At 37.0% G+C, this 63,088-nt stretch overlaps 8 protein-coding genes, 1 long non-coding RNA gene and 3 pseudogenes across 13 annotated transcripts; 4 read left to right on the top strand and 8 right to left on the bottom strand.

Moving 5' to 3' along the window:
• Window positions 1-9,123: 9,123 nt before the first annotated feature.
• On the bottom strand, window positions 9,124-9,952 carry LOC137716622 (olee1-like protein). The gene is made up of 2 exons (XM_068456066.2): window positions 9,723-9,952; window positions 9,124-9,562 (listed from the first exon to the last, which is right to left on the bottom strand). Exons 1-2 carry the CDS (start codon window positions 9,889-9,891, stop codon window positions 9,231-9,233), a joined length of 501 nt encoding a protein of 166 aa, XP_068312167.2. The 5' UTR covers window positions 9,892-9,952; the 3' UTR covers window positions 9,124-9,230.
• A 666-nt stretch (window positions 9,953-10,618) lies between these two features.
• On the top strand, window positions 10,619-14,046 carry LOC137716415 (uncharacterized). The gene is made up of 7 exons (XM_068455866.2): window positions 10,619-11,243; window positions 11,833-11,983; window positions 12,124-12,408; window positions 12,488-12,659; window positions 12,809-12,887; window positions 12,982-13,182; window positions 13,533-14,046. Exons 1-6 carry the CDS (start codon window positions 10,663-10,665, stop codon window positions 13,172-13,174), a joined length of 1,461 nt encoding a protein of 486 aa, XP_068311967.2. The 5' UTR covers window positions 10,619-10,662; the 3' UTR covers window positions 13,175-13,182; window positions 13,533-14,046.
• On the bottom strand, window positions 13,343-15,091 carry LOC137716416 (AAA-ATPase At3g50940-like). The gene is made up of 2 exons (XM_068455867.2): window positions 14,016-15,091; window positions 13,343-13,862 (listed from the first exon to the last, which is right to left on the bottom strand). The coding sequence occupies exons 1-2, from the start codon at window positions 14,979-14,981 to the stop codon at window positions 13,488-13,490; spliced, it is 1,341 nt and encodes a 446-aa protein (XP_068311968.2). The 5' UTR covers window positions 14,982-15,091; the 3' UTR covers window positions 13,343-13,487.
• A 753-nt stretch (window positions 15,092-15,844) lies between these two features.
• EBS3 (Alg9-like mannosyltransferase family) lies at window positions 15,845-20,329 on the bottom strand. The gene is made up of 10 exons (XM_068454862.2): window positions 19,753-20,329; window positions 19,036-19,123; window positions 18,761-18,920; window positions 18,366-18,583; window positions 17,917-18,212; window positions 17,308-17,422; window positions 17,080-17,218; window positions 16,604-16,800; window positions 16,399-16,488; window positions 15,845-16,322 (listed from the first exon to the last, which is right to left on the bottom strand). Exons 1-10 carry the CDS (start codon window positions 20,028-20,030, stop codon window positions 16,191-16,193), a joined length of 1,713 nt encoding a protein of 570 aa, XP_068310963.2. The 5' UTR covers window positions 20,031-20,329; the 3' UTR covers window positions 15,845-16,190.
• A 527-nt stretch (window positions 20,330-20,856) lies between these two features.
• Window positions 20,857-26,434, bottom strand: LOC137715849 (phosphoenolpyruvate carboxylase, housekeeping isozyme). The gene is given in 13 exon segments (XM_068455199.2): window positions 20,857-21,432; window positions 21,572-21,958; window positions 22,049-23,047; window positions 23,183-23,337; window positions 23,737-23,824; window positions 23,967-24,070; window positions 24,191-24,413; window positions 24,726-24,810; window positions 24,942-25,269; window positions 25,272-25,333; window positions 25,790-25,842; window positions 25,844-25,988; window positions 26,300-26,434. Coding segments are annotated over 12 exon segments (2,895 nt in total). The 5' UTR covers window positions 25,958-25,988; window positions 26,300-26,434; the 3' UTR covers window positions 20,857-21,135.
• Window positions 26,435-30,030: 3,596 nt separating this feature from the next.
• Window positions 30,031-30,852, bottom strand: LOC148697770 (uncharacterized). The gene is made up of 3 exons (XR_015960376.1): window positions 30,750-30,852; window positions 30,545-30,648; window positions 30,031-30,103 (listed from the first exon to the last, which is right to left on the bottom strand). It is a non-coding gene; the product is annotated as an uncharacterized LOC148697770 (long non-coding RNA).
• A 6,847-nt stretch (window positions 30,853-37,699) lies between these two features.
• LOC137714582 (epidermis-specific secreted glycoprotein EP1 pseudogene) lies at window positions 37,700-38,235 on the top strand (annotated as a pseudogene).
• A 5,106-nt stretch (window positions 38,236-43,341) lies between these two features.
• On the top strand, window positions 43,342-44,089 carry LOC137714583 (EP1-like glycoprotein 3 pseudogene; annotated as a pseudogene).
• A 1,784-nt stretch (window positions 44,090-45,873) lies between these two features.
• LOC137714694 (EP1-like glycoprotein 4) lies at window positions 45,874-49,400 on the bottom strand (annotated as a pseudogene).
• A 2,066-nt stretch (window positions 49,401-51,466) lies between these two features.
• LOC137715719 (epidermis-specific secreted glycoprotein EP1) lies at window positions 51,467-52,998 on the bottom strand. The gene has a single exon (XM_068455060.2). The coding sequence runs from the start codon at window positions 52,967-52,969 to the stop codon at window positions 51,647-51,649; it is 1,323 nt and encodes a 440-aa protein (XP_068311161.2). The 5' UTR covers window positions 52,970-52,998; the 3' UTR covers window positions 51,467-51,646.
• A 649-nt stretch (window positions 52,999-53,647) lies between these two features.
• On the top strand, window positions 53,648-55,267 carry LOC137716257 (EP1-like glycoprotein 2). Its single transcript, XM_068455683.2, has one exon. It carries the CDS (start codon window positions 53,743-53,745, stop codon window positions 55,111-55,113), a length of 1,371 nt encoding a protein of 456 aa, XP_068311784.2. The 5' UTR covers window positions 53,648-53,742; the 3' UTR covers window positions 55,114-55,267.
• Window positions 55,268-55,329: 62 nt separating this feature from the next.
• On the bottom strand, window positions 55,330-58,469 carry LOC137716258 (uncharacterized). 5 transcript variants are annotated; one of them, XR_015960489.1, is made up of 8 exons: window positions 58,267-58,468; window positions 57,322-57,490; window positions 57,187-57,235; window positions 56,978-57,104; window positions 56,617-56,687; window positions 56,439-56,511; window positions 55,848-55,967; window positions 55,330-55,713 (listed from the first exon to the last, which is right to left on the bottom strand). XR_015960489.1 is itself a non-coding variant. In XM_088690686.1 (7 exons), exons 2-7 carry the CDS (start codon window positions 57,482-57,484, stop codon window positions 55,638-55,640), a joined length of 609 nt encoding a protein of 202 aa, XP_088546812.1. In that variant the 5' UTR covers window positions 57,485-57,490; window positions 58,267-58,469; the 3' UTR covers window positions 55,330-55,637. The 5 variants fall into 5 exon arrangements, 4 of the variants coding, with proteins under 4 accessions (XP_088546812.1, XP_088546814.1, XP_088546813.1 ...); XM_088690686.1 differs by lacking the exon at window positions 55,848-55,967 and having other exon boundaries at window positions 55,330-55,753; window positions 56,429-56,511; window positions 58,267-58,469; XM_088690688.1 differs by lacking the exon at window positions 55,848-55,967 and having other exon boundaries at window positions 56,429-56,511.
• Between the last annotated feature and the right edge of the window lie 4,619 nt (window positions 58,470-63,088).

Genomic DNA, 63,088 nt, shown 5'->3' with positions numbered 1-63,088 from the left:
AGAAACCTACTGACATGGACTTGCAAAGGCTTCTGAAGAAGGACGAGATGCAAGTTTTTCCTGGGATGATTGGAAGCATCGATTATATGCACTGGATGTGGAAAAATTGTCCAAATGCATGGCAAGGCGCTTATGAGGACAGAAAATGAGCAAAAAGTATCATTTTGGAGGCGGTGGCATCTTTTGATACATGGATTTGGCACGCTTTCTTTGAGGTTCTGGGAGCTCAAAATGACCTTAACGTCATTGCCCAATCCCCAATGTTCAACAATGTCCTGCAAGGAAAGGCACCAAAAGTCACGTATTGCGTCAATGGACATATGAACAACGGGTCATACTACCTAGCAGACGATATTTACCCAAAGTGGTCAACATTTGTCAAAACAGTGCCACATCGACGAAGTGCAAAGAAAAAACACTTTGCAAGCTGTCAAGAGGGATGTAGGAAGGATGTGGAGCATTGTTTTGGTATCCTCTAAGCTCGCTGGGCGATCGTCAAGGGTGTTGCCAGATTGTTTGATGTAGAGTCGCTTCGATCCATCATGATGACATGCATCATTCTTCACAACATGATTGTGGAAGATGAGTACGATTATGATGCCGTTGATGAATATGAGTCAGACACGATGAACAATTCAAGAACACGTATATATTGTGCTCATGATGCCACCAAAGAACCCGTGCAACATGAGCCATTAAAAAGGGATGGACGTTACAATGAATTGATCATTCAACGATATACTGCACTTCAAAGACCATATATACACAATGCCCGGCAAATTGATTTGATAGAGCACCAGTGGGAATTGAAACAAGCTTAAGATACTTAAGTTCTTTTAGTGTGTTTGTTTGTTTTTTTTTTTTTTGGTGTGTTTATTTAATTTTATTTGGTGTGTTTCTTTTAGTTCATTTATTGAGTTTTTTATTATTTGGTATGTTTATGTAATTTTATTTGGTGTGTTTTTTGAATAAAGATTCTCTTAGTATAAATAAATTACCAAATTAAATAAAGTACTAAAATCAATAAATTGGAAACAACATAAAGTACTTTATTCAATAAATAAGAAATTACAGCCCAAAGTGATTGAAAAATTATGGGCTCCGATTACAAAAAAGTACTCTATTAATCATCACTTAACCAATTTGTGGTGCTAGGATGATCTTCACTTGTTGTGCTAGGACCATCTCTTCTTGCTTTCACTTCTCTTGCACGCCTTCTTCGCACCATTTCCGTTTTCTCCGACTTCCAAAAATATTTAGAATTTGGAGACTTCCCTTCTAAAGGCGTGTTCATAATGTCACGATCTCGTTGAGCCATTCTTTTGTCTCTAACATGTTCCCTTTCTTGCCTAAGTAGCTCTCTTTCTCTCTCATTAGCTTGAAATGCTCTCTCAACAGCTGCAACATTTGCCTCATCTCTAGCCTTATTTGCCTCAAATTTCGCCATTTCCCGCGCCAAAGTCAATTCACCTTGGCGAGCAAGTTCTTCCATATACTTTGCATAATCATTCTTTAAAGCACTCCCTTTTCTCTTTGAAGCCTTCTTACTTTGAGGCCTAATTGGATAACGGATCGATCCTGACACTCGTTCATGGGGCATTTCGGGCACTTCTTCTGCTTCATCTTCATGAACATGCGAGGCATGATCAGGTGTAGAGTGTAAATGGGTGTTGTTCATGAAAACTTCTGGACCGACATGCACAACTTTGAATTTAGGACGATCTTTGATAATATTCCAACATTCCCACCAGTTGAATGATTTATTTTTGGTTTTGGTTTTGGCACCATACCAAGCTTGTGCTTGAAGTTGCTACACAATGCGGGATAAGAAATAATTATAATGAAAGTAGGTAACAAGGGTAACAAATAAATAATACAAACAAATAATTATAATGAAAGTAGGTAACAAATAAATAATACAAACAAATAATTATAATGTAAATTTGGGTAGTACAAACAAATAAATAATATATTGTTATCTGATCTGTGTAAATTTCCCCACTTCGAATATTAGTACTCGCTTGTGCCAATGCGTCTCTCCACGTACTAAACGATTGGCTCAGTAATTTTTAACAACTAGACATCGATTCTTTGGTTCTTTTGCCACCCATTTTCTTAAGATAATTGGTATGAATAAGACTCTACATTTCTCGCAACTACATCTCATCACCCGTAAGCGAACTATGATTAACTTTAACCCAGCTAGTACACAACGCAACATCTTCAAGAAGCGTCCAATTTGTACTTGCATCAGTATTCATTTTGTTGAAAAAAAATGGATTGAAACTTTGAGAGAAAGATAGGAATGTGGTTGAAAGTAGTTAAGAAAATATGAAATTTTGGTGTAAGGTAGATGATAATGAGAAGGTATTTATAGAAAAGTAATAACAAATTTTTTTTAATTTTTTTAAAAAAAATTTCGGATTTTTATTCATTTTTTACAATTTTAAAATTTTTTTATTCAACTAATTAATCTCTGTTGTTGGATTTAAAAAAATTCCAACACTCCAGATTGTGCCACATGGCACAAAGGTAACATTTCTGAATTTTAAAACTATTTTTTTTATTTATAAAGGAGAATAATATCAATCATTGATCTCAGATCCAACGGTTGATATTAAATAAGATTTTTTATTTTTTTTACCGTTGTAAATCTGACGGTCCACATTATATAGCCGTTGAGATCCAACGGACCATGGGAAACCACGTGGCTTCCCAACGGTAACTTTTGAAACTGTGCCGCGGGCCCCATGAGCTGAAACAGCGTCTGGTGACGCGCCCTCACACTGGGTCAGGTGCACGCGCCTGACAAAAAAAAAATAAAAAATTGGGTTGGCGCCTGGATGACGTCAGCCCTGCGACATATCCACATTGGGCTCGCGAGCTGGCAATTCCTCACAGGCCTGGTGCTCGGGCCTCCACTGTCCCTTGGGCTCCCCATGCTAGAATGTGTAGGCCGGGCTCTTGGGCCCTTTTCCTGGCCTGTCCCCCGAGCAAACTCCCACGCTGGAGTTGCTCTCATATCACTTTACTCTCACTCCATAAATATTACAATTTCTACTTTTTATTTTATTGTATTTTTATTTGACCATTGTTTCATAATTTTTTTTGGAACAAACTAAGTAATAATATTACAAGACAAAAAATAAAGAAAATTTTTCATTTTTCAGTTTAATAAACAATTCTTATTTTAATTTCGAAATAGTGATTTTTATCTTTAGTTCGGACAATTTTTCAAGTTTGTGTCATGTCATGTTAACACTAGTTATTTTTACAATTGAACATTGGTTATTTCTAGAATCGAACGCTGATTATATTTAGAACTTAACACTAACTATTTCTCAAACCAAATAATGACTAACTCTTAAACCAAACACTAGTACTATCACTATTTCTTAAACTGAATACTGACTATTTCATAAACTGAATACTGATTATTTCTTAAATTGAACACTAATACTATCACTATTTCGTAAATTAAACATTAACTATTTATTAAACCGAACACTATTACTATCAATAATTCGTAAACTAGTACTATCACTATTTCGTAAATTAAACACTAACTATTTCTTAAACCGAACACTTATACTATCACTATTTCGTAAACAAAACATTAGCTATTTCTTAAACCAAACTCTAGTATTATCACTATTTCTTAAACTGAAAACTGGCTATTTCTTAAATTGAATACTAATACTATCACTATTTCGTAAACTGAACATTGACTATTTCTTAAACTAAACACTAATATTATCACTATTTCGTAAACTAAACACTGACTTTTTTTAAACTGAACACTAGTACTATCACTATTTCATTAACCATGGTAGAGAAAACAATGGACAACAGACGAAGCTCAACTGGAAAATGCACACTAGCATTCATGGTTTTGGGGGCCAAGAAATTAGCGGCCGATGGTTTGAAAAATAAACTTGGAAAAGGCATGTCATCAACATTAACTAGATACAAATGATTAGTTGTGTTTTCTGATTAATTGTTATACTGATTAATGGACGAGTCGTGAACATTCTAACAATGAATAGCAAACCCATATAATTATTCTATACACGAGAATGGTGTCAAAAGTATTATGATGGTCGAATCTCTTTAGAAAGTGTCATCCAAAGCAATTAGTTATTTAAGTTTGAAGAGAGCAAGTCTTTCTCTAAGATGAGAGCCTATTCCATTCTCACAAAAAGTTCAAATAGGAAATTATCAGTTAAGATTATTATGGGAGATAATATATTACATTTTCGTTGAAAATAGCGAGAGTGGGAATATGAGGGGACCAATGAAAGTACTAACTGTCATCATTAAAGCTTCTAAACATGAAATAAAGAAAGAGGAAGGAGGCATGTGACGCTATGAGGCTAGGGTTTGAAGCTACTAAAGAAAATAATAATAAAAAGGTGTGGGCTGATGCAATATATATGGTAAGTTTACAGAATTTACAATGCACGCGCTTTCGTAAGGTTATTTTTTTTTTATTATTATTTTTTTTTTGTCTTTATCATTAAATAAAATTATATGATGCTTTTTGGTAAAATGCAAGTTTTGAAGTCCTTTTCATTAGTTTTTTTTTTTTTTTTTTTTTAAGGAAAACTTATGAAAAGTTAAAAAAAAACTTTAGTTTTAATGAAAATTGACAAACAAAGGTGAAGTGAATAGTATCCAGGTAAGGTAAAAATGTGATTTTTTGTTAAAAGTGAACAGTATCATAAGTGTTCAAGAGTATTTTGTTAAAACTCCTTTTTTTTAATACATGAGATATTTTGTACTAATCTGCGTTAAAGAATAAGGTTTGAACCTTTAGCCGTCGTAGGGCTGAACAAAAAAGTGATAACCTATATAACAATGCACCGCTAGTAAACTTTTGTACTTGATTCACTTGATTCAAAGTTCAAGATGTCAAAAAAGGATCCAAAAACAAAATTATAGGAAGTTTTGATACTCTGGTGATTTTATTATTTAATTATTTTAATTAGGTTTTTTAACGTGAATTATTATTTACAGTTTATAACCTTGGCTCGTTTTTAGCTATTTTCGAGCGGTTCTCATATATAAAATGGTCGTGTTACCAATTGAAAAATGGGTTCACCAACAAACCAATGAAAAGAATGTTTGAGCATATGATTTTGGTGAGCGATTATACAATATGAGCATTATTACATTAAAAACGATCAAAGAGTTAAATTGTTAAGTTCTCTAAGCTAAATATGACTCAAAAGTATTATATGATCATCGAAATGTGCATTTTCCTATTCTGTTACTTTTCTTTTTGTGCAAGCAACCTCTGGCCGGGTTAAATCTTTTGCGATGGAAATGCCCTCTTCCCCCAACCCAAACTCAACAAAGAACAAGCACCTACTCCTACAAAATGAAAAGCGAGCCGCTCTAGTAGTGCTCCTTTATTTTTCAGCTGTCTTCAAATCAAAGCATGACTAATAGGAGCGTGCTACATCCTTATTTATTTTTGTTCCTAAATTTTTCTTGATTTATTCCGTTCAATAACCGATAACAAACAAGAATGTACAGAAGAAAAAGAAGTGTGCAGAAAGTACTCTATATCTAATAGATTATGACAATCTTATACGCTGCAAAACTTGAAGTAGGATTGTCTTAATTTTGTGTATCTTTGAGTATGGTTTCTAACTTTCTACCTCTTTCTGATCACCAATAAGTGAGTGTGCAGTTAATGGCATCCACAAGTTCGATCTTTCTTGCATACCAATAAGCGAGGAAAAGAAACAAATTTGATCTTTCTCCTTTGATGTTTGAGTTTAAGTATCATGCAAGCTTGTACACACAAATATTGAATAATACATTATAAAAACTGAAAATCAAAAACAAAAATATTAAAGCATCCAATATTCTTTCCAGATCGTGAAAGTGTTGCTCGAGAGTTCTATGAATATGTCTACAGTGGAGCATATTGTTGAAGACTCTAAGGTTGCTCTTCTCAGGATCACTGGAGCTTCGGTTACCCATACACGTCATCAAGGCAATGATATTGCTTGATGTATATTTAAACTAACCTAAATAATAGATTAATTTAAACCAAATTAAACTTGCAAGCGCATGAATCAATTGTAGGAATATATGCAAATACGAGGTCGATCCCATGGGGATTGCTTTTAATACCAATTCAACCAACTGATTATCCGAAACTTAACTTAATTAGGAAACAAATGATTGATTAATTGATTACGAGAAATAATTTAAACTCCAACTTATACTCAAACCAGAAAGATGAATAATGAAAACACACAACGACTGAAGGTTTAAACAAATTAATATGATGAAAGCTTATGGTCATGAATCCACCAGTAACAATCCTATTCCCTTTTCTTCAAGCCAATCACTATCCAATTACCATGCCAATATTTAAGGCTGTTCTTTCTAAGATATGAATCAATCCGTGGTTAGGCATCAACTCGTGTGTCTATACATGACAACTATATCCTATTGGTTAGGCATACAATTAAACACATGAAAACCTATTAAGCATTGAGAATCACGTCAACCAAGTAGGAATAATTTGATATTGGTAGTCCTCACTAGTTTTTCTACTCTTCTTAATATTAGTTCCAATAAATCTAATTGATTGGTCATCCTCTTAGATTTATCTAATTATCTAGAAACAAGTTCACAATGATGGCCAGTCACAAGAACATTCGAAAATAGAATAAATTAAATACAAATATTAAGAATTAAACATGGCATGTAATCGAATAATAATCAACAAAATACTTCGGAAATAATCATGTCATGGTTTCATCATAAACCTTGGAAAAGTAGTTTAGTTACACATAGTCATAATAAATATCACGGAAGAAGTCATGGAAGAAGATAAAAACCCAGAAAAGTATGGTAAAACGCACGCTAAGCTTCCCTCCTTCCCTTTGGACGAATTTTGTGTATAAGGTAGTCTTAAGAGAGCCTAGGGTATTATATGTAGTCTAGGAAAACCCTAAAAAGTCAGGTAGAAACTCTCCTAAATCAAAACAAATTCCTAAATAATTAATAAACAAACTTTCAAAGAATCCTTCTTGGCTTGGAAAACACGTCATCTGACTTTCACGTCAACTTTGGGGTCGATTTATCTTCTGCAAAATTCTGTAAAAATATGGAAATGTAGCTTTATCTCTTATCTTTCCAAGCATATGTTGCACACCACTAGAAAAATCGAGAAAGCCTTCAAATTGTCATTCTCCCTCAACTGTGCAGTTCTGATGGGATTGCAACTTCTGCGGGATTAACTTACAAAACTAGAACGTTTGGCTTCATGGAAAATTATGAAATTCGGAAAAAATGGTCTTCAGCCTCTTAGCTTCCTTCTCCGATTGGCCTTACATCAAAATTCTTTCGGAAAGTCAAATTATCACCAAAACATCCTGAGTGCACATATTGGTTGAAACTGAGAAAAGGAAAGTAATAAAGTTCTTTTAAGACCAATTCGTTAACAAAACATAGGGATAAATGATATGAAATGATAACAAATAATGCACTTATCATTGCTCATCGCCTAGCCCGCTTTGCTCTTCGTATGGATGCGGCTTCCTGCTTCTGGTTTGAGGAGCCGCCTGATTTTAGCATGAATTGCGTCTGAATGTAAATTGAGCTGGCTGTTCCTGCCGGCCTATGTTTGTAAATGGTACCAGTTTTTAATTTATGGAAATCTCCTATCGTTGCTATCAATAAAAAAAAAAAAAAAAACAAATAAAACTAGTCCACCAATATCAAAATTAAACTCATTGTTTGTTGGTCATGTATGATTGAATTTTCAATGCCCACTCCGACGTTAATTTTTTTTTAACTCTACTTAACTTTAATTTTAAAAGGAATTATAAAAACATAATACCATCAGCCACCCCACTCCACCAAACAGTGGCGGATCCACAGAGGGACCTGAGAGGTCCCAGGACCCTTCGACTACCCTAAATCGCTACTAGAAATTTTCTGGGGACCCCTCGTGCAGTGTAGGTTGCAGGTACGACATCTTCTTGTCGGAGAAGATGACCGGAGAAGAAAGAAAATAATTGGCCCAAAACAACAGAGTTTTGGCCAATTGTTTTAAATTATTTTTTAAATCCCACCCAAAGTGTTTGCCCATTATTTTAAATCCCTCCCCTAACCCACATCATTCCCCACTGTCCCACCCTTCCCCCGTTTCCCGCTGTTCTGCTTCCCCCAATGCCCAATAACATATTCACCCAAATTTCTTTTCTGCTTCCCCCAATGCCCAGCTTTAACATATTCATCCAATTTTCAATCCCCAACTCCTCAGATTTCAAAACCCTAAAATTCTAAATCCCACACCCAATCCCATATTATAATTTTATTACTCTAATATCATACCTCCCCAAATCTCTAGGTCAACACTATTTGGTTCACAATTCAAGTAAGTTTTTTGGTATTCTAATCTAATCTCAATTAAATTATATTAGATATTGATGAAGATTTTTAGTCTATTATTGATATGATTGTTGATATGTTTTATGTTTATACTCATTTGATCATTAGAATTTAGATGGAAATTTTGTTTATTGGGTAATTGGTATATGTTTGTATTTTTTGTTAAATGTGTAGTTTAGAAATAAGAAATAAGGAATTTTTGTTTATTGGTTGATTGGTATATGTTTTGTGTTTTTGGTTAAATGTGTAGTTTAGAAATAAGAAATATGGAAAGATTTTTCAAGCCAAAGCCAATAGCACCATCTACTTGTTCGGGTAGTTCGAGCTCAAGACAAATTGAGTGTGACATGGAACATTTTCAGACCATCAAACCTCGTCGTGGACGCTTGAATTAGGATTTTATAGCTTGTAATATTGTTATGCAAATGATTTTTGAATAAAATGTATTATATTTAACTTTTCAATGTTATTTTTGTCTATAAATTTTTTAACCTTTATTATTGGGACCCCCCGAGTTTAAAATCCTGGATCCGCCACTGCCACCAAACACGATCACCTCAACTCACTATGGGGTGCAGTGTGGTGGCTATTCGTATTTTCGTATTTTTATTTTGGTTTCTAATGCTTTTTTAAATTAGTAATTAACATTTAAATTAAAGTTAAGAGTTACCACACATAGCATATATATGAAGGAGAAGTTAGATATTGGGAGAATTATAATTTCTTCCTGTATATATTATATAATTAAGCATTTCACATTAGGTAATGAGGAGGGAGAGTTTAGTTATACATATGATATCATGATAATGTACTTATTGATCTTGAGTCTCCTCGGGGAACAATTCCTTAAGAACTGCCTCGCACTCAGAAGTACTCTCCTTCTTCATGAACCCAAGGGGGTTGGCGTAGCGAGCCAAGGCGTTCACACCATTGTTGTGCGTGAGCAAAATCCTAGCCCTCTCGATGTCGAAGTGGTCAGCGCACTCATCGGTAGGGCTGCGCACGGTCCTCACCTCACAGATTTGCTCCTCAAATTCCTTGTGGGTGGCCAGACTGTAGATGCCATTCTTATCGGTCTTGCCTTCGACTACGTATACGATGGTAACATTTTCACGGCTTCTGCACTCCAAGGCTACCGTAGCACCTGCATGCATGCATGCAATTATTTTTAGTTTTAACACGTGCATTGATCTTTGCACGATAAGATGATAGTCTGGTATTACGTTAATGAAATGACTTGCAGCTCAAATGATTATATTATTTACTATGCCCCTTCAGTTCTAATACCTTGTTAGACTACTTACCGTCAATGGGTGTGCTGAGTCTAGTCTCGAATTGGACACGACATGGGTCGCAGTACACCTTGCCCTCCACGAAGAGAGTTCTGGTGGCGGCACCCCTGGTGGCGTACGCGAGAGAGTAGAAGCAGGACAAGGTGACGAAGAGTGCTGCGATACCCAAAGCCTTGGCCATTTTATTTCCCCTTGACGGCGTTACGAATTTCTTCCTTATTATATATGGTGTTCCGCGTTCCCCCTCGTGTTAAGTTTCTTGAAGGCAACCAAAGAGTCCTTTTATAAGTGAAAGAAATTAGGATTGGTTAGTATTGTGTGGTAATTGTTGGACTTTCTATTTTAAAGCATGTGGAGGGAGTCAAATTACTTGTTATTTTCCGCAATTTTTTCCCTTTCAACTACAATATGACAAACTTGGACCAACAAAAGAAAAACTAAAATATGACAAATGATAAGTAGAGAGTACAAATGTTAAAATTGTTTGTTATTTGCTGTGAATTTCTTATCTGAAATTTGACAAGCCATTTTTCAAACTTCAAATATTTGATAAATAGAGAATAAAAATGAATACACTGTTCAAACTTCAAGCAAATAAGAAGATTTGAGTATTTTACATGAAGCTATTAGCTACGACGATCAATTGGATCTCAAAATACAACGTATGTATTGATCAGTGCTTGCAAAATTTTCTTTGAAAAGCTTAGATGCAACACTAAAAGGTAAAACACATTGTATGCACCAATAGTCTAGGGTATTTTCTTCTATATGTAAATAAGAAATTTTAAGTTCGGATGACGAGTTTTATTTCTAATTTTTTTTATAGGGAAAATAATAATCACAAAATCTTGAAACAAAGAAAAAGTTAGAAGGTATAAAAAAGAAATTAAAAAAAAAAAAAAAAACAAAAAGTTTGAAAACAAAAGAGGATGTCAACTAGGTAAAGTAGCCAATGAAGAACTTGGCGGCAAATCTTCACATCTCACAAATGGCTTCCTTCTCCACCTTGAACCTTTCACCAAGTCCAAAACCCACAAAACCATTACCCCATTCTCTTCTAAAACCACTGATTCCGGCACACGAAATCGATACCCGAACTCAAATCCAAACCCCTTACCCGAAGCTCATACTCACCGGCCCTTCCCAGCTCTCCGGCCATGTACCCATCAGCGGCTCCAAGAACTCAGCTTTGCCGATTCTGGCGGCGACCCTTTGCTGCTCAGGCACTTCAAGGATTCAAAACGTGCCCGATTTGTTCGATACTCGCACAATGGCTTCGGTTTTAGTGTCTCTTGGAGCTAAAGTTGAAGTCTTGGACAACGAAATGTTGGTTAACACCGATGGGGTTGGCTCAGTTGAGCCTAATGCGGATGAAATTCAAAAGATCAGAGGTGGGTTTTTCGTCATTGGGCCGTTGGTTGCCCGATTCGGGGAGGCGGTGGTTGCATTACCCGGTGGCTGCAATATTGGGGCTCGACCAGTGGACCTATACATTCGGGGTCTTCAATCTCTTGGCGCTGTTGTTGAATTGAGGTAAATTTTCATACATTTTTCTTTAAGTTTACATCGGAAGCGCATAATTGTTTGATTTATGTGTTCATAGAATGGTTGCTAAATTTTTTTTATCAGACTTGAATGAGAGTAAGCACAGTTTGTCTTTGCAGTGTAGAAGAGGTTCTATAGTCACTTTATGATAAATGTATCTGCCTGAATTGTGATATTATAGGTGGTGAGTCGCTATTAAGCGTAATGCTAGATGCACAATTTCTTTCATGAACTCTAGCGTGCCAAGTAACGAACGAAGCAAAAGGTGCTCTTGCCCACTGAAGCGCAGCATATGTAATTTATTAATCATCAAAAGGCAGAGAATGTAGTGTGATGATAAAACACACTCTATAGGACATCCAAGGATTTTATTATTGATGCATATGTATATGTGTTCTCTAGTGTTAACCATCATGAAGTACATATTTTACCCTACGCATTTTCCGTTTGAATCACAGGTCTCCACCAATTTTGCCTGTGGTGCTCACAGTTGTTTACTAAAGTTTTTTGTTGTTGTTATTTTCGTGGTTATGAACGATGAGATGAGTTGATCCAGTATAATTTTTGCAATATGCAGGGATGGGAAAGTTCAGGCATATGCCGCAAATGGAAGAGGATTAGTTGGAGGAAGTTTCCAACTTGATTACCCGAGTGTGGGGGCAACGGAAACTCTTATGATGGCTGCATGTATGGCTGATGGAAAAACTGTACTGTCCAATGTTGCCAGAGTACGATAAGATGAATCTCACTGAACATTTTAGATTCTGATTTTGATAACAATAGAAGTGTGTTAACAGTTATCATTTGCTGTCTAATTGGATTATGTTAACATAGTGAAGTAACTTACTTTCCCAACAACTCACCGTAGGAACCAGAGGTGGTTGATCTTGCTAGGTTTCTTACCAACTGTGGGGCCTGTGTGGATGGAGCAGGCAGCAACAAGCTTGTTATCAAGGGAAAATCCCAGTTGCATGGTTGTGAATGCGTTGTTGCACCTGATCGTATTGAAGCAGGTACATTTATGCTTGCTGCAGCTATTACTCGCTCATGCATCTCGATATCACCTGTCATACCTTGCCAAATGTCCTCTTTGATACACAAACTATCGGCCGTTGGTTGCAAAATCAAGAAATGTTCTCATGATACCTTGGAAGTATGTAAATCGTCTTTAAATTCTTCTGTTCCCATTTTGGTTGCATCTTGTGGTAATTTATAGTTGATAAATACTTCAGGTTTCAGCAGTGTCCGGACATGGGGGTGCAAATTTGCGAAGCGTTGTGGTTAAGACAGGCCCATATCCTGGGTTTCCCACAGACCTCCAACCACAAATAATGGCTTTTCTGACCACGTGCAATGGTTTAAGTTCTGTAGAGGAATCTGTTTTTGACAAACGCATGAGTCATGGTATGTGGAAGATAATGTGTGTGCTGGTATGCATATTATATATGTATTCTTGTTGTCTTTTAGTTTCCCTATTTGGGAAACCGATAATATTGCCAAATAGTACTAATTGCATTGAGATATTCTTATACATGTTCCCTGCTTTCTACCAGTAAGCGAACTGCTAAAGCTTGGAGCAAAGATTCAGGTCTGTGCGAGCACTGCTCTGGTTTATGGGAAAGACAATGGAAGGCAAGCAGATTTTCCTTTTTCTTATTCTAATTTTTCCTTTTTCCCAATTGGAAAATAGCATGATTGTGCTGACTCATGTCTGTTATCATGTCAGTGTCTTGAATGGTTCCTCGCTTGTTGCAAATGACATTAGGGGTGGGATGTCACTGGTATTAGCTGGGTTGGCCGCAGAAGGCACTACAGAGATCAGCGGTGTTGCTCATATTGACCGTGGTTATGAGAATTTAGATATGAAACTTCGTTTTCTGGGATCTGATGTCAAAAGATTAATGCCTCTTGCATCCTAATTGAAAAGGTAAGAACCTTTTCCTCCATTATGTTTCTTTTGCTCTTTATGGAGCCCATTCTGACAAGTACACAGAATTTGGTGGTGCAATGAGTTAATTTTGGAACTAAAAGTAATTGCATAATTCAAATATTAGTATATAATCGTTTTGAAAGGTTAGAAAAAGATATATTAGAAAATCACACAAATGGAAGCTCGGGTATGTCTTTGGTACACATCAACAGGTGCAAACTGCAAAGTTTATGCGTATTACATGTCAAACGATATGAGATCTCTATGCATCCCTTTTTCTTTGTTGCCTTTCAACCATGACATCAACTTTCCTCTTCTCCTTTATGTTGAATTTTCTTCTCGAGAAGGAAATCAAAGAGGCATTGGAGCGCAATGTGAGCATTCTTGCTCTTCATTAGCTGTCCTGCAACTTCTGCTGGCGTGACTTCAACCTCCCGTATGAGCCCTTCAATCTGTGTGAAGAGATTGTGATGACAAAGACCATGGTAATTGAATGCCAGCTGTTTGAACACCGAAGTGGTGCAATATGACATGTGGATATGCATGTCCATGCGGCCTGGTCGCAGTAGAGCAGGATCTAGCCTATCTTTGTGATTCGTTGTGAAGATAATTATGCGTTCTTCACCACAGCATGACGGAAAACCATCAAGGAAGTTGAGGAGCCCAGAGAGTGTCACCTGTCGATGAAATAGTAAGATAACACATATATCTGTAAGTATTAGTTGCTTAAAGCGATATAATTCTGTCATTCTATTCATCTAGAACTTGAGCGACCAACGGTTTAATCAATGCTAGTCATGCATGCTCTAAATGTAAAAGTGTAAACTGACCTGAGTTTTATTGTTGTTCCTCCATGATTCATCCCTCGGTTCCCCATTTTTCAGCTTGATTGTGCAGTCAACGTCCTCAAAGACGATTATAGATTGGTTAGGCATGGAAAACAACAGCTTACTCAAGTCGGAATTGGAATTAACGTTTGTTAGGTCCAACTCGTAGATGTCATAGTTAAGGTGATTAGCCATGGCTGCAATCAGGCTTGACTTGCCTGTGCCGGGAGGGCCATATAACAAGTATCCACGCTTCCAAGCTTTGCCAACCCTTATATAAAACTCCTTTCCATTTATAAAGTTGTTTAAATCATCCAACACAGCTTTCTTAAGTTCTGTATCCATTGCTAGGAGCTTGAAGGTCATTGGATGGTCAAGCTTGACAGCATCCGGGAACCATCTCCGCTGTTCAACCGTGTGGAACTTTACCGCCTTGTGTTCTCTTTTAATTTCCTTTGATCTCTCAAGAATGTAGGGCAAGTAAGAGTTCAACACCTTCTCTTTGTGTTTCTTATGAAACGTTAGCTCATAGAATCTTGCTTCTTGTCGTAACGATGCATTAAGATCACCCCGATGTCTAGCAAATGGTGATTTAACCTGTACATAAATCAACTTCCATTTCACTTGAACATTTTCGTATACATCAGCTAACTCTTCACCTCTGTCCACTGATACTGCTAGTTTCTTCTCCTTGGCATCCTTGCTCGCTTTGATTCTTCGAACAGATGGGGTCACTATAGCGCCCAAATAGGCATGAGCGGCCTCAAAAATTTCATTCGGAAATAGTCCTTGAAATTCGTCAATGACAATGGTGAGTTGAGAAGAGAAACGTCGCGAAATGTTATGGAGGTCCGAATAGAAGTAGTTCCAAAGTTTGTCGGGGATGAAGTCGTTGGCAATACTTTGAACAAGCATTGCTGAAGCAGCAAGAGTGGCGATAGCAGGCAAAAGAGCCTTCGTTTCAGGCATTTTGTTAGGTTAAATGAAAAGTGGTTTCCCTAATTAGGTGTCATGGGTTGTTTCCTGGACTCTCAATTTATAGCCATTAATTTCATAGATTTTTCTTCCATTAGGGATTTTAAATTCGGTTTTCTCTGATTTTTCTTTGGTTTACCAAGCAAGTCTCAAGGAGAAAAATCAAAAAGTGAGGAAAAAAAGTCATCAATTGTTTAAATTATTATTTTTTTTTAAGAAAAGAATTGTTTTTTTTTTAGTACAACAATACATTTTATACTAAAGGGAGGGGAAGTTTAGTTAAGCTACACAATGAATAATATAATTTGATATCGAATTTGCCATCCACGAAATTCGAACATAAGACCTCTTACTTACAAGTGAGGGAAAATACAAGCAGACCATTGTACTAAGTAGGCAAAGGAATTGTTTACCCTTAAGTAAAACGTTTCTAAGTTCGAAGTTGACCTCTTCAAAAAGACGAAGAAATTTCATACATTCACATATTTGAAGTTTCAAAGTTGAAACTTCCATCAATTATCAATGGTCAAATTTTCTTTTCGTTCTTGATTAGAGTCGTTCAGTGCTTAGAATTGAAATGAATTGAACAACACACTACACTCAATTTCAAGGCACGTTGAAGGAATAAATCATAGTTCGTCTAAAATACTTATCCCTTTCAATCTCTCAAAATTAGAGCGTCCGAAGGGATAAATTTCATTCATGTCTAATCCTTTCGAATCCTCTTAAAATAAAAAATCGTTCACCTCGACTCTCACACACACCTTGAATTATATGAGATACCCAATCCAGTCCAGTTACAGGCAGCAAACGAGGCCAAAATCTCAATTTCAAGAGCAAAGACAAAAGACAGAAGAGGCTCAAAATTTCTCAAATTTTCATCAGGTATTTCTCAATCTAACACAAGATAAAAGTTTCTGAGACGAACTTGGGAACATCAAACTGTTAGAAATACACGCAATGCAAGACACTATTGAACTCAACTACTCATTTATCAGTAAGAACTTTGAGGAAGTCGCACCTACCAAAACAGTTAAAACTACATCAAAAAAGAGAGGAGGTGGAGGTGGGGGTGTTTTTTCGGTGGGGGGTGTTGATCTTCCCTTTACTTTTGTTTTCCTTACAACGAGAGGGCGGGTTAGCACTTCAGAGAAGTCACGCTAGTTCAGAATCTAAAACAAGCAGAGGGCGATGTTCTTCCTTTCATTTTGGTACCCTTCTAAGCAGCTTGTACATGCCAAAAATATTCTTATGCTGCCAGAGATACGGGATGAAAAAGGAGCGGTACATGGCAGGCGAGAGCTCCCTGTCTAAGTAAGGCAACGCTCCAATCACCTGCAATTTAGAAGAATACCAATTCAGCACATGGTGATTCATTTAGGGAAAAGTGTAACAGCAGACTGATTTTTACCTCCCAAGTTGATAGGTCACTTCCCCGAGAAGGGAAAGGCCGACTAAGCTGCAGCTCGACAAGGAATGTACATTGATCAAGATCCCGGAGCTGCAACAAGAATGATTGGTTATTTTACAATGAAAACAATATACATTGAAAAGAATAACAAATACAGGGCCTTTTAGTTTTAAACAAACTAGTTTAGAGAATGGTGATTAATTACATATTGCAAGTCAGATGCTTTGTTCTTATTGTTAAGATATGGTGGCGCTGCTGCAGTTCCACCCAAGGTAGAATTGAATGGGAAGGGAAGAAGTCCTCTGAACCCATCATCAATCCAACGGACCTCTCCCACATAATCAGGAACAAAAAATGATGATGGGAATCGGTGCCATTCACTTCCAACACAGAGAACAGAACCTGAAATTCAGAAGGGAAAACAGAATTTTCAGAATGACATGACTTCCAAAAATTACATAACAGAACATCAACTTCAGAACCCAAAAAGTTCCTCACACAATTTGAGATTTCAACAAGAAAAATAAGTTCGATGTGGGAAATTAATCAGGTGGTGAGCCTAACCGATATGGAAGTGTATGAAATTTTAACACGAGTTTTCTTCTATTGTACATTCCAAACATTAATAATCCGTACTAAATTAACTGTTAACAGAACATAACAGCAAGATGTTGGTCTCACCTGTTCCTACATCGTCATGATGCTCTAAAAGCTTGTAAACCTCTATAGGGGCAGAATAACCATTGATCACTGAAAACGTGCGAGCATGGGAGGCACATAATATGAGGCTAAGAACCACCGGTCTCAGAATCTTTGCTGTCTGCATGTATAAATAACAATAGTGTGACCATGAGAGGTTTGCAAAGATAATTTAACAATATTTTTTTATGAAAAATAGGATAAGCTTACCATAACTGTTGGAGAATTTCCTTGAGAATCATAATCAGATCGGAAAACATCAGGAAAGCTCTCAATGACAGCCGATGCAGCAACACAAATTAGTGGATATATTGGATAAAGGAACCTGCAATGATAAATGGAAATATCTAGTTATCAATCACCTCTAACCTGCACTTGATAACATTGAACAGTCTTTAGATTTTCAGTGGCCTCACCAAAATACCAAAGTGAGGCACTAAATATTCCGATCTCAGACTACAAGGTGAGTGCTGCCTATGATTATGGTAAGATGTATGGAAATACTTATTGTTTTTTTTTTTTTTCAAAAGATGTATGGAAATACTTGAGAGTTATTTTAATTGCAGAGAATTAGGGGAAACAAAAATCTTTTTTTGTTATTATATTATATAGAGGAGAAAGTATAAGTGGAAACATCAAGCACAGAGCTATAAACAGCATTTGAATTGTTTACTGCAAATGCACGATTGTGCAAATTTGGGAAATGGTAGATTTCATCGAAAATAAGCAATTTTAACTAGCATGAACATACTCAAAGTCAACCAATTATAGGAAAGTTGTGCAACAGTTTTTCCCAGATATTGGAATATTTATTCGAACCTTTCTTCTTTGTGTGGCTGCAAAGACATGAATGCCAACCAAATATATACTGGCGAGACAACAATCAGCAAGTTGGGGGCATACTTTTTCCTTGCAATCGGCAGCATTGCCAGGAACAGCAATGCAAGTACAAAACAAAAGTTAAAATTGTTAAATCCATTCCTTATATAATATAGCGGCCCCTCAGTTCCATACAAATGGCTCTCACCGCCTCCTGCAACATTATAGATCAACAGATTTAACACGGATGATGTCCATCTGCTGTAGTAGTAATAATCAACGAGAACCGAGGATACCTGAAAAACCTCCAATGTATAAGCATAAGCATGATAAAGAAAACAAAAAAGCGATAACTTAACATGAGAAATTATAACTCTATTTGTGCCAATTACGTAGGTACAGGCACTATACTTTGTTCATTCACATACAAAATACCAATAATGACTTACAAGAAGAGCAACAGATATGGCGGCGCCCGCAAGAAATGCTTGTTTGAATCTTCTAGCTAGAGAGTAGAATGTGACCGGCAAAAAAGCCAAGATTGAGAATGGCCAGCCAAGGATTACACCTATGGCTGCAACTGCAACTGCCATGGCATATTTATCAAGCAGAAATAAACCGGATGAAAGAGACATGGCATACATTGAGAACGAGCTTGGCAAGAAACCTGGAAAATAATGTCAACAACACTATCATTCATGGAATAAATAGCTTCAGAAAATTAAGAGAGCTACAATTGGAAAACTGAAAACAAAATGAATAATCACAAAACAAAAACAGAGATGTTAGAAATCCTCAAAATGGAATTTTCAAATCAAAGAAGAAAAATGAAAAGGCAACCCACTTGTGCTAGCGAAAAAACAACCGCTGGTTAAGCATAGCATTGCAAGTGTGTAAGAAGCAAGGCGTTTTCCATACTTTCTTGAAAGAGCAACTACCAGGACAGTGTCAGTGATAACAGAAAGGAGACCAAGAAAGATTCTAACAGCGTAGAATACTCTCACCTATAAGCAAAAAGAATTGGTTCAGCACAACAATATATAATTGAAGGCAAGACATAGCCTTGGGCTAACAATGAGAAGATACAGTTCAAAAGGCAAGGGCAATAAGAAATCTTACTTTTTCCTCAGCAAACAACCAGGAAGCAGGCTGACCCACCAATTCATGGAAAAGAATGTACAAATATGACCGAAGTGCAAACTGTGAACTGCAACAAGCATATAACAACAAAAACCATAGGTAGGATTTCTAAAATACAAAATGATAGCACTCATTATCGAATTCACAACAGCAGTGAAGCAGGCAGTAATTTAAGAGCACGCAACAAATGACACTATCACCGAGCTAAAAATACTATGTTAACAATGACGAGCATCGAACTCCACCTACAAAATACTAATCTAAGACACATGTCTCTACACCATAGAATCCATTCTAATGTCAGTTTGTAAAAATCAATTCAATGAAGCAAAAGCCATTAGGCTAGAGATTCGCTTACTAAGTACTGTAACGAACAAAATCATATTGGTTCATAAGAAGGTTGCAAATTGTTCATGAGTTGCAATGGTCTACACAATCTTGTACATTGAATAAGAAGCAATCAACATTTCGACAACAACCAAATTTCCCAATAGATTAATCCAGGGACTAAAGCAGAGATTAATAGTTCACTCCAAATTATAACCAAAAACAGCATATACCAACATCTTTAAGAACAAATAAACTTCAAATAACCAAAAAACAATCAAAACCCAGAAACAAACACCAACAAAATAGACAAAATTTCAATTTTTCAAAGAGGAAAAAGAAAAATTTGAAAAAAATTGAAAGGGGTACCTGTATTCCCAAGTTTGGAAGCCAGATTTGTAGAGAAGGAAATGGAGAGGTTCCCAATAATTGAAGACCTCGTCGCAGTCGTGTATGATGTTTGATGTGGCGCTCATGTACCTCAGCATTCCCAAAGCCACCAACGGAAAGAACCACCCCAACCCTTTGTCGACGCCGCCGTCCGATTTCCCTTGCTTGTCGACCTTCGAGTAAGATGACGACGACGGCGATGATGATGAAGGATCATCGGACGGCTGAGGGCGTCGCAGCCTTGTCGACAGGGACATGGTGAACTCTGCTGCTGTAGCTTTTCTGGGTTACTGGGTGGAATCGGTCTGCCGAGGAAAAATGGTTCTTTGCTTTCTTGGGAAGTAAAGATTAAGAGATAGTTTGGTGATTAAATCCTCCACCAGTCCACCACTTATGTTAAAGTTCATATTTTTATTTCCCAAAGGTGACAAAAACAAACCATTTCCCTAACTTTAGCATAACACATTATTCAAAAGTATTACCTTTTTATTCTTTTAACCCTCTGGAAACAATTGCTTTAGTAGTTAGGGAAAAAATTTCAAACTCGTATTTTACATGGCATGTCTGAGTTTTATTTTTGATCGCGTGTGAATCACATAATGATGATCAGAAAGTAGTTGCAATGCTTATGTGAATCTTCTTAGCCTAAAAAAAAAATAAATTATCATGACTGAACCACTAACTAGTCATATTTTTATAAGATAAAAACCCCCCGCACTGTCGTTATCCTTGATTTTTGAATCCTTTTACACAACCCAACTCGTACAATCAAACACGAAAGATTTCGAGCTGCAGCCAAAGCTGTACAATCCTCAAACTAGGCATCATCAATTGGATGTCCCATCATAGCAATTGCATCCGCTCTGCAAGAAAATTAACGTTCTGAAAACATGCTTTGGAAGGATAGTTGTAAAAAAACTGTGAATGGTGACATTTCTATCTTTCATTTGCCGCTTATATATATATGTCTGGTAAATAATTTTTACTTTTTTATACAAACGATATTTTGCTTCCTTGCGTTTGTGTAAAACAATCCTAGAAAATTTCATTTTGGGATAATTTGATGGCCAAGAAACCAAGCCATGAAACATGAAGCACATAAATGCCATTTTGTATTGAAGCACAACAAAACAGTTCCACTGAGAGTTTGATTTCTTTTGTGGCAACAATGACAATGCTGGCTTTAGTTATTCTGCACAGCAATCTGATCACAGAACTTAACCAAGTTCACTCAAATATCTGGCCTTTAGGTGGACGATAAAAAATCATCGTCCACGTTTGGTCAATTTAACTTCAGTTTTTCAGGACACAGCCCGTCTCTCAAATGCAGGAAAACATAAAGAAAAGAGCAGATACAGGCATTTAACCGGTGTTCTGTAAGCCGGCAGCAATACCCTTCATTGTCAAGATGAGGGTGTCCTCCAGACCAGGCGCGTACTCACTTGTCGGGTTCAGCTTCACAAGTTCATTAGCCGGTTTGTTTGATTCACTGATTTCCTTTGAGATGTGTGGCCGTAGTGTGACATGGAAGTTTGGGTCACGGATCCTTTTCAGTGTATACGCTTGGCAGACGTTGAGGGTTGTGATGTATGAATCACGCAGGCGGAGTCTTTGCTTCAGGTGCAGGTCCCCTTCAAGAAGATCCTTGTGTCCAGCAATCTGCCAAGGGAAAAGGCAAACGTCAGTTTATGCAGTAACAAATCACCACAAATGCTTAAAGAAAACTGATGAATTTCTTCGTATATTTTAGGATGTACTCAAAATGTAACAAGTGCTATCTCAAAGTCGAAGATTTTACCTGCAAGAGAAAGTTCTTGGTTTCTTCATAATTGGACCTTAATCGCTCTCCAAATGACCATAGGTCTTCAGAAACAAGGAGTTTATCATATAACGCAGCTATTCCGGGGTTTCCCTTGGCAAACACCATTTCAACCAAATCAATGGTGACCCTGAAGAAAGGCCATTGGTTGTACATCTCTTGCAGCATGTGAAGATTCTTAATGTCCTTCTTAATGACATGCCTGAAGGCTGCTCCAAAGCCTAACCACACAGGAAGATGGAACCTTGTTTGTGTCCAGGCGAAAATCCATGGGATTGCACGAAGTGATTCAATACCACCACTAGGTTTTCGCTTTGAGGGGCGACTGCCAATGTTCATCCGACCATACTCCAGCTCTGGTGTAGCCTGGATCACACATACGCAATGGTCATTACGTTGTAATTAATCAGAGCATTTAAAGGTTAATGTGATTAGTATAAAGTATCGAATGCTTACAAGACGGAAGTACTCGACAAATCGGGGCTCTTGGAAAACAATGGAGCGGTAGTCCTCTGTAGCTACAACTGCCATTTCGTCCATCAGTGCACGCCATTCCGGTTTTGGTGAAACTGGCGTATGCATTCCGTGCTCTAGTGTAGCAGCTGTGAAACGCTGCAATGTTCTAAAACACAAGAGCTCCTCTCCAAACGACTGCTCAATAACTTCACCTTGGACAGTGACACGGAGTGAACCATGAATTGTATCTGGCGGTTGAGACAATATAGCAAGATGGGTGGGCCCACCTCCCCTTCCTACAGTGCCACCACGACCGTGGAACATGGTTAGCTTCACACCAAAATTCTTAGCCACGTTTATAAGCTCCTCCTGTGCCTTGTATAACTGCCAGGCTGCAGAGAAACGCCCTGCATCTTTACCAGAATCTGAGTACCCAATCATGACTTCTTGCTTTCCGTTGATCCGCTCTCTATACCAATCAATTGAGAAAAGCCGTGCCAAAGCAGCAGGAGCAGCCTCCAGATCTGCAAGCTTCTCAAACAGTGGAACGACTCTTAGTGGTTTCTTCACATGGCATTCGCGTTGCAGGAGCTCAACTGCAAGCACATCAGATGGAGCAGTAGCCATAGAGATGATGTATGCTCCAAAATTATCACATGGAAGTTCTGATATCACATGTAATGTGTCCAAAACATCAGAAATTTCTTCCGTTTTTGGAAGATCAGGGCCAAACAGTGGGCGCTTGCCACATAGTTCAGATAAGAGCCACTCCTGACGGCGTTCTTCAGACCACTCACGATAGGAACCAATTTCCAGATGCTTGGTGATGGCGTCGATCACATCAGTATGCCTGTCAGATTCTTGCCTAATATCGAGCTTCACAAGTGAAAGTCCAAAGGTGGACACTTGCCTTAAGAAATCAAGAAGTGATCCATCAGCAATTGCCCGGTCACCACAAGAGCAGAGTGATCTGTAACAGAGTTCGAGAGGTTCCAAGAACTACAAATAATTTAAATTACAATTAGGACTACAGTCAACTAACCAGAAAAAGAATAAAGGGGCAAGATATAATTTGATACTGTACACAATGGACCACGAATCTGCAATCATACAACTTATAAAGAAAAGTAGTACCTGCTCAACACTGATCAGTGTTGCCTCCTCCGGAATGTCAGAGTGCCCACTGGCTAACAACTGACGAGAACGTTCACGTGTATGATAAAGCTTATCCCTTACATCACCGAGAATCACACGGTAGGGTTCATTTGGAGGAACTTGCTTCCAAAATTCTGAATCGTGAAACAAAGGCAATAAGTATCACAGGCATCACAATGTTCACAGCTCCAAAGGAAGTAAGTAAAACTAGATATAAGGTTCGCTGCCATTATGTTACTGCAGTAAGTTATGGTTATGGAGCCACAAAACATTAGTATAAGCCAAAGTTTTACTCGGGCTTTACGAAGTGTAAAATTAGACTTGGTCCGTACATTGTGCACCTATATACCATTGAAAATGTTATCTTAATTAAAAACATATATTATAGCGTGACGTGTGACGTATTACTCATTCTAGTTTCTTTAAATCCATCACGTATACAGTTTCCCTCTGCATCTCATAAAAAAAATGCAGTACAGGATGTAATTTTAAAAACCATATCAAGGGGCGAACCACAATAGAACTATGATTACCTATGTAGTGCTTTGCATCTCTCCTCGTGGACCTGTGAAGTACATCTGCACAAACACGGAGTTCATCATTGCAGCGCCACATAGACAACTGCCAGAAAAGAAAAGAAATTAGCAAATACAGGCACTAACATGGAAGGCAACAAACGCCTCACTCAAACCAAAAAGAAACAACCACTTCAATGAGTAAACGAAACTCCTTAAACACAATTTCAAGGTGCTTTTTCAGGTACCTCAAACATAAGATCCTCTATCTGAGAATAGTACAAGTTTGCAGCCATCATTCTAGCTAGTAGGCAAACGTCCCTTGTGACCTCGGGAGTTACTCTTGGATTACCTGCTCCCATGAAGGAAGACGTTAATTCAAATTAGTGAATGATGCGCACAAGCACACAAGTTGGCACATGTATCTTACATTCAAGATAGCTTAATTTATGTTAATGAAGAAGAGACGTACCATCACGATCACCACCCATCCAGGAAGAAAACTGAATAAGCGGGGCGTTATGGGGAACACGCTCATTAATCCCAATATTCTTCAAAGCTGTATCCACACGACGGAGAAATTTTGGGACACCCTTCCAAATTGTTTCATGGAAATAGCTCATCCCCGCTCTCATCTCATCTTGTGGAGTGGGAGCTGTTCTTCGGATCTCATCCGTACGAAATGCAGCTTGGATCTACATAAGTTGAAATACCAACATGTATGAGAGTAATTGACAACTGATATCATTTCAAGCTCAAACTCAAATTCTACAGGACCTAGAATATCCTTCCGGATTGTCTCGTGTAAAGATAACATTTGGAAAATCTTGCCACCGTTGAATCTCTGGGAATTTCAAATTTGACGAAAATGCCTTTTACAGGAGTCAAAACATATTCTCAGCAATACATATGTGGACAAAAGTCCTTTTTTAACGCCCTTTTTTCAACGCTCACGTCAATTAAATCAAAGAATTGACAGTACATAAACGAATAAGTAAAATGATTACCTCTCTCTGAAGTGCCTCATCAATCTCCTGCTTATCATCAGGAGTAATGTCTTTCGCATACAACTGGGTTAAACAATTCCGAATCCTGAAGAAATGTGAGTGTGCATGAATGAGAGAAAGAGCCATAAGATTCTAAGCCATAAACCTACATGGGGATCTTTTATTTCTAACGTTCTATGAATCAAGGATGCAGACTGAAGTAGATCAAAAGCAAACCTTCCGTGCTTCTGAAGTAAGGATCTACGAATTGATTGTGTAGGATGAGCAGTGAGGACCAGATCTACAGTCTGATTCTTGAGAGCATCGAAAACCTCTTGGGGGGACTTTTTTAGATCCCCTACAAGCCTCTTGAGAGTCTCTTCAATGTCTGATTCAGTCGTTGCAGAATTTTCATCTGCAAAGTCACCCTTTTTCAGCTTGTTTCGTCTGCGGTAAGCAATCTGGACCTCCTCAGCCAAGTTGGCCAAGCTAAGCATGTGGGCGAAGGATTTTGCAACAACAATAGAATCCCCTGGGTCCAAACTTGTCAATACATTTCCAAGCTCTGATAGCTTTTTCGGGTCATGCTTTCCTTCATACTCAGCAGAAAGCTCATAACATGCTTGAACCTATGCAAAAATGAACATCTCGAATCAGTGAATCACATAAGTTGTTCTTAATCGTGCAACTTGTAACACTATCATAATCAGTTTCCGAAAAACCAACAACGTTAAAGATCATAGGCATTAACCAAATCAAACATCTCAAATTGACAGGCCTAGGAAACGATTGATTAAGATATCATGAACAGCATTAGGATCTCCATATAAATTGGATTTCTATCGAAAACCCGAGATGTACATTCCTTAAAGGATCCACAAATCCACCAAAACCAAAAGGGTTCAAACAAAATTGATAAGGACTTTCAAATTCACACACAAGGTTCCATGCTTTTAGCAGTAGAATAAAAATGCAGCATATTCCAATCACAAATTCAAGTGTTTTTGCATCATGGATACCAATCAAAATCAAGATTGAACATCTCAAACCGATCGAAACCAAATTTTACAGCCATCAAAACTCACCGTTTCCCTGAGATCCTCTCCATGTAAATCTTGGAGAATATCCAGAAACCGATCCAAAAGCAAAGCATCGTATTCCACCAGCTTGTCGTCCTCGCTCACTTTGGCCGGAACCAGAAGCCGAAGCTGCGCGTCGATGGACGCCAACTTCTCCAGATTCCTGTTAGCCATTGCTCCCCACTGAGCCTCACTCTGCGGACAACTAACCCACCACAAAACAAAACACAAAAATTCAGAACTTGACAAAATACAAAATAAAAACCCAAAAAATGGAATTTGAACAAATGAGACTGAAATCTCGGATTGGATCAAAACACAATGCCACAAAATTCTGATCAGGACCCAGAAAAATAGAGCCTGTAAAATGGAGTAATCAACGGGCAAAAGCCACGCGTAGTGCGGAGATTGTACATACAAAAACAAAGCATTTATGGAGAAAAAAGCTGTGATCTTTTTATGACCCAGATAAGAATGATCGAGTATCTTCTTGTGGATAATAGTATTATGGGGTACCTGATTCTGGGGAAGTTTGGACTTTCAGCTGGGGGATGAAGACGAAAAGTGGGATCAGCGAAACAGTCAGTGAGTGAGAGAGAGAGAGAGAGAGGTGTGAGATCCGAAGGAAGGTGGGGAGGGATTATATATAGAGAGTATTTTGGTCTGCCGATTTATGAAGTTTGGCTGTTTTTAACTTTTTGTCTCGGTCACAGTCACTGACACGGTTCACTATTTGGCCATACTTGACTTTGTTTATTCACTTTTCAACTGTTCATCTCCTCTCTCTCTCTCTCTCTCTCACCTACTTTGAAACTTGGGAAGGGTTGCAGCGGAGGAATATCCGATCAAAGATGCTGCAATTATTTGTGTACTTTTTCATTGTGTGGATATGGTTTTTCAATGTCAATATTGCTTTTCCGTAATATTGAAAAATATAAAAAAGGATTTCTCAATTTCTTGAAACGACTTATTTATAAAAAATAACATCAACACACCATTTCTCATCTCACGTACATTTTTCGGTTTCGTTATTATTAGATTGAACAATTAAAGTAACATTAATGATCGAAATCAAAATTAACATAAAGGGTGCAAAAGATTAAAAAAAAAAAAAAATTGAAATTACTACCTTTAAAGACATTGTTTCCCAAATTCAAGTTCTTTCTTTTTCTTTTTCTCGATCTAGTTATTAAAATGTGATTTTTTTTTAACAAACGATATTATTTATACTAAGAGAGTGAAAAAATGGGCTAAGCCTCACAATGGGCTAGCAATAATATGGTCCAGATTCACTTTTGACGAAAATCGAACTTAAAACCTCTCACCAACTACCTCTTTGCTAAAAAAGCATTTGTATTATACAAATTTTATAATCAAAACCGCTCAATTTTTAATACTATATAAAGATCTTTATAATAAAGTGAAAATTTTAAAATATACTATTATACGTGTCATGTATGTCTCATTGCAACACATTACGGTGCAAAAATTTTAAGAGCTTTTATCATAAATGATCTTTGAATTTGACCTAACTAATTATTTGGTAACTCAATTTGAAAATCGATGAATTTCGTGTTTGAAATTTACCAAACACATCAATTGGTCTCTGATGTTAAATTTTGTTACACTTTCTGTTAGTTTACTAACATGACACAATGTGGAGCTCACATTGTGGCGATATGTGAGTGGTGTTGTGGGCTTCACATCGTGTCACATTAGCAAACTAATAGAAAATTTAACGACAAGAACCAAACTGATGTGTTTGGTCACTCTCAAAAACAAAATTGATTGATTTTCAAATTGAATGACCAAAATAATGAATTAGGTCAATTTCATAAAGCATTTGTGATAAAAATTCAAATTTTAAATTCATTTTGATAAAGACTCCCATGCAACCAATATTTTATCTTGATATTGTTGTCTTCAACCACTTAGTACTACGGTCTAGTGATATTCTTCTTCACTTGTAAGTGAGAGGCCTGACTATTATGAGGTTTAGCCCACTCCTGCACATTCTTAGTAAAAATACTATCGTTTGTTCAAAAAATAATAACAAATATCATTACCGTTCAATAAAATTATTATTATGAGTTCAAAAAGTCATTATGTGAACCCCTTACTCATTTTACAGTTATGTTCATCATTCATTTTGTTTGGTCGAATCCATTCATCATTCATTGAAAAATTAAAAGAACTTGTAACTCAACCCGCACACATAAAAATCAAAGTTCCATAACTTTCAAATTGATGAAGAACCATGCAATCCGACCCTACATTCGTAATATTATTCATCTCATGTGGAACGTCCATTTTTAGAGCATAGTGTTATTCATACATTTATTTTTACTTCTACTTTTATTAATTTTTGGCTATTGCTCATTTTCAGTTTATTTAATCTAACAACCAAAAATTAAAAAGGATATGTGAAAAGTAAAATAGTGTGTAGATAACACTACCCTTTTTAAACTGACTTGGTTACCAAATTTGGGTTGGTGCAAATTATTTGTTGTAATGTGACCTAAAGACGAACTTTTTAAATAAAGCATTCGGCGTGCACGTTATCGTGCAACATGAATTTCTTAATTTAATTACTTTTCTTTTAGGATATTTGGAGTAGAGGGCTTGGATTAGTAAATCAAAACTATTGCCTAACTTGTAGTAGTGATCACACATCATTCATCACTCTAAGGAATCAGAGTTTTTTAGTCCATGACTTCCAAAACGAATCATTTGACCAAACATAAGTTTTTAATACAAACGATGTTCTGTATTAAATTAATCTAAATTTTGAAATGAAAATTTAAACTCATGTGCAGAAGAGTATATTTTTTTTAGTAAATTTGGCTAAGCCCATATTTGCGACCTCACATTAGTTTTTGCTTCAAGTAATCTTTTTTACCAACGTGCTGCGATATTCTGTTTTAATATGACATGAATGTCAAATTTGCGTTTTCGTGAATTATATGCGATGTTGATAAAATAACTTGGTTTTTTAATAAATTGTTATGTATTTGTGTTACTAGTAACTACAACCACCATGTGTATGTGACATGGATTAATTTCCTTATTATTCGTTTAGCTTAGTGGAGTAGATGGCTCCTATGAAACTTTTAGCTTTAAGTTGTGAATAAAAAATATTTTGTTCCTCATCCATCAAAACAATAAGTGACACACCCCGATTGAGATCAGGGCATGCTGGCCGTCACGTGGAAGTGACGTAACCATGTGCACAGTGCGGAAGCTAATAAAATAATAGTGGAAATAGTAATACGAATAAATAAAAACTGACTTTACTTAAAGAAATAACAAGTGCGACGCTAAATTCAGAGCATAAGCCTAAAGCAGTCCAAATGAAAATGACGCGACAACAGTACACCCGAAGGTGGCCCTACGCTGGTGATCGTCTGTCAGAAATGCCGAGAAAGTCCTCTGGAAAACCACCAAACCTGCAGTCAACTAGAACCTGGAGGGGCGCAAAACAAAAGCGTGAGTGGGCAAAAACAAGGCTTTTCGAAAACCATTTAATAAATACGTTCTAACCCCTCGTCATAAAACCTGTATACTTCCCAGAAAATAGATATACATATATATACCAATCATGCTCAAGAATATGCCATGCCAAAACCTCAGAATGAAATGCAAGTGCTCAGGTATAAATCATATCAATAACATATAATCTGGCAGCCGGAGTCCCCTAACGTGACCTGTACGGCTGCATCTAGAGCTAAATCTCAAACTCACTAACTGGACATGCACACGAGTTGGAACCACCTAAAGTGGTATGTACGACATGCCTGGGTGTAATATATATATACGCTCAAGTGCTACGATCACGTGAAGGCTGGGCGAATAATCGCGGGTCACCTACGAGTTGGAACCACCTAAAGTGGTCTGTACGATAGGACTGTGCACCTAACTTGGATCCAAGCTGAGCGTGTGGTGCGGGAGGTGAACATCACGTGAAGGACTGTGCCCAACTCTGGGCGGGAGCACTAACACTGGGGGTGCAGGTTATGAGCTCTCTAAGCATCTCAAATCACTACTGAATCTAAACATGAATAACACTTACCTGGCACTTACCTGTGCGTCCGCAGCACCAAATATGCATATATATATAAACAACTAATAATGCAACTAACGATGCATAAACAACGGTAATATAATGCATGGCATATAAACGAATAAACATTTCAATCAATTTATGGGAAAATATATGTATATAGGTATATACGGAAAACCAAAAGCCCACTCACTGGTATGTGGAAGGGTCGTAGCCCCCTTGCCTCGAGTGACCACGCTCGTCCTCGGGATAGGTATCACCTGTATGCGAAACAACTACAAAAACGTTAATTTTAAAGCACATAACCAACCTTTAGAAATAATTTCTCATACAATGTTCAAATGGGGTGTATGAATACACCAATGTGATCTACTTAACCTCAGGAACATCCCCATATTTTTAAAATAATTTTTCACCGTCGCACGCGCCCCCACGCGCTGGCCAAGGCACGGCCACACGCGCAGGCACGTGCCTGGCACGCTGACGCCGTTAGGAATATTCCGTTATCCCTAACAGATTCCATCAATGGCGTCAGGAATATTCCGTCGTCTTCTCCAGCGCCGAAAAACTGGGAATTTTTCAAATCGTCCTATCTTCTTCGTTTTTCAACCAAATTTCACAAAATTGGTACCAAAATGAAGCTTACAACGAGAGGAACACAATCATACCACTTTCAAGGGCTAAAATCCACGAAATCTCACCTGCAAAATCACCCCAACTCCGGCCAACCTCGAAACTCGTGATCCCGACGTCCAAAACCTTCAAACGAACCACCCCGAGCCTCCTAGGGACCTCACCAAGCTTCCTACAAGCTTAAAATTCCCTAAAACGTGAGAAATCACGTGTGCATGAACAGTACCAAAATCGGGCATCGTGAGTTCGACGTGAAAACGAAGGTATTCTTACCTGAAATAGGTATGGTTGGACTCCTACAAGCCTCACGAGCCTGAATATGTGCTTGGTTTCTTCGATCTGTGGAGGTTTGATGGGTGTGTGGGTGTGTCCGTACGTTTCAAAGGAAATGGGAAGGGAATGGGGACTCGGGACAAACACAGGGAAAAGGGACAAAAGGGTGTGGAGTATGGGAGTGAATGTGTGGCTCAAAACATGCCAACAAACCCCAAAACACGACACGAAACGTAAAGGAATCGAACTAGGGGAAAAATTGTCTTTTCACGCGTACGTTTTTAAAATTCTCGGGACGGGCTGTCACAATAAGTGCGTCTTATGTTCACGTAGTTAAATTAGAATTAAATTAATACTCAAAGAAACTCCGTGAAGTACGAGTCATTACCCTCCAAGTGCAACCCTCCAAATTTGTTTTCATCATTATTAATCACTCAAAATCAATTACATTGCGCTTATATACTCCAGTCCCTTCTCATCAATGGACTCTTGACGAATACGAATGAATGCAATTTGTTCGATAAATTCCTACGTATAAGAGATATTAAAGAGTTTCAATGTAGAGGGGGTTTTTGTTTGTCCTCATTAAACTTCGTTGGACTGAACTGGCTTAACTGGGATTGCTAAGCCATGTTTGGTGTGAAGAAGGACTAGCGTTAATTAGACTAAGTCGGATTCGCCCTGACTAAGTCCTTCGCTAGGTAGTCTTAGCGAGTCCCCCCGAAATGTATGGGATTGTTAGTCCTGTCTCCAAATCTGCTTCCTTTTTACACTGCATTGTCTGTATGCTGTTTCGTCTCCGTTTACCCACCCCCAAATTAGCTTCTCCCATTGCCAAAATCTCAAAATCGAACCACCAAAAAACAAAAAAAAAAAAAAAAAAAAAAAAAAAAAAAAAAAAAAAAAAAAGGCAAAACAATAACAACAATGGGAGAAGTTGATCAGCAAGCATTCTTCCTTTTTCCCAGAAAATTCTGAGATGGCTATCTTGTTTTGGAATTGCAGACGGAGAAGTCGATGCATGTATCAGAGGGAGGAGAGAGATTCGAAATTTTTTGGGATAAAAAAGGTGAGGAAGGTGGAGATACCTAATGGTGGGAAGAGGGTGAAGAGGATGAGCTTGTCTTGAAAGATCTACCATGACCTTGTTTTGAAAGACTGCGTTTTGCAAGAAATACAAGGAGGAAATGCGAGAATGGATGGAGTCAGAGGGAAAAGATGGGAGAAGGTTCCAAATAGAGGTAAAGTGGGGAAAAAGAAAGAAAAGGGTTAAATTAATATTATTAGATAAAATAAAAACATATTATTAGATAAGTGTTAAATAATATAATATTATATTTTGTTTGTATTCTGATTTTTAGTTCGACATTGCAATAAACGCTTCACTAAGTTAGTCTAGTTTAGTCTAATCTAAGCCAATCCAACTTAGTCTGTGAAGTTAGTTCAGTCTGAAATAATTCGGTGAAACAAACGTACTGAGCTGAAAAAAAAAAAAAAAAAAAAAATCTCTCTCTCTCTCTCTTTTTAAAGTGGATAAACCAGATTAGCCTCCACGTCTAGTCTATAAAAATACTTTTCTATGAATCGGCTTAATTATTTGAGAAATGCTAAGAAGATTTTCTCAAGGTGAGACTTTTCATATACTCTCCATCACCCCATCGTTTTTGCACAATGTTTTATAAAGTTGTCACGAGAATTGGTTGAAAAACATAAGGTGGTAGAGAGTTCGAGAGTTTCACTTTAAGAAAGTTTCTTTAGCATTTCTCTATTTATTTTACAAATAATGCTAGAGAGATTAAAATTGGAGATAAAGTTTACAAACTAAATTATATGTCACCAATAGAAATAAACACGTTTAGCAACGCTTAACTAATAAACCAATTATCAACTTCTATGTCTTTTAGTTTTCAAATTTTATCTACAAATTTAATTTTCAAATTTTATTTAAAAATTTAATTTCCTTATCATTACTCTTATTTTACTCAACTTTTTTTTTTTGGATCAAATTACTCAGCTGAATTGAATAAACCTAAGTAAGACAGTTTGTATTGGACCAATAATAATTAATATTGTCGACATATACGTATACAAGAGCATGCGCACATTGTCAGGTCAACTGAAAATTATTGTATTCATATGATGTTGCACGAATCTATGAACAGGCTTGCGCATGAGAGCCTCAACTGCATCACAATTTTTTATTTGTCTGATTCTGTTATTTTATTTTATTTTATTTTCAATATTTGTTTCTTTTTTTAATGATGAATTAGGTCCAAGTAAATTATCCGAGTAATCAGGTTAATCGTGCACGCTAGCATGTGATTCGGTCTGGGATCATACTTCCATCTTACCATGTGGTTTGATGTTAGAACATCTTATAATATTATTTTTTTCTCGTTAACACAACACAAAACGGCATGAAAATAATACGTTTCGGATTAACCTTTTAAGAATTCGTTAACAAATTGAGTCGTTCTCAAATCACCGATTAAGATAACGAGTATGACACGTAAATGACAAGACCACGACCCATTTTCTAGGATTAGACAGTAAGCATGAACAGTGGCCGAGTCAGGATTTCGGATTAGGAGGGGCTTCTCACAAATATTTAAAAAATAATAAAATTGGTAGTAGTTACAAAACTACTAACCAAAACATCATAGTATATATATGAAAAGTAACCAAAATTCAAAATAACATAGCATTGATAATATTACATATTCCCAATAATTAAAATAATTGTTCTCGACGAGTTTTCATATTTTGAAACCGTTGCATAGTATATATATGCTAATTGTACAAACTAAAACAAATTAGGCAATTGACACACCCTGACTGAAATCAAGGCATGACCCTGATCAAAAACAGGGTGTGTTGGCCGTCACGTGACGGCCAGCACGCCCTGTTTTCGGTCGAGGTGTGTCAACAATAGTTAAGAGAAATTGCAAGACATCAATTTAATCATAATTTATAAACAAAAAATTGTAAGAGGAATTGCGAGTAAAATACATACTTTGGGTTGTTGACCAATTAATCAATGTCTTTTCTTTGATGGAATGAGGGAATAATGGAATTCTTTAATCTGCAAAAAAAAAAATATATATATTTGTTAAATTAATTTACAATTGCAGATGACAACATATATGAATTAGCAAATTGCAAAAAAATTGAAAGTGACAACTTTGGAGATTTGAAGTTCATACCTTTGAGGATCATAGAAATTGAAGACTGATCGAAAAGCAATATACATAGATCAACTCTAACCCAGACTGGCAGACTGCAGTCGGTTAAAAACTTGGAGAACCTCAATTTCCTTCTTAATGTTAGATCATGTTGTCTCACGTGTGAAGCCATACAATCACATGTGCTTCATGTCACTCAATTTGTGTTATCCATATGTTAGGCTTAAAATTTACCACATGTAAAGATGCGTGTTGCGACAAAACAACCTTATTATTGAGTATAGGATTAAAAACCAGGATGCAACTGACATCCTAAAAAATAACAAGTTAATCTACCGGCAAAGAAGCCGAGATTGTTCATCATATCCATTTACATTAATTTTATAGATTGTGGGCTGGTTAGGATAGGTTGTGACCAATTAAAATAAACTTGAGTCTAGTCAATTGTTTGTTATGTCAAAATGTAAGATGGGCATGACTAAACGTGATAAGTTATGAATCCACAATATAGTGGATTATCTAACATATCCTTCTACATGAGTTACAAATCATGTCTTACATGTCCTGCCAATCCAATCTTATTCTAAGACCCAATATTATCCAACCCACCAAACGGACCCTAATAGTCTTTAAAAACCACAATTTAATGAGCGACTCAAAGTGTCATTTTTTCATGAACGACTTGAAATGTCATTTTTTCGTGAACGACTTGGAGTGTCATTTTATTGCTTCTGAATTTCTTTCGGTATTTTGGTGAAGGATGTGACATTACCATTAGAATTTATAAAGTCAATCATTTTGAAAAAAAGAGATATGCTTGCTTATTAGCTTGATTTTTAAATCATAAGTGTGCACTTATACGACATTCAATCCTAACCATAACATATTTAAGTCAACGTATTGTAGTGCAATAAGGATAATAATAACAATAGTAAATTTGAGAAATAAAGATATTAAAAATTGTGTTATAAATGTCTTTCATCACACATGACATAGCACATTCTTCTTCTTTTTTATTTTTTTTATTTTATTATTATTATTATTATTATTTTTTTTTTTTTTTTTTAAGTTGCATATCCTTTCAAAGAATGAGGATCCTCGCTGAATTTTCTCTGTAAGGATCCTGGGAATCTTCACATTACATTCGTTCATCATACATCGTGTGGTCAGAAATCATTGAAATTTTTTTATTTAAAATTGAATATAAACAATACATAACAAAAATTGGTTGCACAATGTGTGATGAACAAATGTGATTGGAGAATTATGCGAGGATCCTCTCTCCCTTTCAAAAGGGTAGCATACTCTTTATTGAATAGCTTTATTTGCCGTTGATGTTGACTTCATGAGCTAAAAGGGAAGTCATATAGATGAAAAATATTAAAGATGCGAATATGTTTTATGTTTTAACATTTGAAGGAAGTTTACTTTAAATTGTTTAATACGTGAATATATTTGATGAAATAGAACACGCGTCGTATGACTTCTCCAGCCTCACAACATTAACATTCAAGAAATTATTCTACTTATATGAAAATTATAGATCAACACTTATATTGAAGCAACTTATTAAAAATGATTTTTTTATTATACAAACGTATCAACTAATGATTTGTTTCTAAAAACAAAGATTCCTTATTTAGGAAACAGTCAAATATTTTTTTTTCTTTCCAAAAAACTGTTTGCTCAATCAATATTGTAGTCTTTACTTTGTTCAAATAACTAGGATGATCTATTTGATGACTATTTTGTTTCTAGTTTTCAATTTTTGTTTTGTTTTGTTGATAAAAGAAAAGTAAGCAAGAGAAATGAGAAATTGATAAGGGTGAAAAAGGAGACCATGAAGGAAATGTGTATGAACGACACAAAAAGTAAAAAATAAAAAATAAAAAAATAAAAAATAATAATAATAATGAGTTATTCCCACATCCAAGTTTTTGTTTTCTTATAACTTCTTCATTTCTACTTCTTCCTTTCCTCATTTATTATTGTATTTTTCCTTTGCTTCTAGAACCAAAACAAAAAAAATTTAAACTAAAAAAAACATTTCTTATTAAAAAAGCCCTAATATTTTAAAAATAATCGTCGACCTTTGTGGCTTTTTCGTAAATTGCAAGATGCGTGCATGTCTCCAGTCGTCGTTCTGAGAGTTTGACTTATGGTATTGGTCGGTGATTGATAAGTTGCATGAATTACACGGAGGTGGCTTTCGGCTTAATAAGACGTGGTTTTAATCACCTACTTATCAGCCACGCTTATCTGGTTGACAAGTTATCAAAAAAGTGCTTATATTCGCACCAAAAATCAAAAGTGCTTATCACGAAAAAGAAAAAGGATTCGGAGCTGAAAGTGAAGTCCAGTAGCTGGCGAGCCCCACCGTGATGTCGGCAAGCACGTGAGGTTTTACGAGAGTACGTAATGCAGAGAAAAATTTACACGACGGTGAATTATTGGTGTGATATGCAAGTGGTTTTTTATTATAATAGTGAAAATATGTAGAGTCATTTTATGACAATGTGGTGCGAACTTTATTAGTGGTTAATTTAACATAATTTATTGTTTGACAAAAAAAAAAAAAAATATTGGTTTAATATAAAATTAAGAATAATGTTAGGGATACTAAATTTTTAAACCAAACTTGTAAACTAAATAATGTATTATCAATATAAAATAAACACGTTAATCAACACTTGAGTAATAATCTAATCATCGACCACCATATCATTTAGTTTACAAATTTGGTATAAAAAGTTGGTCACCCTACCATTATCGTAAAACTAATACCTAGAAACCCATTAATAACAAAAGAATCATGTCAACAAAGTACAACTAACTTGATATTGGTCATCCTTACTGGTTTATCTACCCTTCCTAATCTTAATTCCAATAAACCTAAATGATGGACAATTCTAAGGGTAATCATTTATTAGAAATCCAAATGTAGAATCAAATACTTACAAAGATTGATATTTGACATGGCATATAATTGAATTGAAATTACCAAAATACTTCGCAAATATTCATAGCCATCATAAACCTTAGAAAATAACTTAGTTACAAATAGAAATAAAAATAAAAGGAAGAAAGAACCCGAAATTCATGGCAAGGCACGTTACGAAGCTCTTCTCCACGAATTGCTATAATGGTCTAGTTATATGGAGAGAGAGAGAGAGAGAGAGAGAGAGAGAGAGAGCTTGAGATGCTTTATTTATACTAGAAAATACCCTAAAAAGTCTGGTAGAAACTCTCTGAAAACAAAACAAATTCTTAAACAAATAATTACACGAATTAGGAAAGAAATCCTTCTTGACTTGAGAAACATATCATATGTCTGCACGCTAGTTTGGGGTTGTTCCATCTTCTAGAAAATTCGGAAAAAATAGAAAACTTTTATCTCTATGTCTTAGCTTTCCAGGCGTATATCGCAAGTTACTAGGAAATATCAAGAAGGATTTCAAATCCTTATTTTCCACAACTGCACAATTATGACAGGAATGCAACTTCCACTGGATTACCTTGCAAAACTAGAATGTTTGGCTCCATAAGAAATTATGAAATATGTACACAATGATCTTCAACCTCCTAACTTTCTCCTTCAGTTGGCCTTGCATAAAAAAAATCTTCCGTATTTCTCACCAAAAAAAAAAAAAAAGAGTTGTAAATGCACAACTTAGCTGGATAGAGAAAAGAAAAGTAACAAGGTTGTTTTAAAAACCAATTCCTTTACAAAACAATATTTAACATGAAAATATAAAAGGTAATGCACCTATGATCAACATTGCTCTCCTCTCCCTATTCTTTTTTTCACTCATTGCTCATTTCTCAAGCCCAAGTTCCCGCAGATCAAACTTTTAGGCATGTTAATGAAGTAGAATTTGGGGATTATGTTGTAGAGTATGGTGCATACTGAGTTTTCTTTTTGGTAACTTGATCCCTTCAACATTGGCTTCTACGACACTACCCCTAGTTCTCTCTCTTGCCACACGAATGGGTAATGCCACATACGGAATCACTCTTTCGTTGGGTTAGGGAGGACAAACGTGGAAACCCAGGTGGCGAAAATGCCACCCTCACGTTTGGGACGGATGGCAACCTTATTGGCCGATGCTGATGGCTCAGTGGCTTAGCAAACCAACTCTGCCAGCAAAGGCGCAGTGGGCTTGAAGTTGCTCCCGACGGGGCAACATGGTGCTTTATGACCCCAAACGGAACTTTGTTTGGCAAGGTTTGACTACCCTGCATATACTTAGTTGGTGGGTCAATCTCTACGAGTCGAGGGAGTGAACATGGAGATAGAATTCTAGGTTTTGGTGAATATTGTTCTGATATTATTCTTCTCACATAGAGGATATAAACTTATACAATCTCTCACAAACTAGGAAACAAGTATCCCAAATCCACAAGGATATCAATTACATAACTTTATACCCAAAAATAACTCTACATTCCTTATTCCCTAAGATTGACTCACGCAACACTCCTCCTCAAGTTGGTGCGTAGATATCACCTAGGCCCAACTTGTTAAATGAGTTTTGAAATACTCTGTCGCCACCGCATGAGTTAACACATCAGCTAACTGGTCTTCAGATCTTACATATGGAATATCAATTAACTTAACATCCAACTTCTCTTTGATAAAATGTCTATCCACCTCAACATGTTTTGCATGATCATGCTGAACTAGATTATTAGCTATTTCTCGCGCAGCCTGATTATCACAATATAATAGCATCCCTCCATGTGGCTTGAACCCAATCTCTGTAAGAAGAATCCTCAGCCATAATAACTCAAAAATCCCATGTGCCATACCATGGTGTTCGGCCTCTGTTGTGGACCTAGCAACCACATTCTGTTTATTGCTCATCCAAGTCACGAGATTTCCTGCAACAAATGTAAAGTACCCTAATGTAGAGCATCTATCAGTAATGTTTCTAGCCCAATCAACATCAGTGTATCCTTTTACATCCAAATGCCTATGTTTCCTGAAAATCAATCATTTTCCAGGTGCACCTTTCAAATAACTCAATATTCGCATTACTGCAGCCATGTGATCCTCACTAGGAAAGTGCATAAATTGACTTACTACATTAACAACATATGCAATATCTTGTCTCATGAGAGACAAGTAAATCAACCTTCCTACTAACCTTTGGTATCTTTCCCTGTTTGCTGGAACCTGGTCTGGGTAAATCGCCAAATGATGATTTTGAACTATAGGTGTTTCTGCTGGTTTACATGCTAACATCTTTGTCTCAGACAAAAGATCGAGAACATACTTCCGATGAGATAAGTAAATACCATCCCGGGAACGAGCAACTTCAATTCCCAAGAAGTACTTCAAACCTCCTAAATTTTTCAATTCAAACTCCGAAGAAAGATACACCTGTAGTATCTCCATCTCCTCTGTATCATCACTAGTGACTACCATATCATCCACATATATTATCAACAAGGTAACCTTTCCTTCCCTGAGTTTGATAAACAAAGTGTGATCTGCATTTCCTTGTCGGTAACCATATTTCTTCATCGCATCAGTGAATCTTTCAAACCAAGCCCTCAACGATTATTTGAGTCCGTAAAGAGCCTTTCGTAGTCTATATACTTTGCCTACTCTATTTTGCACTTCATATCTAGGTGGAAGCTCCATGTACACTTCTTCTTCTAAGTCTCCATGTAGAAAAGCATTTTTTACATCAAATTGTTTCAACGGCCAATCAAAGTTAGCAGCTAAAGACAAAAGAACTTGTATAATGTTCATTTTTGCTACCGGGGCAAATGTTTCCTGATAATCTACTCTGAAAGTCTGTGTGTACCCCTTAGCAACCAACTAGTCTTTTTCCTTGTGGTAGTAACACCATGCTCCAAGTTCTATTTTTCTGTAAGGCCATCATTTCGACCTTTATTGCTTCTGTCCATCTAGGATCCCACAAAGCTTTTTCCACTTTTGGTTGGAATTTTGATTCCATCCATTGTATTCACCAGGCTTGATACTTGAGAGACAGTCGATGCTTAGAAAACATACTTTGCAATAACATATTTAACTTTTCCACCCGGAGAATACTTGTCAGGAGGTTTCCCACGATTTTGTCTAAGAGGCAATACATAAGTACTTTCAATGTTAGTCAAATTATGAGCTTTGTCAGATTGGGATAAACTTACCTCATGGATATCCTTAGGCACATGGACGGGTACAACTAGATGAGGGTTATTTTTTGAAGTGTTTGGGCTGTCCAAACTTTGAGTTAAAGGTCGTAGCTCACTGCTGCACGGTCCATTTTGTGCGCTGGGCTCAAAGAAGCCTTCAGCCATTAGGCCTACCTGCTTGATCATCCAAACTCAGTAAGCCTAGATTGGGCTCACCATGCTGTCCGGCTTACGGTCACTCATGTTGCTGGGCTCACGATCACTAAAACCATTGCTAGATCACTAGAACTCATTGCTAGCTGGCAGATGCTACTACAGCAGGTGTCACGCTCACAGTGGCTATCCACCTGCCTAGTTGGAAGATCAATCCAACTATAATCTTCATGTGTGCTCTTCCCTTAAGATTATAGTAGGTGTGTTCAGTGAGAAAAAACATCTCGTGCTCGGAAAATGTAACATCCATGGTGATATACATACGCTTGGTTGGTGGGTGATAACATCGGTAACCCTTTTCCTGACCATTAAATCTTAGAAAAATACATCGAACTACACATGGATCCAACTTACTACGCTGATTCTTGTGGAGGTGCACATATGCCACACAACCAAAGATACATGGTGACAAATGAAGGGAAAATGGTAATGTCACATGGTCAGCAAAAACTTCAATAGGAGTGCGAAAATTAAGCACTCGAGAGGGCATTCGGTTCATTAGATAAACGGAGTATCTGACAGCATCCGCCCAATAGGAGTGAGGAACGTGTGCACCAATGAGGAATGCTCGAGTGGTTTTCAAAATATGTCTATTTTTGTGCTCTGCGACACCATTTTGTTGTGGGGTTTGTGGGCAATTAGCCTCATGAAGAACGTCGTGTTCCTGAAAAAATTGAGAAAGTTCAATATTGAGATATTCCTCGCCATTATATGACTTGAGAACCTTAAGGGGAAGAGAGTATTGAATTTTAACCATGCAGTAAAACTGGTGAAAATTTTGTCCAACATCACTTTTATGTTTCATAGTATAAAGCCATGTCATTTTGGTGCAGTCATCCACAAAGATAACAAACCAACGAACCTCCGTGATTAGTAGCTACTGGAGAAAGCCCCCCCACATCAGAATAGACTAACTCAAAAGGAACTATTCTTTTATTGAAACTCAAATGATAAGAAGTACGATGACTTTTTGCAAGAATGCAATCATTACATTGGAAATCGGAGTTTGAAATGCCATGACATAAAGATGGAAGCAATTTTTTCAAATAATCAAAAGATGCATGCCCTAATCATGACATAACCAAATTGTCTTATTCTTGTTCGGATGGCTACTGCGCACTTGATTTACTCGGCTTGCCGATACACATCCACATAATATAACCCTCTCCTCTTAGTAACACGCCCAATTATCGCCCGATTTTGGATATCCTGAAGTAGACAAAAAGTGGGAAACAACACAATCTAATTGCTCAGTAACTTGACCAACAAAAAGTAGATGATTGGATAATGACAGAATAAATAGTGCGTTGTGAATAGAAAAGATGAAGTAAAGGAAATAGAACCCGCTCCCGTTACAGGAGCAACATCACTGTTGGCTGCAATGACATCTTCTTTAGACGGTGAAGTCATGTGATAAAATAATGATGCGTCATAAGTCATGTGGTTTGTAACTCCAGAGTCAATTATCCAATCAGTGTCTCTTTTGGTGAATGTTATTAAAACAATACTGATTTTACCTAAATATTTCGAGTTGTCATCCATTGAAATTTGATTGATTAAGGATCGAAGTAGACCAATTTCATCTTCCTTGGACACTATCTCTGAAGTCGGCTTTGTATATTGGGCTGCCATCATTTGGTTGGACGGATTGGGCCCTGGTTGACTCGCTGCAATAGTAGTAACCTTTTTTTCTATTAGGCTTTGGGCCCAACTTGGCCCCCTGCTGCACTTGACGCTGCTCCTGGTCCAACGGCTGCCACTCGGGCTTGTCCTGTCCATTTGTTCCCTTGTGCCTTTAGCTCATTCTTCCTTTCCCAATACCATTCTAGGTAACCATGAATTTCAAAACAGGTCTCCTCAGTGTGTATTGTTCCATTACAGTGATTGTAATGGAGTTTGTCTTTATCGATATCCTCCTGGGTACGGAATGATCAAGAGTTTCCATTAGACGGTGGACGAGAACTAGGCGCCTTAGTTGCCAAAGCCATAGGGGGTACTGCCATGGTAGTCTTTGTTCTTATCATAGTAGCCTACCTTTAGGATTCACGTCGTACCAAATTGAAGCATTCTTCGATTCCGGGGATAGGTTTCATCCTTAGAATCTCACTCCGAACTTAGTTAAAACCACTATCTAATCCAGCAAGAAAATCGTACACCCTATCATTTGCAAGTTCTTCTTTACGAGTTTTCAAATCCACTCCATACACTATACGGAGATGACGTCTCTTGTCAAAGTCCTGCCACACACCCTTTAGTCTGGTGAAATACATATTAATTAGACGACCGTCTTGTCTTGTCCGTGTAGTCTTACACTGGAGTTCATAGTATTATGACTCATCAAAACCATCATAAAACATCTAGGTGACACTCTCCCAGATATCTTTGGCCGTGGGCAAGTCTATAAAGAGGCCAAGTAGGTGTGGTTCCATGGTTTTGAGCAACCACCTGCGCTCAATGGCATCTTCAGTTGACCACTTCACTTATCCTGGATCAATCGTCGGGATTTTTCCCTTTAGATAGCCTTGCTTACCGAGACCTAAAGCGTGTACCTCTATCATCTTCGACCAAACCTTGAACTTCGAGTCGCTCAATCGAAACCCGAATGGAATGGCATTGATGTTGGTAGACTCGCCTTAGACATACACATGTTGCATGGGAATTATAGCACCAGTTTTTACCTCTGCCATTGCACAGACAGATTTGGAGGTTGTTTTGGTTTTGTTGTAGCTTTGTTGATTCCAAAGGCTACAGGGTTTTGATTTTTGGGTTCAAGGTTTGATGAACACTAGAGTTTTGACGACTAGAGTATATATGTGGTTAGGGTTTTTCAAGAAGAGACAGGTTGAAACCTGCTCTGGTACCAAGATAGAATTCTAGGCTTTGGTGAATATTGTTGTGATATTATTCTTCTCACATAAAGGAATATATAAACTTATACAATCTCCTACAAACTAGGAAACAAGTATCCCAAATCCACGAGGATATCGGTTACATAACTTTATGCCCAAAAATAACTCTACATTCCTTATTCCCCAAGATTGACTCACGCAACAATGGTAGTCAGCCAGCTGTTAGTGAAAGAAAACTCAGATGGTCCTTACAGCTTGGTGATGGAGCATAAGGAATTTCCTATGTATGCTGTAAGGCAAGAGCTCTCCAAAGCCGTTACTCTACCCAATATTCTCCCAAATGGCTGGTTGTTGAGAAGGGGTCGTTGGACATTGTGACATTAAGTTGTTCCTCGTTGTCTCAGATTGGTTATGCCTATGACATTTAACTTTTGAAAATCTCCTTGTTGCAAGACTCAAATACAACGGCACATTGACATTTCTCAGGCTTGGAATTGACGGAAACATCAAGCTTTGCACTTACTATGAAAATGTGGATTGGGTTGCATGGGAGGTGACCTTCAATCTATTCGAAAGAGATTCGTGCAAAAGTGAATACCAGTTGCCGGAGCGATGCGGGAACTTCGGTCTTTACGAGGACAGCCAATGTGTTGTGTGTCCATCCTCTAAGGGATTTTTGGGTTGGAGCTAGACTTTTGAGCCTGAGAAGCTAACTTCTTGAGTTATGCAAAGAGCTTGCACTGCTACAAAGTTGAAGGGGTTGATCACTTCTTGAGCAAGTACCCCAGAGGACCTGCTACAAAGGAGAGTGATTGGGCTAAGAAGTGCACTTCGGAGTGTTTGGGCTACTTCTACAACCAACATATCAAGGTGTGGATAACTTATGATCTCAAAACCTGAACAAAGTTGCAATTCTACTCACGTGGCTTGCATCAAGGCACCTAATTACTGATGCCTCGGCTTAGACCGATTACTTTTGTTTGTTGCATTTCTCAAACATGTCCGTACTAAAATTCGAAATTTAAAATTCATGGAATAAACGGTTGTTTCCATACTCCACAGGAAGGATTAACAATATTCTATTATTAAAAGGGATTAAGACTAAGATTATTTGTAAACATCATGAGCTATATATCCATCAATGACGGAGTTATGAATTATTCTGTAGGTGGACTATGCTAAAATAATTAAAATTTTAAGTATGAGCCCTTAAAATCCACACAATAAACAAATAAACTCGCAGCTATATCAAGAACTAAAAATAAAGTGGTCAATAACTTACGAATTGATCAGAGAAATCAATAAACTTGCAGACTAGCTAAGAGTCAAAGAAGATCTGATTACGTCTAAGTGCCTCTTTGTCTTTGGCAAGTGGTATAGGTTATTGTTTTTAAGACTTCAAAATGTCTAGTCTGGTCTGTAATTCTGTATGGAATTAAGAAACAACTTTCATAAGTTAAGAGTGAGTGTATTGAGTGGTGAAATGTTGCAATCTACAAAGAGCCACGTATATATTGTAGTGATGACAATGAAGTTTTTAATTTAATACCATAAATTTTTATTGTTTGTTAAAGTGGTTAGTTTTTTAGCATTTAAAATACTTTTATTATTTTCTATTCTCTAAAAGAAAACTTAGGATTCAAACTTTTCGTTAGTTAGGTGGGTTAAAACCGTAAAAAATCATACAATAGCATAACTAATGAGTATTTTTAATGTTAAAAACCTCAAACCCTCCCTATGCCAGACCCCACCTTAGCCATGTACATGGCTCCACTGGTGACATCCATCATCCTTATTTACTTATTGGGTCTTTGCTTTCATGTTTAATGGTATTACAACATTATGTTAAGATTCAAAGTATCAATTACTAGAAAGAAAAATGTTACATAATTGTCAAAAACTATTTTACAATCAAGAATTACATATAATGACCTTGGTATATTTATGTTGTAAACTACTTATTATATACTATCAAACCAGATTGTTATGCGTGGATATTATTACATCACAAAATTCTCCTTCAAATTAAAAAGGTACCGGCCCTATTTTTAATGTACCGTAGATATGTTTGGTTTCAGCTATTAATTAGTTATACAGAATTTCAGATTTAGGATTACCTTGACATATGTCAAGTTATAACAGAGAATTAGTTGGATTTCTGTAGAAATTGAGACACTTGACCCTCAACTGTCATTTCCACTCAACATTTCAATGCCAGATGTGTTCAGCCTGCAAGGCTATATATGCTTAAAAACATTATTCTCATCATCGCTTCTATTAGAAAAGCAAATATATTTAACAATTAAGAATGAGTTTGATAATTATTTTGCTTTTAATTTTTACTGAGATTTAAGAAAGTATGTGAAAGGAAATGAGGAATGAAGAAGAGTGGTGGGAGGGAGGAGAAAAACCAAAGAAGAACGAATGAAAACCTTCAAAGTGAAAGCAACTTAATTAAAATAGTTATAGGTTTTCGGTTTTCGGTTTTTGGTTTTGGTACATCAGTCCCACCATCTTTTCTTTGCTTTTTTATATCCCTCATTTCTCTCATGTATTTTTTATTTATTCCAAAATAAAAATAAAAATGAATAATTATATCAAACGAGCCTTAAGGTATTATCCATGTGCAGAATTGAAACAAACTTGTTTCAATTTTTTTTTTTTATTTCATGATAATTCAACTTGGACAATGCAAAATACAATAAATTAAATGGGAAGTGATCTAGCCAAGGAACTTTAGTGGTTAGGTGCCTTGATGTAAAGCCACATGAGAAGGACTGGCCACCTTAGTCAAGGTTTTCAAATCATAAGCTATCCAACACCTTGAGGTATCTTTGTTGTAAAAGTACCCTATACACTTGCAATCCGAAGTACATTTCTTACCACAGTAGGTCTCCTTTGTAGAAGATCCCCTTGTGTACTTGCTCAAAAAATAATCAACCCCTTCAACCTTGTAGTAGTGGAAACTCTTTGGATCTCAAGAAGTTAGCTTCTCAGGCACACAACTGGTATTCCAACCAACTAGTCCATTAGACAATGGGCAAGAACACATTGGTTGTTCTCACAAACGCCGAACTCCCCACATCTTGACGGCAGTTGGCACTCAGTCTCCCAAACCGAATCTCTGTCGAAAAGTGTGAAGGTAAGCTCCCATGAATCCACTGCGCCATAGTAAGTGTGGAGCTTGATGTTTCCGTCGATTCCAAGCCTGAGGTATGTCAATGTGCTATTGAATTTGGGTACATCTAGAACGGGTATACTACCCTGCGGATACAGCTCTAAGGTTAGCTCATAACGATAACCCTCATCCTGTTCCGGGGCGTTACTCACTGTCACATTGTCTAATGGGCCATCACGAACAGTAGCCAATTAAGAGTAGGGTAACGACTTTGGGGAGTTGTTGCTCTTGTAGTACAAAAATAATCGGGTTCTTTAGATATAGATCCTTACAACTTTTATTTATTAAATAAAAATTCATCTAGTTATAAATATCCAAATAAAACCCAAATTTAAAAATGATTGCCAAATATAGAAGTAATTGACCTATAATTAGAAAATATTTACAATTTGTACCACAATATTCAAAATAATAAATGTTATTACTCACCTTAATTACAATGAAAATATAATTATTGCACATATTATTACCCCAAACACGCACATATATATGTTCAAATGTATATATTACTACCATAAGCTCAATATATATATATATATATATATGTATATGTATATGTACACATATATGGTTTACCCATGGGGTGTGCTATCCACATACCCCATTTTACTTCTCACACATCCTTTGATAATTTTTGTCCATTGATCTTCTTCAATTCATCCGATCCGACGGCCGAAAATTAAAAAGGTGTATGAGAAGTAAAGTGGGATGTGTGGATATCACACCCCTTTACCTATATGAACGTATAGTAGTACTATATATATAGTTTACCTATATATATAATATTACTATATGTTCACATATATATATATATATACATATATACGTGTGTGTGTGTGTATATATATATATATATATATAGACACACACATATACATATACATACACAGTACTAAATATATGATCAAACGTATTAAACTAATTAATCTACCTATATTTAAATTTATGATGAGCAAATAACATATGTTTTGGAGGTAAATTAATATTGAATCAAATAGCATTCTTTTATTTCATAGGTAATTTATTTTCCTTGTATTATTACATATATTTGTTATTTGGCACATTTTATTATTATAAGATATATGTACAAATAATAGGTAAATTAATCTTGAATAAAAAACAATTGCTTCATTATGTTAATAGGATGTTTATGGTGTTTTTAGAATTTAAAACAACAAATTATTTGAATAAGAAAAATTCATTTTGAACGAATTATGGTAAGATAAGATAGGATGTTTGTGGTGATTTTAGAATATTTGTGATATTATTTTCTGAACTAGTTGGTTAATTAAATACAATAAAAATTAGTAGAAGAATGTTTGATCAAAAGTTTATAAGTTATAGATGTTTGATTAAAAAAATTTCAAATTTGAGGCATCTATATCAAAATGCCCCTAGTTTAATTAAAAACAATATGGGTATAGAGAGTAAGTTGAGTATAAAAAGAAGTTATATATGTTCAATAAAATTTCCCCTTCTATTTCTTTTTAGGGAAATTATTTGTTATTTTATTAATTAGTATGGTCTCGATTATGATATTGCTTGGGCTTGAAATCTAGTACTTGGACCCATAAGAAATAACCAAGAAGAGAGGATTGTGAGTCTTGACCCAATAATGAATATTTAATCGAGGAGACATTCTTAGACCAAAAATGGAGTGCCAGCGATTCGACCAAGTCATAATAGAATTGGAATTGTGAAAGGATTAGATTGTGATAATGGTTCGATCGAATTTTGGTTGGGTTAGGACTGTTGAAAGATCAGAATGGGTTCCAAAAATCAAAATTTGTGGCTGATCAAATGAAATGAATTGAGCGACTAAGTAGACTAGGTTCAGAATTTTAGTCCAAGTCAAAGTGGCCAAGACTAGATAGGGATAGAGTCTAGGTAGGAAAAGGATTTGATGAGATAAATCACGGATATCGTGTCGAGAGTCATAGTCCTAGTAGGATTCTACTTCAGCAGACTTGATCATCACGAAATTATAGCTTGATGGATCCTGCTTGAAAAAGAAGCCAAACACTTGCAGTCCGAAGTGCACTTCTTAGCACAATCGTTTTCTTTCACAGCAACTCCATTAGTGTACTTGCTCAAAAAATGATCGACCCTTTCAACTTTATAGTAGCGGAAACTCTTTGCATCACATGAAGTCAGCTTCTCAGGCGCACAACTCTTGCTCCAACCCAATACCCTTAGAAGAAAGGCATGCAACACATTGGCTGTCCTCACAAAGGCCAAAAGTCCCATAATTTTCTGTGTCAAAAAGAGCGACCGTCACCCTCCATACACAGAAATCCACCTTGTCCATGTACTGAAATCCACTTTGTCGTTGTAAGTGTATAGCTCGACATTGCCATCGATTCCGAGCCTGAGGAACATTGATGTGCTGTTGTATTTAACTTGAGCTAGATAGAGGGTTCCGCTACTTGAGGAAGAGTTGGCCACTAGATACTCTAGGGTTGGGTCATAAGACCCTCATCAGGAGCACTATTTAATGTCACTTGGTTCAATGTGCCCATTGGGGAATTGCTGCTCTTATAGTACAAAGGCAACTTTTTGGGCTCGATCACCAAGCTGTAAGGTCCATCTTTGTTTTCTTTCTCAGATACACGCCAAATAATCTTGCCCTTTGAGTTGTAAAGCATCACATGTTGCCATTCGGAAGCAACTTGAAGCCTACCACACCTCTGTCGGCGGTGTTGGTTTGCCACGCTACTTTGCCATTGGCATGGGCCAAGACGAGGTTTCCGTTAGTACCAAATGTTAGGATGGCATTTTCACCTACCGGTTTCCCCGATTGGATTCCCAAACCCACCGGAAGAATGCCTTCGAACGTCTGAAACCCATACGAAGAGCAAGAGTGAAGGCATTTGGGGTGCTGTTGTAGAAGCAAGTTGGAAGCGGGAGGCAAAGGGAGCAAGCCTACGATAGCTTGCATGATATTCTGTAATAAAAGGCCCAAATTTTCCTTCGTTGACAAACTTGAAAGTTTGATTTGCTGGAACTTGAGCGTGAGCAATGAAGGAAATAGAGAGAAGAGAAATAAGGAGAGCAATGACTACGTGGTGAAGGTTGGGGACTGCATGGTTTATGTTGTAGGTCGTCTATTTATAATTTTATATATTAATCCATGAGGGCTAACATAGTCATTGAACGAGTGTTTAATCTCTTACATAGATTGGACTGTGCATTTATGCTCAATCCCCGGGCAATGGGGCTGTCCAATCCCCCTCCCCAGCAAAAAATTGCTCCAATCCTCGGGCCATGGAGATTTTTAGGTGTGGAGTTGCTCAAAGTCTTTAGATGCCAACTTTGATCAATGGAAACCGACCCTACATTTTTGTACCAACACACGATTCTGATATATGGATAAACTTTCAAAATACTTTATGAATCACCAACTGTTTGAGGGAATTGTGATCAATATATATTCAGGTTTTTCAATATCCACCGGAGTATAGTATAAGTTCAAATTTTTCATCTCTAAATCTTTGACAGTTGAATCATTACTCGCACATCCAGTCTTTTACCTATTCGGTGCATAGCATACACAAGAAAATAGTAAATTTTCTTGAAAACTATATGCAACTGCTATTTGGTCAAATATGTAGCAACTACCCGGGAGCATTTGGTGATAGACAATGTATTCCAGCTACAGGCCAGGCTCCAGCACACTGCATTAATCCATTTCTGCATGTTGTATGGTTTGAAGTTTCAACTAAGGAACACAACTACCTACTGATGCACGCATGCATGTGTTCCACCAGATAACAATTCGTTGCTCCCTAACAACTTTGACCGTGTACGTCTAAGCAAACAAAAAGTTTGAATACCAACCACTTTCCATAAATATAACAGATCTTATCCACACAAAATCTAGAAACTGAGATAACCGATAGGTTTGGACAGTTAATATACTTTAATTTTAGCAATATGCACGAGATTCTGCGTTCAAAGAAATGATGAGATGGTCCTACTCCTACACCACGAAGTTTGTCTATGCGGCTATGAGCCTATGCCACTAGTTCATTACCACTAATTCTCAAGTCTGTAGTGGTCCAACATCATACAGTTGTCAAGAGAGTTAACTGGATTTGTTGATGAATAAAAGTTGGACCAACGAATGGTCGATGAAGGTGAACTCTAATGGCGTGCTCCGGTCAACACGTGGAAATGTTAGATAATCTGAAGGGAAAGAAAAGTATCGAAGGGCACCAGTTTGGTACTAGCCGAAGAGTCATTGATGTTTAAGCTAACTAAGAGTGATTCAGAGGTTACGCGGGTACGTAGTGCTTAGGGTTGTAAACAGTAATTACCTGTACACGGTATATAGTGACTTTCCTTTTACATGGAATGATTCACTGCTATTGTAGCTTTTTAGTTCAATAACACAATGCCATGTGTAATCTCCTTTCTGCACAATATTACATTCTTGGATTAGAACACCACAGTGGCAATGAACCCCCCCCCCCCCCCCCCCTCTTCTATGTACGTTAGGGAAAACCCTCCCATTGGTTATTGGAATAGTCAATAGATGGTTGCCATGTGTCGAGGCTACCACTTATTTGGGGTTGATCATGTGAATCGGCAAGAGTGGCTTAGGAAGGATATATACTTCATTAAGTTCCTAAGTCATGGTTCTTTAGTAGGTTCCTAAGGCATGGTGCTTCCACGAGTTCCTAAGACATGGTGCTTCAACAGGTTCCTAAGTCATGGTGCTTCAGTAGGTAGTAAATACTCACTAGCTTCATGGTCGATCATAAAGGTTACAACCACCTTCACTTTTCATATGGGGAAGGTCCGTTTGATATCTAAAAACAGCTCAGACAAGTGGGGAATTTTGGGGTGGACAAAAAAAAAAGTTTGGTAAATCCGGATCTAAATGTTGGCTAGGTTAGCATCCTGTAGTAAGAGGAATAGTTATGAACCCTGTAGATTATCCCCTTTTAAAGGAGAGAGGGGGGGGGGGGGGGGGTGGTGGTGAAGGGAGGCCCTAATTGGAAGAAAAAACCCGCAACTCCTTTACGTTATATAAATTTAATAGTAGACGAGAATTTAAGAAAAAAATTCTTTATATTTATAGCATTGGATAAACCCTTTTTTTTTTTTTTTTTTTTTCCAATATCCCATTGCATGAATAATTGATCCAGATTCTAAGAACAACAATGTCTTCGAATAAGTATGAGTAATCAAATGAAATAAAGCAGCTCAATAAGACCCCATACCTAGAGCTAACATCATATAACCCAATTGAGACATTGTAGAATAAGCTAAGAAAACAACAAAATACACACTAGATTGTCATTCCACATTCTACATTCTCCCTGTGGCCTAGTGGTTAGGTGCTTTGATGTAACCCACATGCGTGGAATTGGCAACTTTGGTTAAAGTTTTCAAATCATAAGCAATCCAACACTTTGATGTGTCTTGGTTGTAAAAGTAGCCCAAACACTTGCAATCCAATGTACACTTCTTAGCACAATCACTCTCTTTGATTGAATCTCCCCTTGCGTACTTGCTCAAGAAATGATCAACCCCTTCAACTTTGTAGTAGTGGAAGCTCTTTGGATCACAAGAAGTTAGCTTCTCAGGCTCACAACTCTCACTCCAACCCAACAGTCCCTTAGACGATGGGCAAGCAACACATTGGCTGTCCTCACAAATGCCCAACTTCCCGCATCGCTCCGGCAGTTGGCACCCGTTTTCCCATCTCGAATCTTTATCGAAAAGCGTGAAGGTCACCTCCCATGCACCGTAACGAACTACCTCATAGTAAGTGTGAAGCCTCAAATTTCCATCCATTTCCAGCCTAAGGAATGTTGATGTGCTGTTGTAGTTGGGTCTAGCAAGAATGACATTTCCTCCGGAGGTTGAGTTTCCCGCTACATAGTCCAAGCTCAAGTCGTAAGCAAAACCCTCATGAGCATCCGGCGAACATTTCAATGTCACGTGGTTCAATGAGCCCTTTTGGACGGTAATCCATTTGGAAGATGTGAAGTAAAGTGATGGTCGTGGGGAGTTCTTGCTCTTGTAGTACATAGCCAAACCTTTCGCCTCCATCACCAAGCTATAAGACCCGTCTTCGTTTTCTGCCTCCGATGCTCGACTCACAAGCTTGCTTACTCCCCCGGCACGCAGAGATTGACCCACCAACAAAGTGTTTGATGGGTAGTAAAAACTTTGCCAAACAAAGTTACCCTTTGAGTCATAAAGTACCATATTGCCAGTTGAAAGCAAGTCGAAGCCTACGACACCTTTGTTGGCGGTGTTGCTTTGCCAAGCCACTCGGCCATCGGCATTGGCCAAGACAAGATTCCCATCAGTCCCAAATGTGAAGGTGGCATTTTCGCCGACAGGTTTCCCACGGTTGGCTTCCCAAACCCAATAAAACTGCGACTCCGACCGCCTCAAACCCATGCGTAGAGCAAGAGTGAAGGCATTTGGGGTGGTGTTGTAGAAAGCAAGTTGGAAGGGGGAGGCAAAAGGAGCAAGCATACGATAGCTTGCATCATATTCTGTAATGAAAGGCCCAAATTCCCCTTCATTGACGTACTTGAAAGTTTGATTTGCCGGAACTTTGGCTTGAGCAATGAAAGCAAAGAGTGAGAAAATGAACATGGAGGGTAGTGACATGGTTAGTTGAGGGGAAGACATTTTTCGGTGGTTTATGCTGTAAAGCTCTGGGAGCAAATATTTATATATATTGACAAATTTATAATTTGATTTTTTAACAAACAATATTATCTACGCTAAAAGGAAGAGAGTAGGCTTAGCCTTCTAATGAGCTAACAATAACGTGGTTCAAATTCGTCTTTGGCGATAATCGAACTTAAGACCTCTTACCTATAAGTGAAGAAGAATACCACTAGATCGTAGTACTAAACTATCTGCAATGCAAGTGATAAGCTTGTCTGGACGCCAAGCTTGAACTATCTGCAATGCAAGTGATAAGCTTGTCTGGACGCCAAGCTTGACTTGTGGTTGCCCTCGCAATGCAAGTAGATATGTCTTACATTAGCGCATGTGGATTGAGTCAGCAAACAGGATATAATTTTGTTCTGCATCTTAAAGTTGTCTCCCCAGCCGACCTTCATTGACTTGTCATCTAGTACCTTCTCTCCCTGAAGGTATATACCTTACACATTTAGAGCATCCAAGTGGCATCAATTACAAGTTATTTTCGCACTCATCTTTCTTATCCTATATTCTCTTTTTTCTAGTCTTGAATAAATTATACGAGAATCAAGAGACGTAAACAAGAAGCAGAATGCAGTAGGAAATAGGAGTGTGAAAATCACCATCTATTTTAAATGATGTGACAACGTTTTATTTAACAAGTACATTTGGTGATCCTGACCTTGTTGATATACTCTCACTAGAATTACCTTATATAATCCTCCACAAGAACGAGTAGCAAATATCACTAAATGGCAACTAAGACTTCACATTCAGCTGTTTTCCTTTTCTCCTTCATTGCCATCCTCTTTGCCATTCCCATTGAAGCCCAAGTCCCTACAAACCAAACCTTCAAATTCATCAACCAAGGCGAATTGGGAGGCGGAATCGTAGAATACCATGCTACCTACCGCGTGATCCAAACAAATTCCCACACCTTCTATACACATCCTTTCGGGTTATGCTTCTACAACACCACCCCACATTCTTACATATTCGCTATCAGAGCCGGTGTTCCCAAGGATGAAGTGCGGTGGGTCTGGGATGCAAACCGGAACCACCCGGTTCGCGAGAAAGCCACCCTCTCTTTTGGTAGAGAGGGAAACTTAGTCCTCGGAGAAGCAGATGGGACTGTTGTTTGGCAAACCAACACAGCCAACAAAGGTGTCACGGGCATCAAGTTACTTGGAAACGGTAACTTGGTTCTCCATGACAAGAATGGAAGATTCATATGGCAAAGCTTTGATTACCCTACTGATACTCTTCTACTGGGGCAATCCGTCACAACTAATGGCCGTAACAAGCTTGTTAGTCGCAAATCTGATATCGATGGCTCTGATGGGCCATACAGTATTGTTCTGGACCACACTGGGTTCACTATGTACTTGAACAATAATGGCCAGCGTCTTATCTACGGCGGGTGGACAGGAACCGACTACGGAAGCACTGTAACCTTTGATTTTGACATTATGAATGGTTTCGATGATGGCATTGCTTATGAGCTTGTGCTCACTGTAAACCAGGACATTAATGCTCCACCGCCACCACCACAAAGCCGTAGGCACCTCCTACAAGTTCGTCCCATTGGCAACGGACAACAAATCAACCTTAACAAGCTCAACTACAATGCTACATACACATTTCTAAGACTCGGGTCTGATGGCAATCTCAAGGCCTATACTTACTATGACAAAGTGAGAAACATGAAATGGGAAGAGAGCTTTGCATTCTTTTCGAGCTATTTCATTAGAGAATGTGCATTGCCATCTAAATGTGGTTCGTATGGGTACTGTAGTAGGGGCATGTGTGTGGGGTGCCCCAGCCCGAAGGGGCTTCTGGGTTGGAGCAAGGGCTGTGCAGCACCAAAGTTGGGACAGTGTAAGAGTGGGGCAAAAGCGAGCTACTACAAGGTTGCGGATGTTGAGCACTTTCTGAGCCCTTATTTGGATGGGGGAGATGGTCCAATGAAGGTCGGAGAGTGCAAGGCCAAGTGTGATAAGGACTGTAAGTGCTTAGGGTTTTTTTACAGGGAAGATACCTCTAAGTGTTTGTTGGCACCTATGCTTGGGACTCTTATAAAGGACGTGAATACTTCGGTCGGTTACATCAAATATTCAAAGTAGATATTCGATAATTTTTGTGTGTGGTTCCTTCTGTTATTGTACTTAGTAAGTTGCTTTATGTAATGGCTGGCAGAATAATCCTTTCATAAATGGCGCATAAACTACATCAGCCTTAATTTGGCAGATTAGTTGCAATGAATAACTAATTACCCGACTACGAGCATCAAATATGCAGTTCTATCAGAAGAATGTAATGCTATAAAACAATGCAAAGAATGTACTGCAATTTTCTTTATTAAAACCATCATTGTTTTCTGACATAAGATCAATTTAATGGTATACATGATACAGAAGCAGGCGAGAAAATGTACCAATTGTATGCGTTGAAACTGCTATAAGCAATAAGATATCAAAGCTGCACCCACAAGCAAGGAGTTGGTGATGGGTAATCTCGTATGCACCATGATAGACAGCATATTTCAATGTTCTCTCTTTTTCATCCAGTATCAGTCATGAAAGAGGGGAATTTGCAAACTTTATGACAAGTCATGAAACTTCCCTCAGCTTTTTGTAATCTTCAAGGCTTAACAGCGAATCCTTGACTTTGAGCCAATCTGCTGGCTTTGGCATGATAATGGCAATATATCCTTCTCTATCTGCCTGGAATGGGACAAATAAGTATGAAGAATGAGCCACCAGCCTACAAACCGCAGCACTAGTATAAAGAACTAAAACTACTATCAAAAAGTGTAAAAAAGAAGACGCTAAGTGAAAAAGAAAACGCAAATCAATACATGTGATGGCCTGATGCCCTGAGAGGGTATCTTTGGATGTAAAACTGTAGCATGGATAAGAGAAGAAGCTTGTGGTGTATTTTCAGTCCCACAAGTCCAAGTTACTTAGGAATTCTAAGCCTACACCATCACAACCGTCAATGCCAATCTTAATCAATCATAAGGTTCAGAAACCATCCCAAAACATTCAATCAATAGAAGTAGCATGCATTGACTCAGATCAAACAAAAGCTACCCAAGGTATGTTCAAACACAAAATATCTTCATGGTATTTCAGTACCAAAGGAATGATAACCCCCCACCTCTCTCTCTCTCAGCGTTATTTGCCTGAAATGTATATCATTGTTCTTGTGTTAGCATTTCTCATCCTTTTATCAAGCGCAGTATCTAGTCTGTAGGCACTAAACGATGTTTTTACATATACAAACATATGGAAGTATAGCATCACAGTTACAGGCGTTAAGTACAAAAAAAGGAAATATGCTTAATCCTACCTACGTTGATTCCATTTAACAATAATGACTCCAACAATACAGATCTATACAGTAAAATCTGACAACTGCTAATAAAAGGATATTAACTGATTCTTACTGCTGAATTAAGCAAATCTGGCTGCTTGATTAACCTATCATTCACTTCCAATAGTGAGCCTTTTACACAACACCTGTCAAAAGAAACTACAACTTCAAACCTCATATATGGAAAGGAGCTAAATGCAAAATAATGAAAACCGAAAGACGAAGAAAGCAGAGACAAAATAGGTTTCTACCTCACAATATAAGTAGCATCATTGGTGCAAACTTTACACAAAGCTGAGTTGGACTCCAAGTGTTGTGCATTCTGCGTAAGAACAATTTTCATATATTACAAAACCACAACATAAGAACTGACACCATGCCGCATCAAGTTTAAGACTCCACAACCTAAAATATTATATACTAAAAGAGAAAAAAGCATAGCAATTACAGATTATGCAAATGAACTAGAATGATAAAGAAATCATTCAGAAAATTAAAAGAATAAACAAATAAATTCTACAAGCTACTAGCTCAGAGAGAGAGAGAGAGAGAGAGAGAGAGAGAGAGAGAGAATTTAATTTCCCTCTTTGGAATTAGAGAAAGGAAAGATACCTTCTTGCGTTTTCCAGTAACCTTTATCCCACTGCGATCAGATTTCCCAACATTGAAATCAACGGCCGTGATACCCCCTTCTTCCTTAAGAGCCACATGTGTTGGAGCCAAGCCAATCACACACAATCTTGCACATAAAAGTACGATTTAAAGAACAATCAAACTTCACTGTTGATATGAAACAAAACGAAAAAGGTTGGCCTTTGTACCCATTGGCATGGCGATAAATGTACTGGTCATGTCCTGGCTTCATAAAATCTGGAGACAAAACAGATGTTTTAGCATTAGACAAACAGTTGTGCTATTTTCTTATTAGAAAATCAAATGAACACATTAGGAAGAACCTGGAGCAAAATAAGAGACAAAGTTGGATTCAACAGAAGAGGGAGGGATGAGAGGCAGATCTTCTGCATTGGGTACAAGAAGCCTACGCAGCTCGGGGTCTTCTATTTCATGTTCCTTTTGTTCTTGTGCATTGTTTGTTTCATCACCAATGTATTCGTTCATTGCAATCTAGCATGGCGAAGAAAAAATGAGACTTCGAATTTTGTACAATTGAAATAGAAGATTAAGATATTCTGGCATCTGCCTAACTATCCTAATGTTGAAGCAATGTTTCGATTATGGACTTGGGAACATGAACATCATCGCCAAGCCAGGTGTTTCCACTTACTACTTAAGTTTGCTTTACTACTATCAGATTTTTTTTTTTTTTTTTTTTTTTTTTTTTGAAACTAGTGTATCCGAGTCTTTGACCTGACTAATCACTAGACCACCCCCCCTGACCCCACAACATTTGGTGGGCGAGAAACTCTAACATTTGCTAGGTGGGTACCGTGGGAGAGAGTCGAACCCCAGACCACTTGGGAGTAAACCAAGTACCTGAGCGCTAGACCAACAACTCTTAGGTCTTTATCACTATCAGATTACGATTAACAATAACAGAATTATTCATCTTATGTTCTAAAAAGGAGAGATACCTCTAGTATCATTATCTAGTACTAGGGTAGATTTAATTTTCCTTTTTACTCATGATTTCTTCTTCAAAAGCACTGATACTTTAAAAATGCCAATGCAAATAGATAAATTAAAAAAATAATTAATTAAGAAAAACTGTATTAGCTGCTGAATTGAGGCGAAAGTTAGCAAGCATTACAGAAAAGTTTGGAACTTTCACCAAACAATATCCCAGAAAATAAAAAACAGTACGAAAAGAGACTATATATGAATCTATATATACAAAGAAGACAATTAAATCCAGAATTTACAGATAGGGGGCAGAAGATTACCAGAAAATTTAAGTATTTTCCCGAGAAACGAAGAGAAAGTGTTCGATAAGTTGAAGAATTGTATGGCAACGAAGAGTCTGGAGACTTGGAGCTGGGGAAGGAAGGAAGTAGGGCGGGGAAATTTTGCCCGGACTTTACTCCGTGAGGCGCAGCGACGTCGTTTGAAGGGGTTAAACCCTAACGACCACTTTTTCTGGGGGTTTATGTTTGGTTGCTTTGGTTTGGGCTTCTTGATAAAGTCTTTAGGTTTTTTTCTTGTCGGGCTTGGGCTTCTTGAGCAAATCATTAAATTTTCAAATTCTGTCTTTGAGTATGAAGTTGTTCGTGAAAAAGTACTCCCTGAAAATACGACATGGCAAGTGCTTTCATATAAAAAACAGTTCACTAGTTTGGCTTTTTAAAGATTTAAATAGGACTCGATTGGAAGTACTTTATCTATACTATGATATCGTGTGTTGTTTTTAAACCTATAAACACCAAGATCACCACCACACGTCCATGAAAAGAGACAAAAATTAAGATTGAGAAAAAGCAAAGTGAAAGAGAAAAATTTCAGGATTAATTTAGGGTTTGATTTTGGTAAGCTTTATTTAGGGGGTTTTCTTGTTGTTTAGTTTGTGCTTAGAGTGAGAGAGAGAAGAAATAAACCCATACTATACAATTAGCATGTATTATGCCTAGTAATGAGCCACATGACATAATAGCCGTTGATCCGGATATGCATTCAACGGTTGAGAATTATCATGAAATACCACTTCCTGAAAAATTTACATGGCAAGTGCCTTCCAAGAAACGGTTCACATTTTGTTTGTTTTACACCTCATTAAGTTTTTGAGTTTAAAGCTCTTGAAGTGTGTCGTGAAAAAAACTTATAAGAGTACTGTTTTTTTTCTTTTTCTTTTCTGTCAAAGCAGTATAAATGTCATTTCGTTCACTTTTGTTTCTCAAATGTTAACCAACTTGCAAAGCAGATTGGTGGATTCTCAATTTGCCCATTACTTTAAATCACCAAGTTACTTTCTAGGAAGCCTTTACCAAATTGCAAGGAGTTGATTGTCCAGGAATCATCTGATGGATTTACTAATGATTTAAAAATCCATCAGTTATCATGTGTGGTGCAGGCAAAATGAATCAAATTATACATTAATTTCAAGAAGCTAATGATGTAATCTAAATCAAGGAATTCACTTGCTTCTCAATACTTGAAGATGAGTTCTTTCTCAACGTATTTTGTGACTGACTGATAGAGTTTCATATTTATTATAATAAGAATCGTTTATCTTATAAATTATCTCTAATAAATATTGTTTTTGCAAAAAATTGATAATAATGAGATCGTACAATTATTGAAGTGTGTAAAAATATATGGTCATATTTGATAAAAACATTACAAACCGTCTATCTATTTTCTACAAATTGAATAAATGACCTTATTTTTAATTGAATTTTTGCATAGATGTGTTAACCCCTTTGGATTCCTATCAAAGGCATCAAACATCCATGCTCTCATGTCACATCCGACCCGAGGTCCACCACATCCTGGGCCCGCTCCACCACCGTAGCACGATATTGTCCGCTTTGGGCCCTGACCACGCCGCCACGGCCAGGGATTGGCTCTGATACCAAATTGTCACATTTTATGGCTTTGTCACATTCCAGGTGTCGGCTAGCACGTCTCGATTCGGGGCCCTGGTGAACATTTCGGGTCGGGTCGGGGAGTGCAAGTAGGTTTTCAGCAATTTCTTAGCCGTGTAGGGAGGTGTAAAAATTTGGTTCCAATGTGTTCAGTGGTTTAAAATTCAGCATATTGAACTATTTCAGCAGGTTTTATGCATGCATGTGGTCCAATATTCTAGTAGATAAGATTTTAGGTTACTACCTATGCTTTCCGGATTCGAAACTATCCCATCTCCTAAATTATTCTAATAGTTTCAAACTCTTCCCTCCCTCCCTAATAATAAAAACAAGGGGCTTTTAGATTTTAGGGTTTTAATAAGATTGTTTTTATATTTTAACCTGAATGGTTTTTAAAATTCTAATATAAGTCCCTATTTTAAAACTTACCATATTTATTATTTATAAACTTACCATTTGAAATTCTTTACCCATCTATAATTATGTTTTTTTATTTTGTGCTCTAATCATATTAATAGATAAAAATTTATTCAAAATTCAACAACAAAACAAAATCAATTTATACATAACATTTAGTACCTTATTTTATTTATAGGTACAGAAGTATCGGTACATAACTTTAGGTATATTATATTACTCATAGGTACAGAAATATCGATTCGTAAGTTTCGGTAAGAATATATCAGTACATAACTTTTGGTACGAATATATCGGTACAAATATGCCGGTACAAATGTATCGGTATGTAACTATAGTATCTAAACATACATACATACGTAATATGCATATACATATATATATGGAGAAATTCACGCGCAATGAAAACTATACGATAATATATGACTTTTCTTATTGGAAATTGTTATTGGCACTCCGAAAATTTTATTTTGCATTCCAAACTTTCTATAATTAAAAAGAAAAATACACTTTTAAGGAGTGTAAAATAAGATTTTTGGAGTACTAATAAATGTCCTCTTCTTATTATGGGAACTTAATAATAACTATCAATGATAAATAACATTTGTATTATTTATGGGAATCAATATATAACCTACAAACAAAAAACTCAATAATTATTACAACCTATTTAATATTAAAAAATTACAATTAAATGCCAAGGATTAGAATTAGTTTTTAATCTTAGATAAGGTTTTATTCAAAATGTAATCTTAGACAAAGATTATAATAGAATTTTCTTTAGAAATAATTATAAAAAAAGTGTTAGTTTGCATACTTTTCTTGACAGATAAATATTAAGTAGGCAATACTGTCAACAGAAAACGAAAGCAAATAGATAACAGTAGTTATGCAACTATAACAAATATAGTACGTTTTAACAGTAAGATCGCATGAACAGAAGAGAAAAAACAAATTGAAATAGACTGGCTTGTTGAGTAGATAAACTCTGTGTATGAGCAATGTCCTAAAGATAAAATTTCGCTATAAACGTAAAAATTATTTACTAACTTTCTGGGGAAGGCTCAAGACTAAGATTCCAAAATATTAGCCTCACGCTCGGGGACCAACTTTTGACCTTAAAACATATAGCTATTAGCTAGTTACAAGACGAAGCGTTTCTGCTCTCAAGCTTATACAACCTATCTATATGAAAACGTTTTCACCGTTGTGAAATTGCGAGGCTGTTCGATTGCTATCTCGAGGGGCAAACAAAAACACAACAGAGGTTTTTATTGGTCCTGAATTTTTTTTCAATATTTTGTTGAAGGATATAAACAGTATCATTAGAATCTAATAAGTAATGGCGGAGTTAAAAATTTACAACGACGGGTCAAAAAATAGCTTTAAAAAATCAATTGTACTTCCATTTATAATTGTCCATGACGTGTTCTCATAATTAAATATGTCATTCTCAATGTATACAAACAAACTATCATTCAACCAATGACCACCCATCCAATTATGAGGTTGATTCTTCACAATATTCATCACTAAAAAAACTCTTTCAACAGAAGTAGTCTCAAGACTTGCAACTGGTAAAATTATTGCTAATTTCATTAGCATGTACACCAAAGGGATACTGTCTATCCCTCCTTATCTCCACCTACTTTTGTGCAAGACTACTAGTTCCTTTCAACTTAGAAAATTTATTATGCAAATGCATGCTAGAAATATAATTCTTAAGTTCATTTTCAAGTTGTGTGAACTCCATATTTGGATAAAATTAAGTAAGATGAACCAACTTAACCACATAATATAAGTTTGATCAAATTAACAACCACTGACTCAACCAAAAGTACAAGAAAAAAAGAAGAAAACTAATTAGGCACTTTTAGTCCTCGGTGTTTGGGGCTTGGCTAATGGAAAATTAAGTCCATTAACTAATGGAAAATTAAGTCCAATGCCTAATAGAATTTGGAATTAACTAATGAGAAATTATGGATTTTTTATAATATTTCATATGCTGCTACTCATATATATTATTCCAATGTCCAATATTTCATCTGCTGCAGCTATGCACCTATAGAGGTCAGAAATTTACAAACTTATTGGGGTCAAGGTATGCCAAGGCCCCCACATTGGCTCCGCTAGTGCTAATAAGTCTATCATTTTGACAAAATTTTTTTTTGCAAGGGTGTTCAATTTGCTTTCAAACTCCAACCCTCTTTATATCTCTAATTTAGGACAAGAATAAAGAATGAGTACAAATTAGCAATACTTTTTCTCATATCATAAGCAAAAAAAGTAAAAATTAAAATCAAATAGTTATCAAACGGGTGCACAAATCAAGTGAATGAGTTCAAAGATCATAGAACTAACTAATTACGCCAAATCCTTAAAATATATGGAATCCTGGAGAACACCTGCTGAGCCTACGTGATGTCTCTTGGGCCTCGTCTCTCCGTTAGGTTTCCCGGAAAATTAAAACCCACCATATCGGTGAGAAACTCATAGGGAATTTGACAGGTTACTAGAATTTTGGAAACAAATGTTCAAGGTTTTGGATGTGGTACATTTGGCCCCATATCCAGTTTCTGATAGAAGGCAAAAGATCAGGAAGGATATGGCAAAACATCACTAACAGTAGGTCATTATTCAGATCGGATATATGATGGTGTTATTCACATATTTTTTAGGAGAAGTTAGGTTCTCGTCCTTCCTTTTGCTACTCTATTGATTAAAATCCTATTCCTTTTTAATTTTTGATCAAGGTCCTTAGATATTAATA

This window comes from Pyrus communis, chromosome 3, assembly GCF_041283825.1.
Source record: "Pyrus communis isolate YQ-2024b chromosome 3, ASM4128382v1, whole genome shotgun sequence".
NCBI lineage: Eukaryota > Viridiplantae > Streptophyta > Magnoliopsida > Rosales > Rosaceae > Pyrus > Pyrus communis.
Note: the sequence above shows the minus strand (reverse complement) of the source record. Positions and strands in the feature narration are given on the sequence as shown.

What these genes read in the sequence shown, in the direction of transcription:
- LOC137716622 (XM_068456066.2), bottom strand. Translation starts at nt 9,891, where the DNA reads ATGGCCAAGGCTTTGGGTATCGCAGCACTCTTCGTCACCTTGTCCTGC. An exon ending in ACTCAGCACACCCATTGACG is followed by an intron (nt 9,563 to 9,722) that starts GTAAGTAGTCTA and finishes GCATGCATGCAG; the next exon opens with GTGCTACGGTAGCCTTGGAG.
- LOC137716415 (XM_068455866.2), top strand. Translation starts at nt 10,663, where the DNA reads ATGAAGAACTTGGCGGCAAATCTTCACATCTCACAAATGGCTTCCTTC. An exon ending in GTTCTCATGATACCTTGGAA is followed by an intron (nt 12,409 to 12,487) that starts GTATGTAAATCG and finishes TAAATACTTCAG; the next exon opens with GTTTCAGCAGTGTCCGGACA. An exon ending in TATGGGAAAGACAATGGAAG is followed by an intron (nt 12,888 to 12,981) that starts GCAAGCAGATTT and finishes TTATCATGTCAG; the next exon opens with TGTCTTGAATGGTTCCTCGC.
- LOC137716416 (XM_068455867.2), bottom strand. Translation starts at nt 14,981, where the DNA reads ATGCCTGAAACGAAGGCTCTTTTGCCTGCTATCGCCACTCTTGCTGCT. An exon ending in GGAACAACAATAAAACTCAG is followed by an intron (nt 13,863 to 14,015) that starts GTCAGTTTACAC and finishes TTTCATCGACAG; the next exon opens with GTGACACTCTCTGGGCTCCT.
- EBS3 (XM_068454862.2), bottom strand. Translation starts at nt 20,030, where the DNA reads ATGTCCCTGTCGACAAGGCTGCGACGCCCTCAGCCGTCCGATGATCCT. An exon ending in TCATGACGATGTAGGAACAG is followed by an intron (nt 16,801 to 17,079) that starts GTGAGACCAACA and finishes TCTGAATTTCAG; the next exon opens with GTTCTGTTCTCTGTGTTGGA. An exon ending in AAGCATCTGACTTGCAATAT is followed by an intron (nt 16,489 to 16,603) that starts GTAATTAATCAC and finishes TTCTTGTTGCAG; the next exon opens with CTCCGGGATCTTGATCAATG.
- LOC137715719 (XM_068455060.2), bottom strand. Translation starts at nt 52,969, where the DNA reads ATGTCTTCCCCTCAACTAACCATGTCACTACCCTCCATGTTCATTTTC.
- LOC137716257 (XM_068455683.2), top strand. Translation starts at nt 53,743, where the DNA reads ATGGCAACTAAGACTTCACATTCAGCTGTTTTCCTTTTCTCCTTCATT.
- LOC137716258 (XM_088690686.1), bottom strand. Translation starts at nt 57,484, where the DNA reads ATGAACGAATACATTGGTGATGAAACAAACAATGCACAAGAACAAAAG. An exon ending in ATTTATCGCCATGCCAATGG is followed by an intron (nt 57,105 to 57,186) that starts GTACAAAGGCCA and finishes TTTATGTGCAAG; the next exon opens with ATTGTGTGTGATTGGCTTGG. An exon ending in GATGCTACTTATATTGTGAG is followed by an intron (nt 56,512 to 56,616) that starts GTAGAAACCTAT and finishes TTCTTTTGACAG; the next exon opens with GTGTTGTGTAAAAGGCTCAC.